This window comes from Archocentrus centrarchus, chromosome 21 (assembly GCF_007364275.1).
Source record: "Archocentrus centrarchus isolate MPI-CPG fArcCen1 chromosome 21, fArcCen1, whole genome shotgun sequence".
NCBI lineage: Eukaryota > Metazoa > Chordata > Actinopteri > Cichliformes > Cichlidae > Archocentrus > Archocentrus centrarchus.
Genome location: NC_044366.1, coordinates 14,874,715 through 14,927,572, shown reverse-complemented (window position 1 = coordinate 14,927,572; position 52,858 = coordinate 14,874,715). Strand labels below are relative to the sequence as shown.

The 52,858-nt window shown below is 45.0% G+C and overlaps 1 pseudogene; it reads right to left on the bottom strand.

Annotated features, from left to right (window-relative positions):
• Positions 1–482: 482 nt before the first annotated feature.
• Positions 483–52,511, bottom strand: LOC115800679 (sacsin-like; annotated as a pseudogene).
• Positions 52,512–52,858: the final 347 nt, after the last annotated feature.

Here is a 52,858-nt window from a genome sequence, read left to right as displayed (position 1 = left end):
GAGTTCCCGAAGCCGGCCAGAAATTTGGTCAGTCTCTAGTACCTTGGATTGGCCTTGGATTCGTGCAGGACCACGTGGAAATAAACCGGTATGCTTTGCTTAGACTGTTAAACGCCACCAAAGCCCTAGGACAAGGCACGTAAGAGGAGCTGAAGGCCCTCAGAGTGACTGTGATGCAGAACAGAGTGGTGCTTGATCTCCTCACGGCTTCACAAGGAGGAGTGTGTAAAATCATTGGTGAGACTTGTTGTTCCTTCATTCCAGATGAAAGTGGCGACGGAGGAGACATCCATACAGCCCTGGAAGTTTTGGACAGTCTGCAGCAGTATGTAGAACATCAGACGCCAGGAGGAAACCAGGATTGGTTTTCCTGGCTGACCACAGGATCCTGGTGGCAAATTCTGCTGAAGATTGTGACACCAATTGCAGCTATATTCACACTGTTCTGTGTTTTTATGATGTGTATTTTGCCTTGTATTGGCTCAATGATTAATAAAGCTTTTTCTGGTTATGCAGCAGCCTATCTTCAACTGCAAGCTGAGGACACGGATGCTGGGACTACTGGAGTGTAATAACAGAGAATGAAGCACATGTTGAAAATGCTAGTGCAAGTGGCATGTAGCTGATGTTAAATCTGTTAAGAATAATAAACAGGAGGGAATTGTTGGAGCTGTAAATATACGTTATCATAATTCTTTCTGTCACATTTTACTGAGTGCACAAAATCACCATATATGCCCTTTTAAACATGTTGTACTTATTGGAAAAAGGAAGTAACAGTTTCATGTCCCATACATCCAGACCACACACACACACACACACACACACACACACACACACCCACACACACACACACACACACACACACACACACACACACACACACACACACGTCTATGTCAAAATGTCATGACCTATAATTTAACTTAACCTGTGATGTAAATTGAAGCAATAAAACTGACTGCAAGGGGGTAGCTTTTCTGCAAGCAAGACTATGGAGTCACAATTGGAGCACTCTCCAGCACCCCGCCCAGTGACTCCAAAAAGGGTGGGTACTCTGAACTGTCATTCGGCGCATAACCACAAACAACAGTCAGGACTGTTTCCCCAGCCCGAAGGCGCAGGGAAACAACCCTCTCGTCCACCGGTGAAAACTCCGACGTGTAGGCAGCAAGCCGGGGGGGTTATGAACTGTCCATTTGGGATGTGGGGATATGGATGGCAGTTGGGACATTGAGTATTTTTGGGATCCACTCTGAGCATCTGCAGGTTTTTCACAATCTCAGGCAGATCTCTCAGTTGGGGGCTGTAGAAGGAAACTTGTGCAGCAGTGGCTGAAATTGAGCTGCTTTTGGGGTGTTGTCCATTTTTTTTATAACATGCTGCTATGAGAGACTTTTCCACTCCTTGGTGGACCTTAAACAGACACCACTCTGTGCTCCCTCCACCAGTGTCTTTGTGAGCTGCACCGAGATCACAGCGAGCTTGTCTACAGCAGCGTCTGGCCTCCTCTCTGTCCGGCCTTGGGACATTTTGATTGTGGGTCCAGAAGTTGTAGGAATGGAAACCCCTAGAGAATCTCTCTCGACCATTTCTGTGATACCTGGCCTCCTGATTCCACTGCTGATAGAAGTCTCTGAAATGTGTGTTTCTGCTTGACTTGCCTACAGCTTTGCCTTTGCTGAGCTCATCAATTCGATTCTGTAAATATCTGAATGCCTCATTGGCAAGAGACTCGATGTCTGGATTTTTGTCAGGGTGCCACCTAAGGTACAGTCTCTTGATGGCTTTGTGTCTTTCCTCCTCAGGAAGCTTCCAGATCTCTACTAAACATTTGTCAATTTCCCTTTTAGCTTCCACAACAGAGGCGGGTAAGGAATTTGTTGATGGTTGAGAAGAATGTGGCATAGCTGCTGCCAGTGGTTCCATCTTCATGCAAGTTCTCTCTACTCGTTTTAGCATATTTTCCTGTGGTTCCGGCTCCATGCAAATCCTCTGTTCTGGTTTTACCTTCTTTTGTTGTTTAAACTGAAACAGATCAATGCAGCTCACTTCAATGGGCTCATCTTCTCCAAATTCTATTTTGTATCTCCATAAATATCGTCCATTGTGACCAGGCAGTTCTTCAACAATAACTGCATAAATGTATTTGTCATGAATGCTGTAGCCAACATATTCCCCCTCTTCAAAGTTATTGAGGATGTTCATGTCCAAACAATCATGCCATTCCTCTGGAATTTCTGTCCCAGGAGCAGCTGGGCTGAAAGAGGAGCTTTTGATTTCAACACTGTCATGGATCTGATGTTTAGCCAGAGTTTTCTGAACGTCTTCCAAATCATTGCACCTGAGAAGCTGTCCAAGCACTGGAAGGTGATCTGATGCAATTCTGTTCCCTAAAAGAGCATTAATCTCCTTTGTCAGGGTCATGATGACTTCATTTATTACCTTGTGAGCCATGTCATCATTGTGCTTTAAGTAAAAGGTGCACCCTTCTTCCCCTCGTTCCACAGAAACATCAGTTTCTTCATCAGTTTTGGGCAATGGCTGTTTATTAAGCCAGAGGCTTGTTTCCAGGGTTTTGCAGCAGACAATCCGTAGACTACCAAAAGTCTTCTCACACATATTAGCAGCATCTTCTTGTGTTATTTTGCCTTGAGACTGTGCTCTAATAAGACAAATTAGTCCATGTCTAAATGCTCTTGAGGAGAGATGTTCATCAAACCATCCACTAAATTCACAGCCAGTCCCAAGTTCACAAAGCTGCATATTTATTTCCACCACTCTTTCCTCTGTGAACTGAGACAGCATTTTTGGCTGGAATTTCTGAGGCAGCAGTTGCAACAGCTGGTGATGTTCGTACTTGTCATTTCCCAAATGACATTAACTGAGTTTCTGAAGCAGCAGGAACTTGTTCTCCAGCGCTTCTTCTAACCTTCTGGTTTCAAACGCTGTGTTGTTGTAGTAGAGTGTGGCTGATGGGTATAATTTACCATCTACAGCAGGAAGATACAAAATCTCAACATTTTGATCAAGGGTCTGGTTTCCCTGAGCTCTGATTAACTTCAACAAATGCTCAACAGCTCGTTTCACAGTTATCAGCTGGTTTGAGTGTAGTTTTTGTTTGTCACAGGAATCAGCATAAACTGCTGCCAAAACATTACAATACTGCTCTGCAGTAGCTTCGTTATTCACACCGATCTTCCTAAAGAATGGTGCATACATTACATGGAGTAATCTTGTACAGATATGGTCTGAAGTCCAGATCATCAGAGAGTGAGAGACACACATCATCAACCCTCACAAACTTTGTGTCTTTTTCAACCAACACAACAGGAAGACCAGCCAGTTGGTTTCCTTCAAAGCTATTTTTCTGCAGGTAGGCATAAGAACTTCGGAAGACTTTAGCTCGTGTTTTGATCAGCTGTTCAGTTTGACATGGTGACTGACAGATGTTTCTTATGTTACTGGTTACACAGTTAGGAGGAGGTTCTTCATGAGCTCCTGCATTTTTCATCATCTGCATAAGTTTCTGTTCTCTATAAACTGGTAGCTGTATAATTGGCATTGAGGACCAAATCAAATCTTGATGCTCAGGATGCTTTTCAATCAGAGATCCTCTGATTTTAACAGTTGTTCTTTCAGTGGCAAATGGTTGGTGGTAGTTGGAAAGTTCTTTTCGAATCATCACTGGAAAAATGAATTTGATGTCAGCAATGCTCTCCAGCAACCTTTCATTTTTGTCTTTGTCGTCACACGCTTTATTCAAGGCTTCCTTGAAAAGTAAAGATGATTTCAATTTCAGTTCTTCAAGTTTTCCATTTCGTTTGGCTTCTGATTCTAACTGGTTTGCAAACTTTATTATCTCATCCTTTGAGACAGCATGCTTCATTCCAAGTTCTCTGACCAGCTTCTTAGCCTGTTTTGTTGTAAAAGATTCTCCTTCACACAACTTAGTCTAAAATTTCTCAGGCACAAATCTCTCTTGGGGCAACATTGTTTTGTACAGCTCCACACTCTCATCAAAGTAGTATGATGCAGGCTGCAGTCTACCTTGAGAACTGCGAATCAGTTTCACTGTCTTTAGTGTGGAGATGATATTTTCCTTGTCATTCAAAGAATAACGTAGTGACAGCAACAGTTTGAGGCTGTGAAGAATCTGTTGCTCTGAGAGTTTGTGTACAGCAGGCAGAATGAACTTCATGAAATACTCTAAATCATTCAGGACTGGAATGTTGAGTGTTTCTGCCAGCGTGTAGTTCTCAGAGTTGTTCTTGAGAAAAATGCTGTTGCTGTTGGGCAGATTGAACAAATCTGGAAATCTCACTGAATATTTGATGTTGAGGACATAAACCTCTTTAGGTCCATCTATCCTTACTCGTTCACCCTGTGTTGTTTCAAATATTGGTAAGGATTTAAGCTTCCTCTTGTACTCTTGGTTACCTTTGGACTTGGACAATCCAGACTGCAGGAAGATCTGAAACTCTCTCATTTCTTTACTTGAAAGGTGAGAAAACTCTGAGTGATTAATTTCATAGACCTGGTTTAACACTGAGCTTTCCTCATTCACATCTAGAAGTTCATGGTGTAGATATGAATATATGTCTCGGTCCATATCAGAAAAGAATCCATGATCAAGCATCATAAACCCAAGTTTAAAGAGGATGCCTGATATGTGTTTGTCTTCATGTGAGGCTGTCATGGCCGGGGAGGAAACGGACGAGGAAGGACCAACATGAAGGACTCCAGAAGCAAACATAACTTAAAAGGGGATTTATTTCACCGGGGAAACACAAAATACAAAAACCTTGGAAGGGAGGCACAGGGAGACGAAGGGCAGGCACAGGGAACACAGGAACATGCGGGCACCAAAACATCAACGACGTGACAAGGAACACATGGAAACTGAGGGCTTAAATACACACTGGGTAATCAGGGCAAGAGGAAACAGCAGGGAACAACAGGTGAGGCAAATGAAACTAATTATACAGGGGAAGCAAAGCTGAACACAAAGCACAGGAAAACCAGACTGTCAAAATAAACAGGAAGTGACAAACCAAGGAACATACTGACTAAACACGGGGAACAGGCACAGACTCAGGACAGAGACGCAGACATATCACAACACTAGGAAACACAAGACATCAACCTACTGGGAGGACACACTCAGGAAATAAACTAACAAAACGCTGGGCCAACGGCCCAGGACATGACAGTACCCCCCCCTCAAAGGCCGGCTCCCGACGGCCAAAACAAGAAACAAAACCAGACCAGGGCGGGAGGCGGGGGACCAGGAAGGAGGACCCGAAACAAAAACAGACAGGGAGCAAACAAAGTCAGGAACAAACCCAAAAACACAAGGAAGCACTGGAGCAAGGGTAGAGCACGAGGGCAAAAAACAATAAGCAAAAGGAACAGAACAAAGAAAAGCAATGGCACAAGCTGAATAACAGTCCAAAAACCAGAGCAAAACATGGGGATGAGAAAACAAAAAACAACCGGACGAAATAAAAAGCGACAGCACAAGGCCGGAGAGCTCCAATGTCCAAAACAGGGGGTCAAAACAAGGAACAGTTCAGGAGCTATGACAAAACAAAAACAGCAGGGGAAAAAACAGTCCACAGTTCAGGGGAGTCAGTGGGAAATCCAAAACAAAAAACACACAGTTCAGGAGGCCGCAGGGGCCAAGGGGCCACAAAGCAAAGTCCCAACGAGGGAGGCCGACCGCGCTCCCAGCGGCGGCGGCGACGAGGACGAGGAGGAATCACTGGAGGCCGACCGCGCTCCCAGCGGCGGCGGCGACGAGGACGAAGAGGAATCACTGGAGGCCGACCGCGCTCCCAGCGGCGGCGGCGACGACGAGGGGGAGTCACTGGAGGCCGACCGCGCTCCCAGCGGCGGCGGCGACGACGAGGGGGAGTCACTGGAGGCCGACCGCGCTCCCAGCGGCGGCGGCGACGACGAGGGGGAGTCACCGGAGGCCGACCGCGCTCCCAGCGGCGGCGGCGACGACGAGGGGGAGTCACCGGAGGCCGACCGCGCTCCCAGCGGCGGCGGCGACGACGAGGGGGAGTCACCGGAGGCCGACCGCGCCCCCAGCGGCGGCGGCGACGACGAGGAGGAGTCACCGGAGGCCGACCGCGCCCCCAGCGGCGGCGGCGACGACGAGGAGGAGTCACCGGAGGCCGACCGCGCCCCCAGCGGCGGCGGCGGAGACGAGGAGAAGACACTGGAGGCCAACCGCGCTCCCAGCGGCGGCGGCGGAGACGAGGAGAAGACACTGGAGGCCAACCGCGCTCCCAGCGGCGGCGGCGGCGGCGGCGGCGGCGACGACGACGAAGATACACCAGAGCCGCAACATGCCCGGACTCCCCTGAGCCCAGGGCGGTCAAGGACACAGGAAACTCGGAAGGTCCGAACCGAGCGGGACCCCCTGGCGGCTCGGACTGAGCGGAACACTCCGAAGACTCTGGCGGCTCGGACTGAGCAGGACTCTCCGGATGCTCGAACACTGGATGCGCAGGCTGGGGCTGCTTTGCAAGGCATAGTGCGGGTGAGTCTGATGGTGAGGATGATGGCGACATGGGAGTTAACTGGGACTCTGACTCAGAGGCCAGAGACTCAACAGCAGTCGACGGGAGAGACCGGGGCTGAGACAAAGAAGCTGAGTGCGTGGGAGCTGACACTGGGGAAGCTGAGTGCGTGGGAGCTGACACTGGGGAAGCTGAGTGCGTGGGAGCTGACACTGGGGAAGCTGAGTGCGTGGGAGCTGACACTGGGGAAGCTGAGTGCGTGGGAGCTGACCCTGGGGAAGCTGAGTGCGTGGGAGCTGACCCTGGGGAAGCTGAGTGCGTGGGAGCTGACCCTGGGGAAGCTGAGTGCGTGGGAGCTGACCCTGGGGAAGCTGAGTGCGTGGAAGCAGGCCGGGAGACGACTGGCTGCGTGGAAGCAGGCCGGGAGACGACTGGCTGCGTGGAAGCAGGCCGGGAGACGGCTGGCTGCGTGGAAGCAGGCCGGGAGACGGCTGGCTGCGTGGAAGCAGGCCGGGAGACGGCTGGCTGCGTGGAAGCAGGCCGGGAGACAGAAAGAGCAGACTGCGAGCTAGAGAGGGCAGACTGCGTGGGGGCAGGCTGCGAGCTAGAGAGGGCAGGAGCTGAGGGAACTGACTGAGAGGGCACTGAAACTGCTGACACTGGGGACCAAGGAAGAGCGACTGGAGCTAGAGCTGACTGAGGGCGAGGGGGAGCGACTGGAGCTAGAGCTGACTGAGGGCGAGGGAGAGCGACTGGAGCTAGAGCTGACTGAGGGCGAGGGAGAGCGACTGGAGCTAGAGCTGACTGAGGGCGAGGGAGAGCGACTGGAGCTAGAGCTGACTGAGGGCGAGGGAGAGCTGCTGGCTGCGTGGGAGCAGACTGAGGGAGAGCCGACTGCGTGGAGACTGACTGAGAGCTAGAGAGAGCTGACTGCGTGGAAACTGACTGAGAGCTAGGGAGAGCTGACTGCGTGGAAACTGACTGAGAGCTAGGGAGAGCTGACTGCGTGGAAACTGACTGAGAGCTAGGGAGAGCTGAGGCTGAGGGAGCTGATGCGGGGAGAGCTGGCACTGGGGATGTTGAAGCGGGGAGAGCTACAGAGGCTGACTGAGACTGAGCGGTGGCTGGAGCTACAGCTGACTGAGACTGGGAGGTGGCTGGAGCTACAGCTGACTGAGAGACAGGCTGAAGAGGCACTGTGGACGACACTGAAAACTGCTGTGAAGGCTTGGACCTGGCTGCCCCCACCCGCGGAACAGGAGCGGGCGCAGAGGTCAGCCCGTCCGTGGCTGCCCCCACCCGCGGAACAGGAGCGGGCGCAGAGGTCAGCCCGTCCGTGGCTGCCCCCACCCGCGGAACAGGAGCGGGCGCAGAGGTCAGCCCGTCCGTGGCTGCCCCCACCCGCGGAACAGGAGCGGGCGCAGAGGTCAGCCCGTCCGTGGCTGCCCCCACCCGCGAAACAGGAACGGGTGCAGAGAGCTTCACAGAGGCTGGCGGAACCTGGGGCTCCTGGAGACGAGCTGGCATCACAGCAGACAGGGGCGAGAGCGACCGGGGGGGAGCGTGACGATGCCGGGTGCGCTGCTTCCTCCGCTTTCTGTTGGAGTGGGAGGCACGATTCTCTGCATCCAGGATGTCGACCAGCAGAGGTGAATCGACGATTTCCACATCAGCCGGCAGCCAAGAGAGGTCCGGGTAGGCAGCGGGCTGTGCGCGAAACGGTGACAAAGACGAGGACAAGGTGGGAGAGGTGAGTAGGATGGACGAAGGCGGGTCCTGGGAGCGAGGCAGTGCCTGTGGCGGTGGGCTGCAGGGGAGTGGAGGAGACAATGGGGATGAGAGGTCTGGCCGCAGGAGAGGTGCACTGGCGATGGCTTGAAGAAAAAAATTTGAATCCCTGCCCTGGACTGGGCGGCCAATATTATACAGGTCATATTGCAGGTTTTTCCGAAGCATGATTACTGAATGAGCAAGTGAGGCAGTGTCAGGATGGGTGAGGAGCCAAGTAGAGGAAGAGATCAGTCCACAGCAAAAAGCTAACTGCATTAGCCGGTTGTGTTCGTTTGTGGCATGAATAATTTTCCTGGCCAAATCCTTGAGCTCCAGGATCTTCTCTTCTTGCTCAGGGGGGCCCCTTGTGTCCGCGGGGACCATAGTATGGTCGCGTCGTTCTGTCATGGCCGGGGAGGAAACGGACGAGGAAGGACCAACATGAAGGACTCCAGAAGCAAACATAACTTAAAAGGGGATTTATTTCACCGGGGAAACACAAAATACAAAAACCTTGGAAGGGAGGCACAGGGAGACGAAGGGCAGGCACAGGGAACACAGGAACATGCGGGCACCAAAACATCAACGACGCGACAAGGAACACATGGAAACTGAGGGCTTAAATACACACTGGGTAATCAGGGCAAGAGGAAACAGCAGGGAACAACAGGTGAGGCAAATGAAACTAATTACACAGGGGAAGCAAAGCTGAACACAAAGCACAGGAAAACCAGACTGTCAAAATAAACAGGAAGTGACAAACCAAGGAACATACTGACTAAACACGGGGAACAGGCACAGACTCAGGACAGAGACGCAGACATATCACAACACTAGGAAACACAAGACATCAACCTACTGGGAGGACACACTCAGGAAATAAACTAACACAAAACGCTGGGCCAACGGCCCAGGACATGACAGAGGCAAACACAATACTTCACATGTGTTCCATTGTTAGCACTAAGTGCTTGTTGTTTAACTGTGGACACACAACAGGTAAAATGCAACAGTCTCTGAAGAGTTTTTGGACATCAGTTAATGGTGGAGTTTGGTCATCGTCTCTAGATATTGGTGGTTTAATTTCACTCATTATGAACATCCAAAGTGATTTCAACCAATTCAACATTGCCTCATTTGCGACATGAAGTCCACTGTGTGGATCAACTTCACAGTTTTGAAGAACATGATGCTGAATTAATGGTTTCAGATATTTCTCTGAGCGGGACAATGTTATTTTTTTGATAAGGTTTAAAATTTGAAGAAGCTCAGTGTGATCTTTATTGGTCTGATAATCTGCAAACTGGTCCTCGTAGCGGAAGAAGAGACTTTCGTATCTCGAGATCAGTTTGGGACATTGGGGGTCGAACACTCTCAAAACTTTATCTCTTGTGAGAAGAAGTGGAAGCCCATTGAGTAAACTCGAATCGTCCTCTGTGCCCTTTTGTGAGGAGAAATCTTTTAAACAAAATCTCAAGAGTTCTGAACATCGTGACTCATCTCTGATCAAAGTGGCACTTATGGGTAAAGGTAAATCCTCATCTGTTTGGGTTGGATCATTGAGAGACTTTGCTCGTAGGAAAGTTTGCACAGTGGAGGGACTGACCTCTTTCACTTCAACACCAGCAGATTTGAAACTTTTCCAAATCCTCTGCATGTATATGGAATAAGGAACAAGTTTCATTCCAAGATCTTCCAAAATGGGATTCAGCTTGTAATTTTCCGGGTTTGTCAGGTAAAGTGCTTCAGTTGAGTCTGTTTCACTGACATTACACCAATAAAAAGAGTACTCTTTAATTTCTTTATGTTCAATTATATGCACTGAGCTCTTCATCACTGGGATTACATCAAGGCCCTTTTCTTTAATTGATCTGTACACCTCAAATATCATTTCATACCAGTCCAGATCAACATCTTGGTACACAGTTGGCCAAAAACACAAGTATTCAGTCCTGAAACATGATTCAATATTTGAAAGAGAAACTTTCTTGACTGCAATGCTGCACCTGATGTAATGCAGGAGATCTGCATACAGCGGAGCAATGACGTTCTGTTTCAAAGACTCATTCGAGTTTGATTTCAGACTTTGGCCGTCTTCTTTCCAAAGGCTTCTCCTTGAAGAATCAACCTCAAAGTTTCCATTGACGTGTACTGGCAGACCAGTTTTTCCTGGCAAAGGAAGTGAACAAAAGGCTTCTCCTATAAAATCCTTGTAGCCCTTTGTGTTCACACGTGCTGCTATTGCTGCTTGGGGAAGTTTGTCTGATAGTTTTAATTCACAGCTGTCTTTGAAGGAACCAAACTGTTCTGCAACAATCCATTTACTTTGTCTTTTTGAGGTGGAAATCATGGTTTCATAGAAAGTCTTGTGTGGTGTTGTTGGTTTGTCTGATTGTAGAGCATTTTGTAGACTTTCTACAAAATCATCTTTTTCGTCCTGACTTGTTTGTGGCAGATGTTTTTCAACCTCAAAGATGGTTTTAAGTTCTCCTGAATCTTCACTGATTTCATGAACTTTGATTTTGCAGATGTTTTTCAGAAACAGAATTAATCCTTCAGGATCTTCAGACAAGGCAGAGCACAGCTCTTCCATGTCCTGCTCAGTGACTCCTTCCTGTGATATTTTGGAGGTGTTTGCATTGGCATCCATCCTCAGAGGTAATCTGAACATGGTGCCTATTTTAAGAGAAAGTTTGTCTGGAAGAAAGGATTTGTAGACATGTACATTTCTTTGAAAGTATCAGCTAGTTTATAGCCAATGCCAGCTCTTGGTTTTTTTGAATGACTTTCAATGTATTTTTGATTGGGGTCAGAAATGCAAAGCTTTTCATCTCCTGTAAGGATTAAAGGACAGTCAGTCAGATGGTAAACAGAGTTGAATCCAACTCCATACTTCCCTATCTTCCCTAGAGAGTTGTGCTTTCCTCCCTCTCCCAGTTGCTGAATTCCCTTAATGTCAGCATCAGAAAACACTTTGTTGTTGAACACACACAGTGCTGGACCCTGCAGACTGTTCCATTTCTCCCCAAATGTTTTTAGTTTGCCATGTTGTCTTTTGTCCCAGATGAAGTGAATTTCTGTTGCTTCTGCATCATCAGCATTTTGGATCCGCTCTTTAAGGATATCCTTCTTTGATGGATAGGCTGAAATTATGTTTTTAATTCGAACAGTAAGTTGTTCATGCTGTTCAAACTCAAAAGCTAATGGAGAAATGTTGTAAACTGCATGGTTTTCCAGAGTATGATGTCTGGTTGTTTTGATTCCAAGGTGTCGAGCCATAGCACATGGGATATTCTCATGACATAATGTGACACCTGAAGTGAGCGGCATCCATGGGCTGTCATTGTAAAACAGTTCACTTGCAGGTTGCAAAACTCCACGCTTATTGGGTATCAGACAATTAACCATAATTTTCACTTTGGCCTCAAATATTCCTTTGTTTAAAATTGTGAGGCAAACTGACAGATCACTCTTTGGCAGGGGTTTGTTTCTATATTGAGCTTGTAATTCCTGCAGCACAGTTAGAAGCTGAGTGGTTGTGAAGTGTTTTTGCACACCTATACTTTTCCAGAGATTGTTGAAACCTGTGAAGGCAGCTGGAAGTACATGGAGATAAGGCTTTGCTTCAAGTTGCCCACTCTCAGCTACACAGTTGACATTCACAAATGTTTTTCCAATGAGGATGAATGGGAATAAATTTGCCTGTTTTGAAATGTAAGTGGTATTTCCAGAGTCACAGATCCACTGATCTAGAAACTTATAGCACTCAGATGCTATTTTGTGAAGCATGGATCTGTCAGTGGAGTGAGCTTGTTTGCTTGCTTCTTGCAGCTGCTGAAGCACCGTCTCTGGCTTTGGAGTGCTGTGAACTCCCAAAATCTGTAGGACTGGATCAGTGTTGTGTATTTTCAGATTAGTATGATCTAACACTGGTTGTGTCATATTAACGAGTAGGGAGCATTGGTCACTAAAGACGTCAGTGGGCCTTTTAAGTGTTACATGTCCTTCCATTTTTTTATCACTGGGTAAAAATGCTGGAAGAAATGCAGTTGACTGCAGTGTTTTCCAGTGGCGAGAGTCTTTATCACGTATGTGATTCTTCATCAGTTTAAAAAGGCACCTCAAATGCACAAATGCTTTCTTTTTGTCAATACTCCAGGTTTTATTAATTGTGCCTGCTTTCTCTGTGATGTCTTCCAATGGGAGATGATCATTTGCCATTCCAAGATTCAACAAACGCTGAATCCTTTTCAGGGAGCTAAAGTCATTTTTGGTTCCACCAAGCAAGCGCCCCTCCTCTTCTTCAAAAAGACAGGCCACTTTCCCTGATGGTTTCACAAGTTTCCTAATATATTGGAGCTGTCCACAACTTGTCAATTTCTTTGAGATGAAGATCAATAGCATGTAGCACAAGGGTGTCTCTACTCTTAGGGTCCATGGTAGTTAGGTTATTGAACACTGCTTTTTGGTAGAACTTCTCCCAGTTCCATGTCCTGTTTTGTAACACCTTTTCTAAACCGGCCTGTTTGAAGCTATTTCTCAGCCACAGTGGAAGAGGAACAACATGGTTTGGTCCTTTTACATATTTTTGACACACTTGTACTGCAAGGTCACCAATTTCTTCATCATTTTCAATACTCTCATGTAGAAATATGGCCTTGTTCACTGAGAACCACTGTTCTCCATCACTAAAAAGCTCTGGACCAATAGAGTCATGGGCAATGGTCGAGTAAAATGCATCCACCAAAGTCTTGAAAGGTTCAGTCACTTTCTCCCTATCAGGCCAAAAAGTGTGATAACAGTAACTCACCAGCTGCTTGTTTTCAGACATTTTTTTTAGTGCCTTGAGTACAGTAACATATGATTTCACTACTGCATCCTGAAGAAGAGCTTTGTTCCAGTCATTTTTCACTCCAGTTTCCCACAGACCTTTTCGGTTGCTTGTCACAGCAAATGTGCCATTTACATTGACTGGAAGACCCGTTTGAATGGGAAGAGGAAGAAGGCAAAATGCCTCTCCAACCGGGTCTGTTTGTAATGTTGTGTATTTTCCAGTTTCTGGATCTTTTTGCAAAGGCACAGCAATCCCCCCGATGGGCAAAGAGAAACTGGCTTGATTGTTTTTGTGAAGGGCCATTTCCAAGGACTGATGTGTCCCAAAGCAGTTGTACAGCAGCCAGAACTGAACTTCAGATACATCAGACTGCTGACTGGATATTTTCACAATGCTGACTGTGCAGCATTCAATCAGGTTTTTGCATTTGCCATCAAGGTTCATCAGTGATTTCTCAGCTTGACGCTGCTTGGACACACTGCTCTCATCAGGAATCTGCATTGCACTCACAGTGGTTTTGGACACAGAGAAGATGGTTTCTATTTCATTGTCTTGTGGTGGAGTTGATCCAGTGTTTAAGATATTTTGGAGGGATAATGAATTGATGTTTTTCAAAAAAAGCAGGTGAGTTTGTGAATTCTTAGAAAAGTGCTGTTGAAAAGTGAGGATACTGTATTTGTCATACACCTTTGTGCTTAGTTCTGATTTGAGAGCCTCGTCTTCACTTCTGAAAGGCAGTTTGATCAGAGTGCCTGGATAGGGTTCAGGAGGACTTTTTCTGGTAAAGTTACAGTCAAAAATGTTTTCATATGATCCAAACTGACCAGAAAACCAATGAAAGAGTCGCTGTTGAGAGAGATCCAGCTTGATTCCAGGATTTGTTTTGTGCTTGATGTGCTTTGTGAGGTGAGTTACATTTGGATCAAGTATGAGAAGAGTGCTGCCACTAAGGATGGAGGGGACATCTCTCACATGATACACAGTATTGAATCCAAGTCCAAATTTCCCAATTTTTTCCACTTTGTTCTCCTTTGAGGCTGAGCCAACTCTGACAATATTTTTCCAGTCCTCAGCTGTGAACTGCTCATTATTAAAAGCCCAAAGACAGGGTCCCTGACAAAGGGCCATGTCAGGGTCAATAAGGCTGTCAGGGGCATCTTTGTGGACTCTGTAATCCACCAAGAACCTACAGACACCTGCTCCAGCATCCTCTGCATTTTGAATGAGCTCTTTGAAGATGTCACTTTCTTCATCATACTCTTTAAGGATGTTTTTTATCCTCATTGTTATTGGCTCAGATTGTCCACACTGTTCTATCCCTATCACCTCTGGAGAGAGGATGTGAGAACTAAGAAATTGAATGTCCAGCCATTCAGCTGCTGCTTTTGGGATTTCCTCATGTATGACATAAATTCCCTCTTGGTTAAAGTTTAGTTCTTTCAGTCCATTTTTGCTTACATCACAGAAAACAGCTGCTGATCGTGGTTTTAGGGTAAACTGTTCTCCCTCTACAATGACTGGCACTGGGATGTCATCCTGAACTCTCCTCTTCTCTTTCCACAGCCAGTTAAGAATTTCTATTGACACTTTGACCTCTGAGGAATATGCAAATGGTTGTGTTCTTGCCTCAATTGTTTGCTGGATTGAATGAAGAATACCCAGAATTTCTTCATTTGAAAGCACTGTTCTCAGGCCAAACTTCTGGAACAACTTCTTGTATGGTAGAAATTCAGTTGTTACCTTCCCAATGTAAGAACTCAGATCGAGATTTTGTGGGTATTGAAGAACCAGATCCTGGGGTGCAACAAACTGGTTGTGGGCCCACAGCCAACAGGTCTTCTTGTCCATTTTTGCTGAAAATACAGAGATGCTGTCCTGCATGTGTTTGTAAATGCTGTGTAACTGCCTTTTGAAATCCACATCTGTGTCAGGATCAGCCATTTGCTGTGCTTTTGATTTCAAGAATGACAGATTCTCAATCACTTTTTCAGGTGGAGGTGGTCTTTGAGACCAAGTCTGCTGCTAACTCTGTCACTGAGCTTCCCTACCAGAGGCATTACATGGCCAACAAGGTCCTTGTACACAGAATGTCTTATTTCATCTGGACAGAACAAACAATAGTTTTGAGAGTCGTCACTGAACTGTTTGTTATTTCCAGGTTGTTCACATGGGACCCATTTTAGCCTTTTGAGGCGATGAAGTTGTTCATGAGAAAACTTTGACAGTAGATCATTAGTATCCACCATTTCTAGGAGAACCTGAGCTCTTCTCAGAGCCCCAGTTTGTGAGCCCACACATAGTTTATCAGTCAGGTTGGCAGCATGTAGCAAATGTTCAGGTGAGACATCTTTCTCTTTGTTCAGTAATCCAACTTCTGTTAGGCTTTCCAGCACCTGCAGTGAATGAGTGTATGAAGGTGGGGGAAGGAGTCTGACTCAAAGATGATTTTAAAAGTTTAAATTCTTGGATCAAAAAAGTTTGAGGCCTTCTTCAGCTGTCCATTCACCTCAATGAAGTTTACGTCCTTACAGCTGCATTTCAAGGACTGGTTTTGAGAGAAAAGCACCTTACCATGCTGTAAGATCCAAGTCATCGTTTTCTCAGTGTCTTTACTGGTAAAAGCCCCTTTCTTGATACAGTTAACAAGAACATTGGCTGCTTCAGCTGTGTCCAAGAGAGGAACTTTGAGCAGCTGCAGCAGTCTGCGGTCAGCCTCATTAGCACACTGGACTATGGAATCAGGCACAGGGAGCTCTGTTGGTACCGTCAGGCCTGAAATCAGAAGCACAGCTTTTTTTGATTGAGCTGCAACACTGAATCCTTTCATGGTTTGAAACAAAGGGAACTTTAAGAGAAAATCTTTCTCTTTATGTGAAAGAGAATCCAGATGAGACAGATAATCTTTCAGCTTTTCTCGTGCTGTGTGAGAGGCAGATGTGAGTTCTGTGATCAGATGCTGGAAATCTAAATTCATCAAGACCTTCATAACACTCCTTGGAGATGGGCACAGCACATAAGAGTCAAGATCTTCATGTTTCAGCCATTCATTTCCTCTCACCACTGTGCCACCAACTTTGTTCACCAGCTGAGCTATTTGGTCTGGCAAAATCAACTGCTTTCTTCTCTGAAAGATCAGGGTTGTGTTGTGCTTTAGTTTTGCTACTGATACAGTCTGACTGTCAGACAGGGGACTGACTGGTATTAGAGTTATTTCAATGAAACAACTTAACTCATTAAAATGAATGTTGAGAAACCTCCAGAATTCTTGGAACCAGTCTAAAGGTGGATGCTGACTGTTGCTGTTGTCCCATGTAACAAGGTCCTTCCCTGTCTGCTTCCAGTCTTGTGGCAAATACCTCCTTGTATATTCAGCCACGTGGGAAGCATCAATGTTGATGACCTTGAAGAAATCTGAAGAGCAGATTAAAAGAAATAAAGAAAGGTTCGAATAAATGTGTTGTGCTAACATTTGTAGATGTCACATGCAAATTACTGAGATCTTTGCATTTTATAAAATTACTTTGACCTACTTCTTCTGGCCAGTTCTCTTAGATGGGCACTGCAGGCTGGACTGAGATTGTGTAGAATGAAGAGGTTTTTGCAGAATGGCAGCAAGACTCTGTACAAAAGATAAGAAAAACAAAAATAAAGACAGCTTTTGATCAAATTCATATTGACCAGTGGGATTTCATTTCATGCAGAATATTTCTAGGAATCTGATAAGCCCAGTGCATGCTATCTACTCACCATCTTGTGGTGAAGTGCAGCATTTACAGCCTGAAATTTCTCTCAAGGTTGAGGCTTCAAATATTAGAAAGCTAACTTCTACCTATTCTGTTTTGAAACCTTAAATATTGGTTTATTGGATATTTAGTCATTCAGAAATATGTAAAAGAATAATACCCTACCTTGGAAATTCATTGGTGTCTGTTCTGGCTTTTGTAAGTTATAAGTTACACCGTGTGCAGTTTTTGTAAAATTGCCCTAGAACTCCCTCCAGTGGTTGTTTTGTAGCATTGTTTGTGGTTACAATAATACAGGAAGTAGACAGATTCAAGATGGCGGAATGTAATGCCGAATGTTCGTGAATTAGGCTAATATCAATCGTGAAACGTTGTTGTTTTGGACAAGATTTGTTCTTTTACGATGGTCGAAAGTGGACAATGGTCAGAGGCCATTCTTCAATAAAGCAGCAAAAAAACGGAAAGAGAAGTTTCTTTATTGGAGCATCGTTATCTGGCTGTCTAGCTGGTGAAAAACAGGAAACTCAAAAGCGAGGACAGCACAGTAAAAGAACATCAGCGCAGCAGGCAACAACCACAAGGAGATATATAGCGCAGCAACCATGAGTCTACAGTCAGGTAAAGCAGATGACATGGAGAACAAGGACAATGCAAGCAACACAGACACACGCTGTAAGTCTGCACGCTCACATTCATCCAAACGTTCATCGACAAGTTCTGCAGCATTAAAAGCACGAGCAAAAGTGGAGGCTGCACGTGCACAACTGGCTTATTCGGAAAAGGAGGCAGCCATAATGAAGCAGAAAACTGAACTTGAGGCTAATTTGCATATTTTGAGTTCTCAGAAGGCTGTTGTGGCTGCAGAAGCAGAAGTTGCAGTTTATGAAGAGGAGGAGGGACTCTCAAAAATTGAACAGGACTATCCATTAGTGGGACCATCCACCAGCCCGGAACAGCGTACTGCAGAGTATGTACAAAAACACTCAGATATTTGTGTTGAAGGATTCACATTGCAAGTAGATCCTCTCGCCTGTCACAAGGCTGCACGTGAACAATGTGAAAAGGCCATGAATGCAGAAATAGATTATCACAGCTCACACAGTGCAGAAGAGAATAAGGTTAAAGTGGAGTACCTAGCACAACACAGAGAAAGACTGAGTCCACCCAAACTGTATCCATTTGGCACTCCTCAAGCAGCTATAGAGACACAGGGTGTACAGGAGATTGCGAAGTACCTCACACGGAGGGAAATGTTAAGTACAGGACTTTTGCAGTTTGACGACCAGCCAGAGAACTACTGGGCTTGGAAGGCATCATTTCAAAATGCTATTAAAGACTTGCATGTTACAGCCCAAGAAGAGCTAGATTTAATAGTCAAATGGCTTGGAGCTGAGTCTGGTCAGCAGGCACAGAGAATCCGCTCAGTCCACGTCTTTAATCCAACTGCAGCACTGGAGCTTGTGTGGCAAAGACTCGAGGAGTGTTATGGTTCTCCTGAAGTAGTGGAAAATGCACTGTTCAAAAAGACTGAACAGTTTCCCAAACTCAACAACAGAGATAACGCAAAGTTAAGAGAGCTGGGTGACATTCTGCAGGAAATTGAATGTGCAAAAGATGGAGGATACCTACCAGGCCTCTCATATTTGGACACGGCTCGTGGAGTCAATCCCATCATGGAGAAGTTGCCCTATGGACTACAGGAAAAATGGATTGCAACAGGGGCAAAGTACAAAGAAGAACACAAAGTTACCTTTCCCCCTTTCAGTGTCTTTTCGGGGTTTGTAAGACAACAAGCCAAAATAAAAAATGACCCAAGTTTTGTCATCACACCTCCTGCCAACGCAAGCATCAAAAAAGAGAAGAGCTTCAAAGGCAACAACAGGCAAGTGATTAGTGTACACAAAACAGATACCAGTTCAGCTCAAACTAGTTACAGTAAACCTATAGAAAGCCCTGATAAGCTTTGTCCTATACATAAGAAACCTCATCCACGTAAGAAGTGCAAAAGTTTCAGAGCGAAACCCATAGATGAGCGCAAGTCTTTTTTAAAAGAGAACAGAATCTGTTTTAAATGCTGTGGCTCTACTCAGCATCTAGCAAGGGACTGCAGTGTGCAAATAAAGTGTATGGACTGTGGCAGCGACAGACATTTAGCAGCGCTACATCCAGGTCCACCTCTTGCACCAGCTGAAAGCTCTGAAGCTGAGAAAGAGAATGGCGGGGAGACGCAAACTAGTGAAAGCGTCTCAGTCGTTTCTAAATGCACAGAAGTGTGTGGCGATGTAGACATCCCATATTCATGTTCAAAAATAAGTCCTGTATTAGTCTATCCAGATGGGAAAAGAGAACAGGCAAGGAAGATGTACGCAGTGCTTGACGAACAAAGTAACAAGTCACTAGCTAAGTCTCAGTTTTTTGAGCTTTTTAAGATTAAGACACACTCAGACACTTACAAGCTCAGGACATGCTCAGGACTGTCAGATAACGTTGGCAGAACAGCATTAAACTTTATGATTGAGTCAATAGATGGTAGAGTAAAGCTCCCACTCCCAAACCTGATTGAGTGTGACATGATTCCGGATGACAGAAGAGAGATTCCATCTCCACAAGTTGCTATGAAGTTCCCACACTTACAGAAGATAGCTGAGAAGGTGCCACCTGTGGAAAAACGAGTACCTATTCTTTTGCTCTTGGGGAGAGACATTATACAAGTCCATAAAGTCAGAGCGAGAATCAATGGGCCATATGGTGCACCTTATGCACAGCGATTAGACTTAGGCTGGGTTATAGTTGGGGAAGCTTGCATGGGGAAGACGCATAAACCGCTTAATGTGAATGTGCTCAAAACACATGTTCTTCAGAATGGACGTGCTTCTTACCTCTGCCCATGCCCTAACATGTTTCAAATCAAAGAGTCAAGTGGTTGCAACTACCAGCTTAACACCATACCTGCCCCCCAAAAGGACAGTGAAAACATGAATAACATTCAGCTGGGAGAAACAGTGTTTAATAGGACAAAAGATGATGACAAACCAGCACTGTCAGCAGAGGATAAAAACTTTATTGACATTATGGAAAAGGAAGTGTATCAAAATGAGAGGAATAGCTGGGTGGCACCTTTGCCATTCCGCTCTCCTAGACCAGAGCTTCCAAGTAACAGAGAGCAAGCGCTCAAACGCCTCCAGTCCCTCAGAAAAACACTGGACAGGAACCCCAGGATGAAAAGACAATACACAGAGTTTATCCAAAACATGCTGGACAATGACCACGCAGAGGTCGCTCCACCTTTGGACTCAGACAAAGAACACTGGTACTTACCATCCTTTGGTGTGTACCACCCACAAAAACCTGACCAACTGAGAGTAGTTTTTGACTCAAGTGCAGAGTTCGAAGGACTGTCCCTTAACAAAGTCTTATTAAGTGGACCCGACCTAAACAACACTTTACTAGGTGTCCTTATGCGTTTTAGAAAAGAGCCTGTAGCATTTTCAGCTGATGTGCAACAAATGTTTTATTGTTTTGAAGTGAGAGAAGATCATAGGGATTATTTGAGATTCTTTTGGTATGAGAATAACGATACTAGCAAAGACATTTGTGACTACAGAATGAAGGTTCATGTCTTTGGGAACAGTCCGTCCCCAGCTGTGGCTATTTACTGTATGAGGCGTGCTGCAGTCGAGGGAGAAGAAGAGTATGGACATGAGGCAAAGCAATTCATAATGAGACATTTTTATGTTGATGACAGCCTTGCATCCACAGCAACAGGAGAAGAAGCTGTTGAGATACTCACGAATGCACAAAACATGCTGGCTCAGTCAAATTTAAAGCTACACAAAATAGCTTGTAATGACCACAAGGTAGTCCAAGCATTCCCTGCTGTTGAAAGAGCCAAGGATCTCAAAGACCTGGATTTGAAGCTGGACAACATACCCCTGCAAAGGAGCTTGGGGGTGCTGTGGGATCTTAAAAGTGACTGTTTTACTTTTCATGTAACCACTGAGCAAAAGCCATTCACCAGGAGAGGTGTCTTGGCCATCGTTAACAGTTTATATGACCCACTAGGTTTTGTTTCACCCATCACAATGCAGGGAAAAGCTCTTCTTCGTGACCTATCCACAGAGCAGAAGGATTGGGATGAACCACTTCCCGCAGAAAGAGAAGATGGATGGAATAAATGGAGAAATTCACTGAAAGATCTTGAGCAGCTACAAATACCAAGGGCTTACCTACCGTTCTCTCAGGCCGCTGCTGTGAAGAAAGAATTGTGCATATTTTCAGATGCCTCAACCATGGCCATAGGAGCAGTAGCCTATCTAAGAGCTCTAGATAGCAAAGGTCAGTGGCACACGGGGTTCATCATGGGCAAGTCCAAAGTAGCCCCCCAACCAGCTCATACTGTTCCTAGATTGGAGTTATGTGCAGCAGTTTTAGCTGTGGAGATGTACGAACTCATTAAAGATGAGATGGACATTGAAGTAAACACTATCAGATTTTTCACAGATAGCAAAATCGTTCTTGGTTACATACATAACAACACAAAGAGATTCTACACTTATGTGGCTAACCGAGTGATTAGAATCAGGAAGACCACACATCCAACACAGTGGTTTCACATATCCACTAGTGACAATCCGGCAGACATAGCCACTAGACCAATTGCAGCTTCCACATTAGCTTCCACAAACTGGTTTAGTGGTCCTTCTTTTTTGGCACAACATGACATAGAGCCATCACATTGTGATAGTTTTACTCTCATCAACCCTGACGCAGATGCAGAGATCAGACCTGATGTAAAAACCCTCGTTACCAAAACCTCAGTAGCACAGCTAGAGCCATGTCGTTTTGAAAGATTTTCTCATTGGATGAGATTGTGTTGCACTGTCGCATCACTAAAACGTGTGGCAGCATCATTCAAGAAAACAGACACAGAAAGTAAAGGCTGGATGTGTTTTCGTGATAGTAACACTGCAGAGGAAGTGTCCAAAGCAGCCAAGTTTATCATTAGTGCAGTACAGAGTGAAACATTCAAAGAGGAGTACAGGTGCATGAAAGCAAATCAGCCACTTCCAAAACAAAGTTGTCTCCAAAAGTTGAACCCTGTCATTGATGAAGATGAACTCCTCAGAATAGGAGGAGGCTTGGCACCTGCTGACCTAACAAAAGAGGAGAAACACCCACTCATTATTCCAAAGGCTCATCATATAGCTGTCCTTCTTATTAGATACTATCATGAAAAAGTAGCGCATCAAGGGCGCCTCATAACAGAAGGAGCACTCAGAGGAGCTGGCTTTTGGATTATTGGCAGTAAACGGCTCATTTCTTCTGTCATTCACAAATGTATTCTTTGTCGAAAACTCAGAGGACAAATGCAGACTCAAAAGATGGCAGATTTACCCATTGATAGGCTGACACCCATGCCACCATTCACTAGTGTTGGACTGGACGTCTTTGGGCCCTGGACAGTCACCACACGTCGCACCAGAGGAGGGAGTGCAGACAGTAAACGCTGGGCTGTACTTTTCTCCTGCATGTCCACAAGAGCAGTGCACATTGAGCTCATTGAATCAATGTCGACGTCAAGTTTCATCAATGCTCTAAGAAGATTCTTTTGCATCCGTGGTCCTGCTCAAATGCTTCGCTCTGATAGAGGGACTAATTTTATTGGAGCATGTAATGAGCTGCAAATTGATCACAAGGACACAGAACTGAATGCTTACCTGCTGGAGAAAGGATGCACATGGCTGTTCAACTCCCCACACTCTTCACACATGGGAGGATCATGGGAGCGACTCATTAGAGTTGCGAGGCGCATCCTGGATGGGATTCTTTTGAAGGCCGCACATATCCAACTCACACATGAAGTGTTGAGTACATTCATGGCAGAAGTAATGGCAATAATGAACGCAAGACCACTTGTACCAATCTCAACAGATCCAGACAAACCAAACCTTCTCACACCGGCAATGCTTCTCACCCAGAAGACCAATGCATTATCTGCACCAACAGGAAGCTTTGCACCACCAGACCTCTACTCAAAGCAATGGAAACAAGTACAGTGTCTGGCAGACTGTTTTTGGAAACAATGGAAAAGTGAATACCTATCGACTCTACAGCAACGGAGAAAATGGACTGATGATAAACCGAACATTAAAGTTGGTGACATTGTGTTATTGAAAGATGCTCTCACACACAGAAACAACTGGTCCATGGGAAAGGTTGTAAGAACATTTGAGAGTAAGGATAATAAGGTTCGAAAAGCAGAAGTAAAAACTGTGAAAGATGGAAATGAAAAAGTGTTTTTAAGACCCATTGCTGACATAGTTTTGCTTTTGTCAGAGGAAAATTAAGAGTGCTATAACTGTAAACAGTGTAAAATGTTTATTAGAAATGTTAATTGTAGTGGCACAATTGTATTGTACCAGGCGGGGAGTGTTCTGGCTTTTGTAAGTTATAAGTTACACCGGTGTGCAGTTTTTGTAAAATTGCCCTAGAACTCCCTCCAGTGGTTGTTTTGTAGCATTGTTTGTGGTTACAATAATACAGGAAGTAGACAGATTCAAGATGGCGGAATGTAATGCCGAATGTTCGTGAATTAGGCTAATATCAATCGTGAAACGTTGTTGTTTTGGACAAGATTTGTTCTTTTACAATGGTCGAAAGTGGACAATGGTCAGAGGCCATTCTTCAATAAAGCAGCAAAAAAACGGAAAGAGAAGTTTCTTTATTGGAGCATCGTTATCTGGCTGTCTAGCTGGTGAAAAACAGGAAACTCAAAAGCGAGGACAGCACACTGTCAATCAAAGCAGTATCTTCCTCTCTGTCTGTAAAAGATCTAAAAGAGCCGTCACTGAGTGGAAGGAGCTGAAGGTTCTCAAGTTCTTTATATTGTTCATCACCCAAAATGTACTCCAAAAGACAGAGTATGTCATCTTTAGTGATGTTATGCACACCAGTCCTGTGGAGAATGTTCCTGAGGAATGTTGGAGTCACATGTTTTAGGGTAGTGGGGTTTGGGTAGGCCTCATTTATAGCCCTTGCAACAGCAGCTGGTAAAGTGACGAGATTTTCTCCACAAGAAATCAATGTTCTTTTAACAGCAGATGATATGTTGGTGCTTGTTGTGTCATTGCAGGGGAAAACAGCTTCTGATGGAGTGATAAACTGTCTTTCATCTTTGGCAAGAGAGAGGACAGCCATGTTCTGCCTGAATACGTGATGAAGAACATCCAGAACAAGAGCATGCCATTTGTCTTTGTGCTGCATCTGAGAGAGATCTGGCCACAGATCATACACAGAGGAGACAGGGAGAACAGATTCTTGGGCAAATTTAACCCCTTAACTGGCAGCAAAAAAATCACCTGACAAAAACTACATTACACCCTCTGGTTATTATTGGCTCTGAACAACCCATTTCATAGCCTATTAACTGGCTGCGTCTGGTCCGCCGGCCGAATGAAGTGCATTTATATGGCAGGCTAGACCCGCCCATTTTGACTGACACCTCATTCGGCCAATCATGTTAAGAAATGGGTTTCCCAGAGCCAATAATACTCAGAGGGCGTCACGTAGCTTTGTCAGGTGATTTGGTGCAGCCAGTTACATGATTGGCCGAATGACGTGTCAATAAAAATGGGAGGGTCTAGCCTGCCATATAAAAGGGACTACAAACGGCCCGTCACCGGGCCCTTGCCAGTTAAGGGGTTAACGGCATCTCGAATGATCATGATGTATGCTTGTGGGAACACCTTCTTCATCAGCATTTTATTCCATAAAGCATGGTCATCATGTCTCTGGTCTTCCTCTTGCCACTTGATGTGTCTTCTATTGTCAGTGAGGCCAAAGCATGCATTGACATAAACTGGGAGTCGTGTCTTATTGGAGTCATTGTTTGGAAGGGGGAGAAAGCAGCTCAGTCTGCTCTGGCTACAGTCCCTCTTCTCACCACAGGGGAATGCCAAGTCAACTTGAGGTAAAAAGCTCAACTTTTTTGCAAGCAAATCAAGATCTTCTGCATTGCCTTCTTTCATGGTGCACGTAGTCAGAAGCCACTTTGTCTCTTTTTCATCTTCTGAACTCACAGTTATAACTTTGAACCTTGTTTGACCCCCAATGACTGACTCATCTTCTGACTTTAAAACAACACCTGTGGGGACGGAGGACTTCACTTCAAGTCTGGTGTTAACAGCTCCATCTACATTAATATGAATCAAGGACACGGAGGTGACACCTTTCAAGAAGAGAAGGCTCAACTCTGCATCTGCAATGAAGCTATCAAAAAGCTCAACCACCTTATCTGAGTCGTACAGATTATCAGAGATTTCTGATGCCTCATTGCGTAAAGGAAATCTGAAAACTGTCCCATCAAATTGCTGATCCTCCATGACAACTTTTGACCACTCTTGTCTGCATACAAGTGAAACTATACCTCTAAATGGCTGGAACTGATCACATGTGTTCATCAGAGCTTCTTGGTCTTCAGCATCCTCCAGAGACCACCAAAACCCTCCATTTCTTTCCCTAAATATTTTTTCTTGGGGAACCATCATGCCAAGGTGCCCTGAACTGAATATACTCGGCACATCTGTGGACAGTAAAGTAGATATATTCCTGTTAACTGTTATAGTGTCAAATAACATGCCACTGGTTTAATGTGAGAGCTACACATTGTTCCACCTGTTATGTGGTAAACAGAGTTGAAGCCGATTCCAAACCTCCCGACTTTGTTTGGGTCATCACGCTTGACACTCCTTCCTGTCATCTGAATTCCTTTCCAGTCTTCATCAGTGAATGCAGCATTGTTGTAGGCATAGAGAGCAGGACCTTTACAAAAACAAAACACACTCAAGGCTTAGGTTCACAATAGATATTTATCTACTGATTAACTCTCTGTAACTGTTATTTGGAACTTCCAGAAAATCCCAGAAGGCACTAAATGAGAACCAGTAGACTGAAGTTAAATTCTCCTATAATTTCTGGGGTTCATTTTGATTGTAAGCTTTTCTCAGTATAAAGTGTTTTAATGTGACTGTTTTTATTATTTAGAGCTATATAAACAAATAAAATGATAAATAAATTGAATTATGTATTGCAGGGACTTTCTCTGGTCTGTTCAATTAGATGATTAGCCTATTACATTCAAGTGACAGTCTCTCTTGTATAAAATGAAGTGGGTGTTAAAGTGCAAAAAACTCTAGTGCCTGAAATGACACTATTTCAGGCACTAGGGAAATTAATAATGTCTGTAACATGGGAAAATTCAAATTCAAATTGTATTAAAGCTGCAAGCTGTAATGATTGGGCTCTCACACCCAGGCGCACATCAAACTGTGCCACACTCGGACGTTGCCGTGGTTGGGAGCGTCACAGGCTCACCTGAATGTTGTCAGTCGAATATGCTACTGGGATGGTGCATTGTTCGGATGCCAAATGTCTCCCACGCCCACTAGGTGGTGTTGGGAAGTGCCCACGAATTACATGTCACAATGCTGTATGTACAGTAATGCCTGCACCCATCACTGAAAATTTAATGCTAATGGGGGGATGATCATAAGACTATTGCTGATTTCCTGTCCCCACAAGGTGGTGTTATGAGTGTGGTGCAAAGCTGGGAGATAGGTGTGTCTAGACCAGTGGTTCTCAAATCCAGGCCTTGTGGCCCAGTGTCCTGCAGGTTTTTGATGTGTCTCTGATCTAACACACCTGAATCAAATGGCTGAATTACCTTGTCAGTATACAGTCAAGTTCTCCAGAGTCCTGCTAATGACTTCTATATTTGACTCAGGTGTGTTGAAGCAGAGACACATCTAAAACCTGCAGGACACTGGGCCATGAGGCCTGAATTTGAGAACCACTGGTCTAGACTCACTCACTCTCATGAAGCGTGTGAAGTTTGGGACAGACTGGACAATGCATATTTGAGATGTGACAATTTGGTGTGCTGTGGTATCTGATTGAAATCCTAAAATCAAAGTGTCATTATGGCAACACAGTTTGATATTCTAAAAAAAAAGCTTAGATAACTTGATGGGCTACTAGATGATCTGGAGCAATTTCGGTCTCACTGGGTCAAATGCCCTAGGAGGAGTTCATTAAAATAGAGGGCCTGGAAATGGTGAAAAATGCTGCAAAAATGACACCTTAAATTCAACATGGCTGACTTCCTCTTGGGTTTTGGATATGGCTGCAAGAGACTGGACCTAACTGTGCATAATCAAAAAAACAGACAAACAAAAAAAACAATAAATTTTACTACAAACTCTGGGAGGCTAATTTGATATTTTCTATTGTTTTTGCCATTTTTATAATTAAATATTCAGTGAATACCTTGGTACTTTCCCAGTTCTTCAGTTCAAAGGCTTTCTGTCCCATAGCTTCGCTCATCATGGATAAAGGTGCCGTTTACACGAAGCCGTTTTCACTGGAAACGGTGTCGCTTTGATGCGTTTCAGCCTTTCGTTTACACGATGGCGTTTCAGAAACGATCCGCGTTTACACGAGGACATGTGAAACGATGAAAACGATGTAGTTCCCATGCCAGGCCACAAGTTGGCGTTGGTTTTCTCTTTGCAAAGTTTGTTTACGCAAGACGCGCATGCGTGGAGTGACACAGTAGGTAGTGCGGCAAATTGTTCATTACTTACAAAACGGCCAATGTGAGAGGTTTTGTGTGGACCGATGATGAGGTTGGATCGCTGCTGCACACAACGCTGAATTACAAAACGGTAAAAACACAGGAAAAGCATAAGAAGCACTCGTGAATCCGCGAGTACTGTTTATCAGTTTGCGCGTGCGCGAAAAACTGGCCGTCGCAACCATAGTGCGCATGTGCGAGTCGAGCGTTTTCAAATCACCCCGGTTTCAAGTGTTTACACGAAAACGCAAGCCGGTGCGTTTCTGAAACGCTCCACTCTGGACCCCGTTTCTGAAACACATCGTTTTCACTCTGTTGTCGTGTAAACAGAAGGGCGAAACGCATCAAAACGACACTGTTGTCGTGTAAACGCAAGGCCGAAACGCATCAAAACGACACCGTTTCAAAATGAAAACGGTCTTGTGTAAACGGCACCAAAGACCACTTCTGTGGCTTGAGCATCATTTGCATTTTGAATCAACTCCTGTTGACAAATAAAAAACACCATTAACAGAGGATAGCAGAACAAAACTAGCACTGTCACAGTTCTACACAGGAAGCTAGTAGACTTTCTCACAACAGGTATTTTGATATAATGCAGCAGGAAAAATAACAATGATGGCTTTCTTCCATTAAGTGTCCCAGCTCTGATATGAACCAGTATAACAAACCCTAAAACCTGCTCGTCTGAAGGGATCACAGTCATTTTATTAATAAGACATTTGGGTTTCCTGCTTTCACATTAGAATTCTATGGTGAAAAGGTCAATTTTATTGTCAATTCAATCACACACATTTTTCACTTTTGTTGCATAATTGGGCCTCATTTCAAACTGAGTGTGGTTACATCTGCCATTATGCCTTTGAGGCTTATTGCTGAAGTGATTTATTATTTTAGTAGTAAACAGCTTGATGGCATCAAGCATGTCTAGTTTTTAACCAGTTAGCCTTAGATGACTGCAGTTTACATCCACATTGGCCTAATCATATCATGTATGTCTAAGCATAGAGAATGTTGTTTGCAGAACCATACCATACCATTTTATTTATAAAGCACTTTTAAAAACAACAGGGCTGACCAAAGTGCTGTACAATAACATCACACATAAAAAACCAAAACAGGTCAAAAGGCAATGAGATACAAAAATAAAACAAATGTGTAAGAGATTAAATAAATAAATAGATAAATTAAGAACTATAACAGTGTCTTAAGATTTAAGTCAGAGTCTCACACTGGGTCAAAGGCCAAGGTATAAAAATGTGTTTTTAAACAAGACTTAAAAACAGCAAGTAAAGGAGCCTGTCTGACATACAGTGGTAAACCATTCCATAATTTTGGAGCCGCAACTGCAAAAGCTCGATCACCCCTGAGTTTTCGTTGCACCTTTGGTACAAGTAAAAGCATCTGGTCTGCTGACCTAATGGAATAAAAGGAACATATGGTTGCAGCAGTTCAGATAGATAAAATGGGGCACAACCATTAAGAGACTTAAAAACAAATAAAAGAATTTTAAAATGGATTCGTAAATGAACTGGAAGCCAGTGAAGAGAAGCTAAAATTGGGGTGATGTGCTCTTGCTTGCTCGTACCAGATAAAAATCGTGCAGCAGCATTTTGCACCAGCTGTCGATGAGCAATGGAGGCCTGGCTAATTCCAGTCAGAAGTGCATTACAGTAATCAAGATGAGATGTTAGAAAAGCATGTATTACTGTTTCGAGATTATGTTTTGAAAGAAGAGGCTTGATTTTTGACAGTCTTCTCAGCTGAAAGAAGCAGGATTTCACCACTGCATTCATCTGAGCATCAAGCCTTAAAGTCGGGTCCATTTTCACACCTAAATTAGTGATGATGAGTTTCTCATATGGGGCCAGAGAGGAAAGGTCAACACAGGGGGTACTGCTGGTGCCACTGGGTCTAAACAACATGATTTCTGTCTCTTTCTCATTCAAACTCAGAAAATTTAGTGACATCCATCCTCTGATGTCCCTAAGGCATTCAAGGAGAGGCTGGACAGAGCATGAACCAGTGTGTTTCAGTGGAAAATACACTTGACAGTCATCCGCGTAACAGTGAAAAGAAATATTATGCTTACGAAAAATAGTTCCAAGTGGCAGCAGGTATAAGGAGAACAGGAGAGGTCCCAGAATGGAGCCCTGAGGAACCCCCCCAAAGGAGGGTGGCAGAGGCAGACTCAAAATCATCAGTGCTGACAAAGACTTCTATCAGAGAGGTACAACTTAAACCACTGGAGCGCTGCACCTGTGATGCCCACACACCGCTGCAGCCTGGAGGTGAGGATCTCATGGTCCACAGTGTCAAAAGCAGCTGTTAAGTCTAATAACACAAGTACCACACAGTCACCAGAGTCAGTTGCTAAAAGAATATCGTTAAAAACCTTTAACAGAGCGGACTCAGTGCTGTGATGGGTTTAAAACCCAGACTGGAACACTTCCAGAATTGCATGTTCATCCAAGAAAGTCTTTAGTTGAGTGAGATATGTGATGTATGAACCTAGAGATGTCCTACCAATACTTACCACCAGAGGGGCAGACCGCCACTAGGGCATACAGGGGTTCTGAATGTAACCATAGCAACAGTAGGATAATAAACAAACGAGTGAACCAGCAAGAAGTTGTCCTCCATGCTCTGTGTGTCGAGTAATAATGTTTACTTAGTGACACTATAAGGGAGCAACATAACATAAATTGGCGACGAGTCGTGTATTTCGGAATACTTTTCATCGACTGGCTGTGAAAGTTAAGTCAGCTTTGTGCAAGTTTTTGGACCGAAATGAACACCCGCGTTTTTGGATAGCTAATGTGCTGATCAACTATGAGCCAACCATCATCAGATGACCCGAGTGCAGCTAGTGTTACATCTGCGGATACAAGGACATCGAGTGCTTCGAGTTCATCTACGGTGCAAGTAATCCCAGAAAGACGTATGATGGCTGGAATATATGGACATATGGACATTTTCGATGAGTCTGGTGAGCAATGGGCAACGTATATTGAACGTTTTGAGCATTACGTGGTGGCTAATGACATTCATGAGGCTAAGAAAGTTTCAGTACTGTTCAGTGTGATGGGACCTAAAACGTATGGACTGCTTCGTAGCTTAGTAGCTCCCGTGGCACCTGGCACAATGACTTACAAACAGGCTGTGACTGTGCTTAAAGATCACTTCACACCGAAACCGCTTGTTATAGCCGAGAGGTTCAGGTTCCACAAGCGAAATCAGGGGGAAGGAGAAACGGTAGCACAGTATGTAGCAGTGCTCAAGAAGCTATCGGAACACTGTGAGTTCGGTGATTACCTAGAGGACGCTCTGAGGGACAGATTCGTTTGCGGATTGAAATGCGAAGCTGTGCAGAAACGCCTTCTGACTGAGGAAAACCTCACGTTCAAGAAAGCAGTTGAACATGCAGTTTAAGCAGAGACAGCAGCACGCGACGTACAGCAGTTAAGTAATTCCCTGAAAGTAAACGCAGTGTTTTCGCAAGGTGAAAAATGCCGCCGCTGTGAGAAGGGAAATCATAGTGATGATGACTGCTGGTACAAAGACCGCGAATGTCACCAGTGCGGGAGGAAGGGCCACACGAAACGAATGTGCAGGAGTAAATCAAAAAGCAGTCATGAAAGAGAACATAAACACAAAGATATTAAGCCTGAACAGAAAAGCCATGCACACAAACGCAGCATGAAAGATAGAAAGAAAAAGATCCATCACGTCGAGGCGAATGAAAGTGAAAGTGAAGGAACGAAATCGGATAGTGACAGTGACTTGGGACTGTATGCAGTGTCTCAGAAAGGGAAATATTCACGCATATCAGTAGTGCCAACAGTTAACGGAAAGAAAATGGAGATGGAATTGGATACAGGGGCTGCAGTGTCATTGATTCCTTGGGAACTGTACAAATGAAAGCTGCATAAGTTTCCTCTGCAACCCACTGATATCATACTAAAGACATACACAGGAGAGCCTTTGGCACCAGAAGGAGTCGTTAAAGTGCAAGTGGCATTGAACAAGCAACACGCTGTCTTGCCACTGTATGTGGTGAAGGTGGATGCTCCACCATTATTTGGCAGGGAGTGGCTGAGAGCCATTCAACTAAATTGGAGAGACTTAAAGACTGTACATGCAATTGAGTACAGACAGACAGACAGGTTAGAGACAGTGTTAAAGAGACACTCCGCTGTTTTCTCCGATAAGTTAGGCACCATGAGAGGAGTGAAAGCCAGGCTCACTCTAAGACCAAACAGTGTACCCAAATTCTCCCCACCACGCAATGTGCCATATGCTCTTCGACCGCGAGTGGAAGCTGAGCTGACACGCCTCACTGAGCTTGGCGTCATCTCACCTGTGGCGCATAGTGACTGGGCTACGCCAGTGGTGCCCGTGAACAAGAAGGACGGCACCGTGAGACTCTGCGGGGACTTCAAAGTCACCATCAACCCAGCCCTCTGCATCGACAAGTACCCAATTCCACGTATTGAGGACTTGTTCGCTTCTCTCGCTGGAGGTCAACGCTTCAGTAAGCTGGATCTATCCAATGCATATCTACAGATGGAAGTAGAAGAGAGCTCCAAGAAGTTGCTGACCATCTCAACAGAGAAAGGACTGTTCTGCTTCAACCGCTTGCCGTTTGGTGTAGCGTCTTCGCCCGCCTTGTTCCAGAAGGCAATGGACCAGGTGCTCATCGGACTGCCACACACTCACTGCTACCTGGACGACATACTGGTCAGTGGTCCTGACAAGCAGACACACCTGAAAACTCTGGATGCAGTACTCAGCAGGCTAGAGGAATACGGCCTGCACCTCAAGCAAGAGAAATGTCTCTTCTTCCAGGAATCCGTGGAATACCTGGGCCACATCATCGATGCTGCTGGGCTCCACAAGTCACCGGAGAAGGTCCGTGCCATCGTGGAAGCACCAGCACCAGGCGATGTAAGTAAACTTCGATCTTTCCTAGGAATGCTCAACTATTATGGACGCTTTATCCCTGATCTGGCCACTGTGCTAAAGCCGTTGAATGAACTGCTGAACAGAGAAAAGAAATGGCAGTGGACGTCAGCCTGTGCATCAGCGTTCCAGAAAGCCAAAGCACTCCTGGTATCACAAGAGGTGCTCACACACTACAACCCTGAGTTGCCTCTCTGTCTGGCTTGCGATGCTTCACCGTATGGGGTCGGAGCTGTTCTCTCGCAAGTCATGCCGGATGGCGATGAAAAACCCATCGCCTATGCATCCAGAACTCTCAGCAAAGCAGAACAAAACTACGCTCAGATTGAGAGGGAGGCATTAGCGATAGTCTTTGGAGTACGCAAGTTCCACCAGTACCTGTATGGCAATACATTCACGCTACTCACTGACCATCGCCCGCTTACAACCAGAGGTGGCAAAAGTACTGACATTCTGTACTTAAGTAGAAGTACAAGTACTTGTGTTAAAAAATACTTTGGTAAAAGTCGAAGTACTGGTTCAAGTTCTTTACTTAAGTAAAAGTAAAAAAGTACAGGCTCTGAAATTTACTCAAAGTAAGAAAGTAAAAGTAGCTCTTTGGAGGACGTTTCTACCTGCTATTTTTGTGTAAAGCTAACTGAACCTTATTATATATTATTGTAATAATATAAAATAATACATGAGAACACAAACGTTATTCCAATCTAAATTTTAATTCTAATGAATGTACTCAGCTTGAATCACAAACTGTGAAAGGGAATTTAAACACAGCTCTGTTCTCTGTGTCCTCCATAGTAGAGGGTGACTGTGTCTCCACCTAAACACCAACATGAGGATACTCAGGGGTTACAGTGGGATTCAGAAGGTGGAGGAACCCTAAGATCAGCTGTAGTGGCTCTGCATGGGGAGAAGAATCACAACTTTCTATTGTGAGCTGCAGTAAATGATGTTGGTGTGCAGGCTGTGATCAGCTGACCTGCTGCTGCTCTGAGGTTTACTGCTCTGTGTGGATGAACTGAATTCACAAAGATGTAACCCAGTATTTCACAGCTATCTGAGCTGATCTCCATCCCCTACACTGACAGCATACAGGCTGTAGAAATGTTGGATTCAGTGATCTCAGCATCAGCAGCTTTGATTCAAACTCATCTCTGCTGCACTGATGTAACCTGTAACTCTGACCATCAACACAAAGTGCACCAACACAGAGCTTTACTGTAAATACAGTACAAGATAACCTGTTTATTACGTACTAAACTGCAGTATTTTCATACAATCTTTGAATAACACAAAGTCAGCATACTTCTGTTTATTTTCCAGTCCTTACCTTTAATTCTAGCCTCTCTTCGTCCTCTCCTGTGCTCTTTCTCCATCTCTGAGTGAACTTCTCTCTCTTTGCTCTCCCTGACATACAGCAGCTCTTCTTTTAGCTAGTAGACACACTGTGTGACAAACTGCACACACTTTGTGTGTTTGCTGATATTTGTTGAGCATTTAAAAACGTTGCATTTACCTGCCACACGTTATTCCCTTCATGCTCGCTCCTCTTCAGTAGCGCTAGCTAAGCTGTTTATGTCCCGCGAGCATAATTTACGGATTCGGTCCGGCCCGCTGTGACCCCTGATTATAGCGCTATAAATGAGACATTAATTACATGGGTTTGTGTATTTAATCCCTTAGTACCCGATAAGCCCCGGTGATGGAGGATACGCCAGTACGATTGTCTCCTATATGTTAATATTCCTCCGTTTAGGCTCAGATCGCTTGATGTTTGACGGCGCACTGACCGGAAACGCAAACTTCTCCCTGACGTGTTAAAAAGTAACGAGTCTGTTTTGAAAATGTAAGAAGTAGAAAGTACCGATACTTGTGTAAAAATGTAGGGAGTAAAAGTAAAAAGTACTCAGAAAAATAAATACTCAAGTAAAGTACAGATACCTAAAAAATCTACTTAAGTACAGTAACGAAGTATTTGTACTTCGTTACTTCCCACCTCTGCTTACAACCATCTTCAGTCCAGTGAAAAGCACACCATCCATGGCTGCAGCTCACATGCAACGCTGGGCGCTCATGCTTTCCGCTCACAATTACACCATTGAGTACCGAAAGGGAGCCCTACATGCCAACGCTGATGGACTGTCAAGGTTACCGCTCCCTCATGCCCCCAGTGAGAAACAAGGTGCAGTGGAGGTGTTCTACACATCACAGTTGGACACATTGCCAGTCAGCAACGCCGAGATCAAGCGTCACACCATGTCGGATTCCACCCTGTCCCGTGTCATGGAAATGGTCACAACTGGTCGTTTTCCAGCTGCAAAGGACGCCGGTGAGCTGTCTCCCTATCTCCAGCGCCGCCATGATCTCACTGTGCAGCACGGATGCCTTATGTGGGGGTTGAGAGTGATTGTGCCACCCAAACTGCGCCCCCGGGTGCTGACAGAGCTACACTCAGCACACCCAGGTGTAGTAAGGATGAAGAGCTTAGCTCGTAGCTACGTTTGGTGGCCCAGCATCGACTCCCAGATCGAGCACCAAGCAAAATCATGCCACTCATGTCAACGAGTGCAGAAAGACCCTGGCCTAGCACCCTTACACCCGTGGATGTGGCCATCCAGTCCTTGGGAACGGATACATGTGGACTTTGCCGGTCCATTTGAAGGGCACATGTACCTGGTCATAGTGGACGCACACTCCAAATGGCCCGAGGTGCACATCATGGATAGCACCACATCCAGCAAAACCATCCAAGTGCTTAGGGGACTTTTTAGTCGCTATGGCATTCCACACAGTCTTGTAAGCGACAACGGCCCTCAGTTCTGCTCTGAAGAATTCAGCACGTTTCTGAAAGCCAATGGAGTCAAACACATTCGCTCAGCACCATACCACCCTGCCTCCAATGGCTTGGCAGAGCAATTTGTGCAAACCTTCAAGCACGCTCTGAAATCTTCCAGAGGAAGTACACCAGTGCAGCAGCGTCTGGATACGTTCCTCCTGACCTACCGTAACACCCCCCATGCAACAACCAAGGAAAGCCCTGCAATGCTGTTCATCGGACGCAAGCTGCGTTCTCGACTGGATTTCCTGAAACCAAGTATGGCTGGAACAGTGCACCAGTCACAAGAGGCTCAACAGCAACGACGCCAGCTACACTCTAAACAGAGACAGTTTGAACTTGGTGAGCCAGTGCTCGTGCGTGATTATAGGAGGGGGGGAGGATAAGTGGACGCAAGCTGTGGTGATCGAGAAGACCGGACCAGTGTCCTACAAGGTACATGTGGGAACACAAGGGGTCTGGAAGCGTCATGTGGACCAGATGCTGACTCGGCCCGAGTCAGACCCACCAGAGACTGCAGGGAGTTTTCCTGTGAGTTGTCCGCTGTCACTTCCTCAGACAACCACACCTGACCCAAATACACCTCAACAGAAGGAGGATACTGATACAGTGCCACACACACCACATGCACCACCAAAAACACCCAAAACACTCAAGACACCACAGTCCACAGAAATGACACACACAGAACATTCAGAGACAACAGAGACTGTACGACGATATCCTGTGAGGATCACACATCCACCGGTACGTTACAGGGATCAGTAAACTTAACAACCACAAAAAAAAAAAAAAAAAAAAGAGTTGAACAATGTTGACATTCCAAGATGTAAAAAAAAAAAAAAAAAAAAAAAAGAAAAGAAAAAGTTGAAGAATGTTTAAGAATGTTTGCTCTTGTAGAATGTTAAATGGTTCTGAGTTTTGATATTTGAAGTGATTATAAGCCGTGACATAACTCTCCTATTTTCTGGTAATGTTGTGGAGAAGTAAAGAAAGAAATAATCTCATGTAGTTTAAAAGGGGATATAATGTCTTAAGTTTGTTTCCTAAGAAATGTTTTTGTTACTGACAACAAATCTTAGTGGGGAGGAGATATGTGATGTATGAACCTAGAGATGTCCTACCAATACTTACCACCAGAGGGGCAGACCGCCACTAGGGCATACAGGGGTTCTGAATGTAACCATAGCAACAGTAGGATAATAAACAAACGAGTGAACCAGCAAGAAGTTGTCCTCCATGCTCTGTGTGTCGAGTAATAATGTTTACTTAGTGACACTATAAGGGAGCAACATAACAAAATCCTTTGCCAGGATTTTTGACAAAAATGGTAGCTTGGAGATAGGCCTAAAGTTTGATAAAACAGAAGAGTCTAGGCCAGGTTTCTTCAGCAAGGGCTGCACAACAGCATGTTTAATTTTTTTTGGCACCACACTAGAGGTCAAACTACTATTAATAATGATGAGAATGAATGGACCAAAGGTAGGAAAAACTTGTTTAACAAGCCGAGAGGGAACAACATCAAATGGGGAACCTGATGGATTTTCCTTGTGGAAACGTTTAATTTGTTGTAATAAAATGGCTTTCAACCGCAAACCCACAAGAAGAAGAAGACGACTGACCCCTGTAATACAGCTAATGTGAGCAAAACGTTATTTAATGTATTGGATTACATTTTTTTATTTCTTTCCGATATCCGATCCAGTAATTTAGGCCAGTATCGGACCGATACCGATACTGAATATCGGATCGGTGCATCCATAATCCAGGCCTTCATTGGTTCATAAACTTGATTTCCATTGATGATTTTTGTGTGATTTTGTTGTCAGCACATTCAACTTTTTACAGAACAAAATATTCAATGAGAATATTTCATTCATTCAGATCTAGGATGTGTTATTTGAGTGTTCCCTTTATTTTTTTGAGCAGTGTATTAATTTCATCTGCACGTCCTACTATGGTTATAAAGTAAATTTTTATCCTTGCAATTTTGAGGCAAGTGCAGTTACATTGCTTTATTTTGAAAAAAAAAGTACTTTTTTGTTTTGCCACTGTATCATTGTTGCAGCAAGATTTTAATTTATGACTAGAAATCTCCTTAAATGGCATACGCTACTGACAGACAAATATCTTGCAACTTTATTACTTTTCTGTCATCATAAATGACAGTTCTGACACATTTCTGTTTTTATTTTTAAAAGAAACTGTGCACTTTTATTAAGGCAGTGTCACTATGTGTGGATGCAGGCTGTGCGCCTTGTGAAGAAGGAGAGGACCCAAAAACAGGACGCAGCAGCTCGCGGTTGAAAAATGAAGCAAAAATGAGCCTTTATTTTGGCAGCAAATATAGAGGACAAAAATAAACCAAGGAATAAATGAAACAAAAGGAAACCTAAACTGGGGAGGAAAGCTGAGGGGCACTGGCGATCTGGAGAGCACAGAAATAACACAGCCACATACAACAGCAAGACTCTGACATCTGACAAATGGAAAACTGAGACAATAAATACACAGAAGGACTGAGGGGTGAGTGGAAACAGCTGGGGCATAACAGATGAACAGAATGACACTAACCAGACTCTGGGAAGTAAATCAGAACACAAAGCGCAGGAGACAGGGGATATTAAAATAAAACAGGAAGTGAGAAGACTGATACACAAATGCAAGCTTGACACCACATAAAGAGGACACGGAGCAGATTAGACACAACACAGGGAGAAAGACACTGCAAAAAACAAAGAAAGGAAATTACACACAGAGGGGAAACACTACGGGACGGAACACAGGGAGAACCAAGGTCTAAAGCAACAGGAACTAATTAGGACAACATAAGGGGAACACATGAAAAAATATAACAAAACAGTAAGAATAAAGCTAACATAACTACAAAAGACACACAGACCCCTGACCATGACAGGCAGATGTTAATAAAAGCCCATATTTTCATTTCTGCTCCTTCAGTTGGGTTCAGTTTCATTTTTAATGTCATCTGTATTGTTTGTATTAAACCAGTATTAGGTTAATAATTGTAACAGCGGGGTGCTGGAGAGTGCTCCATCCGGTGACTCCATAGTCCATAGGGAGACTTCAATGCTCATGTGGGCAATGACAGTGAGACCTGGAGGGGTGTGATTGGGAGGAACGGCCTGCCCGAATGGTGTTTTGTTATTGGACTTCTGTGCAAACCACAGTTTGTCCATAACAAACACCATGTTCGAACATAAGGATGTCCACAAGTGCACATGGCACCAGGACACCCTAGGCCGCAGGTCGATGATCGATTTTGTAATTGTATCATCAGATCTGTGGCCGTATGTTCTGGAAACTCGGCTGAAGAGAGGAGCTGAGCTGTCAACTGATCACCACATGGTGGTGAATTGGATCAGGTGGCGGGGGAAGATGCTGGACAGACCTGGCGCACCTAAACATATTGTGAGGGTGTGCTGGGAACGCATGGCAGAAGCCCCAGTCTGGTAGATCTTAAACTCCCACCTCCAGCAGAACTTCGACAGCATCCCGAGGGAGGCTGAGGACATTGAGTCCGCATGGACCATGTTCTGCACCTCCATTGTTGAGGCTGCTGCTCAGAGCTGTGGCTGCAAGGTGGTTGGTGCCTGTCGTGGTGGTAAGCCCCAAACCAGATGGTGGTCACCGAAGGTGAAGGGAGCCATCAAGCTGAAGAAGGAGTCCTATCGGGCTTGGTTAGCCTGTGGGACTTCGGAGGCAGCTGACAGGTATCGGCAAGCCAAGCTGAATGCAGCTCGGGCAGTGGCCAAAGCAAAAACTCAGGTGTGGCAGGAGTTTGGTGAGGCCATGGAAAAAAGACTTTCAGACTGCATCGAAGCGATTCTGGCAAACTGTCAGGTGAGTCACGAGGGGAAAGCAGTGCTCCACTCACACAGTTAATAGTGCGGGTGGGGTGCTGCTGACTTCAACTGAGGCTATAGTCGGACGGTGGAAGGAATACTTCTAGGACCTCCTGAATCCCAATGACACGCCTTCTGTAGTGGAAGCAGAGTCTGGGGACGAGGGAGAGGGCTTGCCCATCACTGGGGATGAGGCCACTGAGGCAGTTAAACAACTCCCTGGTGGCAGGGCCCCTGGGGTGGTAAAGATTTGCCCAGAGTTCCTGAAGGCTCTGGATGTTGTAGGGCTGTCTGCAACATCGCGTGGAGATCTGGGGCAGTGCCATTGGATTGGCAGACCGGGGTGGTGGTCCCCATCTTTAAGAAGGGAGACCAGAGGGTGTGCTCCAACTTTCGGGAGATCACACTTCTCAGCCTCCCCGGTAAGGTCTATGCCAGGGTGCTGGAAAGGAGGGTCCGTCCGTTAGTCGAACCTCGGATCCAGGAGGAACGATGCAGTTTTTGTCCTGGTTGCGGAACGCTGGACCAGCTCTTTATCCTCTCAAGGATATTTGAGTGTGCGTGGGAGTTTGTCCAAGCAGTCTACATGTGCTTTGTGGACTTGGAGAAGGCATTCGACCGTGTCCCTTGGGGTATCCTGTGGGAGGTCCTGCGGGAGTATGGGGTGTCTGGCCCGTTGTTCAGTCTCTGTACAACCGCAGTGAGAGCTTGGTCCGTATAGCCGGCAACAAGTCGGATTCATTTCCTGTGGGTGTTGGACTTCGTCAGGGCTGCCCTTTGTCACAGACTCTGTTCATAAGGCGGCGGAAGGCTTCTTCCTCGGTGGTCTCAGAGTCTTATCTCTGCTCTTTGCAGATGATGCGGTCCTGTTGGCTTCATCAGGGGGTGGCCTCCAGCTCACAGTGGAACGGTTCGCAGCCGAGTGTGAAGCAGCTGGTATGAGAATCAGCACCTCTAAGTCTGAGGCCATGGTCCTCAGCTGGAAAAGGGTGGAGTGCTCTCTCCGGCTCACGGACAAGTTCTTGCCCCAAGTGGAGGAGTTCCAAGTATCTCGGGGTCTTGTTCAGGAGTGACGGGAGAAGGGAGCGGGAGATCGACAGACGGGTCAGGGCTGCTTCTGCAGTGATGCGGACGCTGCACCGGTCTGTTGTGGTGAAGAGGGAGCTTAGTGTAAAAGCAAAGCTCTTGATTTACCGGTCGATCTACGGTCCTACCCTCACCTATGGTCACGAGCTTTGGGTAGTGACAGAAAGAATAAGATCGTGAATATAAGCGGCAGAAATGAGTTTCCTTCGTAGGGTGGCTGGCCTCTCCCTTACAGATAAGGTGAGGAGTGCAGTCACCCGGGAGGGGCTCAGAGTAAAGCCGCTGCTCCTCCATATCAAAAGGAGCCAGGTGAGGTGGCTCGGACATCTGATTAGGATGCCTCCTGGCCGCCTCTCGGGTGAGGTGTCCCACTGGAAGGAGGCCCTGTGGTAGACCCAGGACATACTGGGGAGATTATATCTCTTGGCTGGCCTGGGAATGCCTTGGGGTCCCTCCGGGTGAGCTGGAGGAGGTGGCTGGGGAGAAGGAAGCCTGGGCTTCTCTGCTTAGGCTCCTGCCGCCGGGACCCAGCCCCGGATAAGCGGAAGAGAATGGATGGATGGATGGATAGATGGATGGATGGATGGAATTGTAACAGCTATTCTTTTATTGATGAAATGCATTTCTAAGTTTTTTTATTAGAAATAAAGAAGCCATTGTTAGCTTTCAAAATGAATATAAGCAAAAATAAAAAATCAACAATGCTTAATACAAAAAGAAACACATGTCTGTGTGTAAACAATATGTAAAGCAGGTATAATAAGCAGATAAATAAATCAAACATTTTATAAAGTAACTGTTTTTGTTTTTGAGAGAGCATTATACCAACCTTAAAAATTTGTCCACCATCTGGATATCGACATAGAATATCTTTCAGGTAGTCAATGAAGGGTGGCACTGTGGCCCCAAAGGAAGTCCTAAACAAAGTGGCATTAAACAAAAAGAAACTAGAGAAACTGTTGTTGAATCTCATTAACACAAGGTGATTTCTCCTTGCAATGATGATAATTAAATTCATTTTTATTTATATAGCGCCATATCACAATTAAATAGTCACCTCAAGGCATTTTATTAAGATTAAGATTAAGATAGTGTTTATTCATCACATGCACAGTTATACACAGTACAATGCACAGTGAAATGTATTTTGTACCTGCAACCATATATACACACACATATAAATAAGAAGAAGAATAAAAATAAAAAAGTAATTCACACTATACACTATACTCTATATACTATACACTATACACACTTTTACGTGGAATTATAGATTATAAATTATAATATTTACATTGTGCAATAATGGTCCAGTTAGGGCTCAGAGTTGAGCAGACGGATGGCTTGTGGGTAAAAGCTCTTCTTCAACCTTTCAGTCTTAGCCCTCAGGCAGCGGTAACGCTGGCCTGATGGGAGCAAGGAGAAGAGAGAGTGTCCGGGGTGGCTGGGCTGTTTTAGGATCTTCATGGCCCTCAGCCTGCACTGCTTGGTGTAAATGTGCTGCAGGTTGGGGAGGGTGGTTCTGATGGTCCTTTCAGCTGAACGAACTACCCTTTTTAGGGCCATGAAGTCCTGCTTGGTGCAGTTTCCCATCATGGTGGTGATGCTCCCACGCACGATGCTCTCGATGGTGCAGGAGTAAAAGTTCCTGAGCACCTTGAGTGGGAGCTTGAAGTCTCTCAGCCGCCTGAGGAGGTAGAGACGCTGTCTGGCCTTCTTCACAGTGATGTTTATGTGATGAGTCCAGGACAGGTCCTGTGAGATGGTCACTCCCAGGTATTTGAAAGTGTCCACTCTTTCCACCTCAGCACCACTGATGACAAGTGGATGGTAGTCCCTCTGCTGCTTCCTGCTGAAGTCCACGATCAATTCCTTCGTTTTGCTGACGTTGAGCAGGAGGTGGTTCTCCTGGCACCATTTTTATTTTGTAAGGTTAAGACCCTACACTAATTACAGAGAAAACTCAACAGTCAAAATAACCCCCTATGAGCAAGCACATAGCGACAGTAGAAATGAAAAACTCCCTTTTAACAGGAAGAACCCTCTGGCAGAACCAGGCTCAGGGAGGGGCAGTGATCTGACACAACCGGTTGGGGCTGAGGGGAGAGAGACAGTACAAAAGAGACACTGTTGAAGAGAGTCAGAGATTAATAATAACTAGTGATTAAATACAGCACGGGGCATAAACAGAGTAAAAAGAGGTGAATGAAAAGAAAGACTTGGTGCATGATGGGAAACCCCCAGCTGCCTAGGTCTATTGCAGCATAACTAAGGGTAAAGATAGTAAGGATAAGCTTGAGAATGTATTTGACTTATATGCTTAGCTTTGAAGTTCTTTAATTTAATTTAGATAATAATTGGACAAAATGGGCAGAATGGTGGCGCGGTGGTTAACACTGCTGCCTCACAGTTAGAATACAATCTGGAAGGGCTGGGTACGATTCCACCTTGGCCCAGGCCCCTCTCTCTCTCTGTGGAGTTTGCATGTTCTCCCCATGTCTGTGTGGGTTTTCTCCAGGTACTCTGGCTTCCTCCCACAGTCCAAAGACATGCGCTTACTGGGGTTAGGTTAATTGGAAACTCTAAATTGCCCATAGGTGTGGATGTAGTCAGTCTCTCTGTGTTGGCCCTGCGACAGGCTGCCGACCTGTACAGGGTGTACCCTGCCTCTCGCTCTATGTCAGCTGGGATAGGGTCTAGCCCGCCCGCGACCCTGAACAGGATAAGCGGAAGTGAATGGATTAATGGATGGAACTGGACAAAATTAGATGATACTTTCATGGCCAACAAAGTAGATTCATTCCATGTCATTGTTTTTAGCTCATAGTAACATGTGGAAAACATTTTAGTTAACTGAAATAAAAATCATAAAAAAAAGCTACTTTCAGTTTTTTCACAACAAGTAGCTCTGCATGTTTGGCTTGGCAGAATTTTTAAACTGGATTCAACCCCAAAGGGGAATTGTGTCTCCAGCTGCAGTTAAACAAACAACTATCACCATCTGATAGCATGGTGCAATAAAAATAACTTGGAATTAAACCCCAACAAAACAAAGGAGCTGGTGGTGGATTTTAGAAGATCCACACGCACTGAGACCACAGCTCTTCATATTAACGGAGTGGAGGTCGAGAGAGTGGAGAGCTTTAAGTTTCTTGGGGTGCACATCTCTGCTGACCTTACCTGGGCTCTCAACACTCGATACCAAGTGGGGAAGGCACAACAGAGACTCTACTTCCTCAGGAAGCTCAAGCACTCCCACCTCCCTCAACGCTTGCTGGTGAACTTTTACAGAGCTACCATCGAAAGCCTCCTGACCTACTGCTGCACAATCTGCACAGCACGGGACAGGAGAGACCTGCAGCGAGTGGTGAGAGAGGCAGAAAAAAATCACTGGAGATTGAAGGATTGACGGAGACTATGCTGTAGTCACGCGAGACTTTGTGAATCTCGGCAGTATCGTTAATGGCGGCGTGACTCTATCAGCAAACATTTGCGTGATTAGCCTTTTTTTTTTCTCGCCAATTTATAACTAGACAGGCTTAAAACTAAAAAAATATAGGTAGTTTCTTAGCCTAACTTAAATTATTTTCAACAATCTGGAGGACGGTGGAGAGGACCTGGATAGTTTGCGGCGGTACATCGACGGGTGTTTTGAGCGAGTCGTCATGGGGAAAACAGACAAGACGCCGACTCCCTCCACCAGCAAAGCAACGCCGTCCACAAAAAGAAGCCGCCCAGAAGATTCCCCAGAGGCAACTTCGCCACCCACCACCAATATTGTGGACATTCTGGAGTCCATTAATAACAAATTGTCCAGCTTTGACGCCCGCTTGGCCCTGGTTGAAATCCTTCACAAGGAGTTTCAGGCCCTGCGGGAGTCAGTCGAGTTCAGCCAGCATCAGGTGGAAACACTGGCTGCTGAAAACGCTGTCCTCAGAGAGTCGGTGAATTCCCTCACCGAGGAAACGACCCGGCTCTCAGAAGAAAATAAGAAAATTAAAGAATCGATTATCGAGCTTCAGGCCCGCAGCATGAGAGAAAATCTTGTGTTTTCAGGTATCCCGGAGAAGGCAGAGGAGGACCCGGAGGCTACAGTGAAGGAATTTATCCAAACTCACCTGAAGCTCCCGGAGGACGCCGTGAAGACCATCGCCTTCCATAGAGTCCACCGCCTGGGAGGGAAGCGACCCGGAGCACGCAGACCCAGACCGATCGTGGCCAAATTCGAACACTTCAAAGAAAAAGAGCTGGTGAAGAGCCGCGGCCGGGAGCTGAGAGGGACGGACTTCAGCGTCAACGACCAGTTTCCAAAGGAGATTCTGGAGCGACGCAAGGCCCTATTCCCCATCCGGAAGAAGCTCATGCAGGAAGGCTCCCGGGCTGTCATCGCCGTGGACAAACTGTATGTAAACGGACAGCTTTACCGAGACAAAAACACCACGCCATGGCTCAGCTGATCGATCAGGTGATCTGTGTCCATATTAACGTTCTTTTCTGAGTTTTTTTTTCAACTATCTAAACAGTACCATTAAATAGTCTAAATCTGTCTAAGTAGTACCATTAACGCCGACGAGTCAGCATAGTACCGTGATCGTTTGTTTGGTTGTTTGTTCTGTTTTGTTTTCCCCTCATCTAATTTCATTCTTATGTCACTTAGTTCACTTTTTACACGTCTTTTTCTTTCTGCACTCAGCAATATGTTTACGTCACTTACAATGCTACAGTTTACTACACTAACATACAGCGCAGATGCACACACACCAACATACAGCGCACATACACACGCACACATCAATATAAAGGGCACACGCCAACATACAGAACATATGTACACACACACACACATCCTTAGTGAGCACACAACAGTCCATCAGTTAGTTTAAATATGAGCACACTCAGATTTGTCTCATGGAATGTGCACGGGGCTGGTTCGAGGGAAAAGAGACTAAAAATTTTTAATCGGTTAAAAGACTTAAAAGCAGATGTTGTTTTTCTACAGGAGACACATGTGTCCAAAACATCTGTGCTCACTCTTTCCTCTCCACAGTTCCCTCACACGTACTCAGCCTGCTATAACTCCAAACAAAGAGGTGTAGCTATATTGATTAACAAGAAGATAAACTTTAACATTAGCAACAGTACAATAGACCCTGAAGGTAGATTTATAATACTTAATTTATCTATACAGAATACAGATTTATGTATTGCTAGTATATATGGACCAAATGTTGATGACCCCTCCTTCTTTCATGCTTTGTTCACTTCACTCTCAGATCACTCTGACACCACACTTGTAATAGGAGGAGACTTCAACCTGGTACTTAATGCAGATATTGACAGGCTCAGTACAGCAGCGAGTCAGAGGAACTGGCAGTCTGCAGACATTCTTAAACAGTACATGAAGGATTTTGGACTTTGCGATGCTTGGCGTTCACATCACCCTACTTTGAGAGATTATAGTTATTTCTCACAAGTACACAAATCTCATTCCCGCTTAGATTACTTTTTAGTTAGCAGCTCCATAATGATGGATATCACAGACACTCAGATTCACCCTATCACTATTAGCGATCATGCACCGGTGTCTATGTCTCTGACACAGAAAAGAGTCACACCACCAATCAGGAACTGGAGATTTAATACATCATTACTTAAAGAAGAAGATTTTATTAATTATTTCAAAAAGGAATGGTCAGCATACTTAGAATATAATGATATTCCAGGAATATCACCATGTGTTCTTTGGGAAGCAGGAAAGGCAGTAATGCGGGGCAAAATAATATCTTACTGCTCGCATAGGAAAAATAAAGAAAAAGCACTTGTGTTAGAATTAGAACAAAAAATTAAATCTTTAGAAACTGCTTATGCCGCTTCACCACAAGAACATACAATTATCAGCCTGAGGAAACTGAAACTGGAGCTAAATGAAATAATTGATAAAAGGACACAATTTATGTTGCAGAGGCTGCGTTTGGAAAACTTTGAGCATGGAAATAAATCTGGAAAATTCCTGGCCAAGCAATTAAAACTGAATAAAGAAAAAACAGCTATTTTTTCTATTAAAGACTCGACTGGTATTATTACTCATGACCCACAACAAATAAATAACTCTTTCAGAGACTTCTATGAAGCCTTATATTCACCACAGATTAACCCATCTGATACTGAAATTGAAGAATTTCTTAATAATATAAATCTACCAAAACTAAATGACAGCCAGGCTGCAGCTCTGGATTTACCTCTTTCATTGTCTGAACTTAGTGAAGCCCTACAGCATCTCCCAAATAATAAAGCCCCAGGCCCAGATGGTTTTCCAGCCGAGTTTTATAAAGAATTTTGGTCTGAGCTAGCTCCCATTTTTTTCAGAATGGTAACTCAGATTCAGAATGACCACATCTTATCTCCAACCTTAAACTCTGCTAACATTAGCCTGCTTCTTAAACCAGGCAAAGACCCCACACTCCCATCCAGCTACAGGCCAATCTCTCTCATTAATGTAGATCTTAAAATAATTTGCAAAGCCCTTGCCAAAAGATTAGAAAGTATTACTCCATTTATTGTACATCCAGATCAAACAGGCTTTATCAAGGGTCGGCACTCAGCCAATAATACACGTCGACTGATAAATATAATAGACTATTGTTCTATTAACAAATTAGAGACGACAATCGTGTCTTTAGATGCAGAGAAAGCATTTGATCGGGTAAATTGGAAATTCTTACTAGCAGTTCTGCAAAAATTTGGATTCGGTTCATCCTTTATAAACTGGATCAGAACACTACACAGCTCTCCGAATGCGCGTGTTAGGACAAATGATCTCATTTCACAAAGTTTCAGTCTGCAGAGGGGCACTAGGCAGGGCTGCCCACTCTCTCCCTCTCTTTTTGTAATTTTCATTGAGCCGCTAGCAGCAGCAATCCGTCAAAATGCAAATATTAAAGGGATTCAAACTGAAAATATGGACCATAAACTTAGCCTTTATGCTGATGATGTATTACTTTTCCTTGGGAATTCACAAGGCTCTCTTTTGAAGACTATCACACTGATAGATAAGTTCTCATCTATATCTGATTACTCTATCAATTGGAGTAAATCAACAGTTTTGCCTCTGAATTGTAATTTCCAGAGAACCTCTAGGACCCCACTAAAGTCAGGAAATATTAGATATTTAGGCATAAATTTTTCCGCCAGGCTCTCAGACTTGGTACGATTAAATCATATCCCCTTATTAAAAACAATAGAGGATGATCTCACACGTTGGAACAGTTTACCTATATCACTTATGGGGAGAGTTGCTGCCATTAAAATGATGGTTTTACCAAAAATTAATTATCTATTTTCATTGATCCCTAATAAACCTTCTATTCCTTGGTTCAAGTCACTAGATTCAAACATCTCAAAATTTTTATGGAAAAACAAACCGTCAAGAATAAGCTTAAAAACTTTACAAAAGCCAAAACACAGTGGAGGTCTAGAATTACCAAACTTTTATTACTATTTCTTAAGCAGTAGATTGCAGTATATTTCAAAGTGGATCAAATCCAACTCATTAGACAACCCATGGCTGGATCTAGAACAGGCGTTTTGTGGAAAAATAAAAATCTCAGATTTACCTTTCATTAGTTCCAGTATTAAACATCATAACTGCTATAAAGTCCTTAGTATAAATACCTCTCTGACAGCCTGGTGGGAATTTTTAAAAATAACTAAGTCTTCACTCATCCCCTGTAAACTAACACCCATTTGGAACAATCCAGATATTTGTCAGAAAAAGAAAATGCTGAATTTTCCGTTATGGCGTGATAAGGGTATAAATAACTTAGAACATATTATCCAAGATGGAAATTTTATCACGTTCCAAGAACTTATATCAAAATATAGAATTGACAACGGTAGATTTCTGGAATATCAACAAGTTAAGTCCGTCCTACAGGGAAGATTTAACCTTAATCAATTGAATCTAGAAATGCCTACTTGGGTAACAGAATTTCTTAACCTCTGTACCCCAAAATTGTTATCAAAATTATATAAATTATTAATAAAAACTGATGATTCAGTTTCCCTCCCAATTACAAAATGGGAGCGTGATCTTTCTGTCAACCTGGATCAAAATTTATGGACAGAAATATGTTTAAATATCTTCAAAATGACTAAAAGACCCCAAATACAACTTGTACAATATAAGATTCTCCATAGAACATACTACACTGGACAAAGGATGTTCCAAATGGGCCTTACACACTCAAACATATGCACCCACTGTACAAGCAATTCAGAGGATAATCATCTACACGCTCTGTGGTCTTGTGTACCAGTTCAGAGATTTTGGCAGAGGATTTGTGAAGATCTATCCACATGGTTTAGCTGTCATATCCCAACTTCCCCCAGACTATGCATCTTAGGTGATGTCAGTGAATTAATTATGGAGTTAAATATATCACACATAGTTCTTACTGCCTTGTGCATCGCTAAGAAGATGATCCTCATGAACTGGAAGACAAAAAATAAACTATGTATTACTCAGTACAGAAATTTATTAGTAGATCATGTTAGTTTAGAGAGAATGTCTGCTTCTTCTAAAAACAAATTGGAGGAATTTGACTCTCTTTGGTTCCCACTGCTCAGCTCCATTACTTAGTGGGGGTGGTGGGCTGCGGGCTCTGCTCCTGATGTGCTTTGTGGGGGGGTGGGGGGGGACTCCGGGGGCCTGGGTAGCTGGTAGCCTCCTGGGGCTGGGGTCCTGGGGCGACCTTCTGGTGATGTCTGTGTGCCTGTCCTGGTTGATGGTGGTGGGGGCTTGGATGGTGCTGCCTTCAGTCCTGGGGTGTGGGCGGGGTGCTTGGGGGGGTGGTGCCGGCCCTCGGTCGGTTGGCTGGTCTTCCCTGTATGGCTTGGGGGCTGGGGTCTGGGGCCCCGGCACTGGGGCCGCGCCGGCTCCCGGTGGGCCCCCCCTGGCGCGGGGGGGGCCTCTGCTGTCCCGGCCGCGCCGCCGGGTGGGGTGGGTTGGCCTGACGTCGGGATGTCCGGTCTACGCTTTTGGGGCCCTGGGGTGCCTGCATTGCAGGGGGGTGGGGTGGGGGATGGGGCCGCGGTGGGGTGGTTGGGGGGGACTGGGCACTGCATTTCCATGCCCAGGCCAGTATGTCCTGTCGCCTGTTTGTGTCTATTGTTGAGTGAATGGGCATCTAGGAGGAGCGGGCCGCCCTCTGCGGTGGGGGCGAGGGCGCCAACCTCGGGTGCTGCAGTGCTCCGGGATGCTGTCACCGCGGCCCCGGGCTCACCTCCCCCTGCCCTGTGCTGGGGTGTGGGAGGTCGGGGTGCCTATTGAGCCAGCGGCCAGCTGGCTCTCTTCTTCCAGGATTTTTCCTGGTCATATGCCCCCCCCCCCCCCTCCCCCTCCCCATACACAAACACACACACACACACACACAGAATACACATCACTCACAGATGTAGGATGGAGAGGCCACGTGGAGAGCTGCACCACCACTTGCCTCTCCGTTTTAATTGCACTTTAGTCATTATAACTCACAACACATACACACTTACACCCTGATACACATAGGACCTTTGGGGCAGGCATGTTACTCAGAGGTTGATGAGATGGGCCGCTGAGGTGGCCCCACTCGGATCCTCGTCACTGTCTGTCTCCAAATTTTATTTGCACTTTAGACATGGAGGGTTTTGGGGGGGCAGTGTGGGCAAGCGCTGACGACCAACAGTTGGCGCTTGTGGCATAACTGTCCCCTCAATTTTAACTGCACCCTATACACCTCATTCACTCACAAACATTAACACATAGACCTACAAGTTGGGGAGGAGGAGGGGTGGATGGGCCATCTTACACCCCGATTTCTTGCGTCTCGCCCGGGGTAGGGGTCGGGTGGTTCCTTGGGGACCGGGCTGGTGGCGTCCTGGGGTCGCTGTTGGCCCTGGGGTGGTTTCCACTTGCCCCGCCTTCAGAGGGTGGGTAGCTATGGATGAATGTGTGTCTTTGTGTATTTGTCACCGTCTCCGTGAGTATGGGTGGGTGAGTGAATGTGTATGTATGGCATATCTGTGTGTGGGTAAGTATGTATGGGCATGTATGAGTATCTGTGTATAAATGTGTACACGGGTGTCTGGGTGTGTTTGTATGTATGGCTGGACCTGGGTCTGGGCCTTGTGCCTTGCCTCCTGGCCGCTCCTTGCTGGTTGCCTCCTCCCCCCTACCCCCCTGGGATGGGGGTGCCTCGGGGTTCCTGGGTGGGGCTGGGTGTTCTGGCGTGGGTACTGGCCTGCCCCCCTTGGGGGTGCGGTGCGGGGCTGCGTTGGCTTCTTCGGAGTGGGGGGGGGCTCTGTGGAGGGTCGGGCGGTCCTTGGGTGCCGTGGGCCCGGGAGCCCTGCCGCCGGCCAGTGCAGGGGGCTGGCCGCTGGGGGGGGGCTGGCTTCTCATCGCCTTGGGTTCCCTGGAGCCCTCGCTCCTCGACTGGGGGGGCTCCGTCTGAGACCACCCTCTCCCGTCTGCTGGGGTAGGTGTGCGGTTGTCTTTGGACTGAGTGGCCGGGGGTCTTCCTGGCCCTTGGTGGGCTGCTGGTGGCCTGGGGTTCTGGGGGCTTTCCGTACCTGCCTCTGGCTTCTGATGGGTGGAGCTGCAGCGTTTTGCCCTCATTGGTAAGTACGTTCCATGACACAGACACAAACATGACACAGACACAAACGCCCACTCAATCACAACTCAACAAAATTGTTGGTGTGCGTAACATGCTTTGTTAGTTTTGTTTTTCACACACAAATTTATTTTTGCAAGTATTGATAGTATTTTTTTTTTATATGTTAAAGTGATGAAGTATCTGATTAATAGACTTGTGGTCTTTCCCCTTTTTTTTTTTTTTTTGCTCCCTTTCTCTCTCCCTTTTTCTTCTCTTTATTTTCCTCTTCTTCAGCCTGTCAGCTCTGGCTGTTACATAGTATGTGGAAAAATAACTCAGATAAATAAAATAAAGGGTTAAAACAACAACAAGAAGAGCCTATTGAGAACCTATAGAGCTCATCTTGAAATAGCAAATATGTTTGGCACAACAACGCATTCAGATCACAGTTCTGCTTGCAAGATCTACCAGACATGACAGGCTAAAAAAAAAAAAAAAAAAAAAAAAAAAAAAAAAAAAGAAAAAAATCACTGGCACCTCACTTCCCCCCCTCAGTGACATCTACAACACCCGACTCCAGAAAAAGGCTCTCTGCATTGCAATGGACACTACTCACCCTGGACACTCTCTGTTTTCCCCCCTCCCCTCAAAAAAGAGATTCAGACAATTAAAGGCAAACACGAACAGGCTGAAACACAGCTTCTTCCCTCAGGCTGTGAAAGCCATCAACCCCCCACCTTCAGTCAACCTATACACCCTGATGGGCAAACAGCGGAATTAATGGACAATTGACTCCAATGGACAATTACAGTGAAATCCACCCCAACCCCCAACCCCCCATCCCCACCCCACCACCCCCATCCGCCAGCCCACCACCGATTGCACTCGTCACTTTAAACAATCTAAAGCTTGTACATACTTTTCCCTAGCATTGATATATTTACCTTAATTTACTACATTTACTTATTTATTGTTGTCTTGCATATGCAGTTTTTTTTTGTTTTTTTTTTATCTCTTTTTAATTACTGCCGCAGAGAGGATGCTAAACTGCATTTCACTGTTTTAACATTGTTCTTAGCATATTTTTTTTTTTAACAGTGACAATAAAAACGCTATTCTATTCTATTCTAGTCACTTGTAAGGGAAATGCATGAACCACTACACTATGGAGCCACTTACTTAACTGGAATTTAAAAATAAATAAATAAATAAAACTCTGTTGATGCTGGTTTGCTTTTTCTGACAATTCTGGGTCACAAAAGAAAACTTTGATAACATAGTCATAACAAATGTTTTAATTGGAAATTTTGAAAATATGCTGATGTGAACAATAGTCACCATCTCCATACCTGTGTAGGCAGATGGTTACCTCCCAATCATTTCCCTTTTTCTGTGCTGGCATGTTTTTTGTGATAGATTTGGATCACAAAACAAAAGCTTCTGCCTAACTCAGTCATGTCCAAATCTTCCTTCCTGCTGTGTATCTAAGAATCTACAAGCTTACTCAACGATGGCATTAAAATCGTATTAAGATGTAGGAAGAGCAAGGAATTGCTGTCATTGTATATAGTATGTTAAAATTAAAATAGTAACTCACCGAGCTTTATTCTTTGCTTTCAAGCTCATCGTTCCAGGGTCTGCTTCTGTAAGAAAGTCAGAATATTGTGACACACTCTGCAGAAGAACAAACTCACATTGAACTCAATTGAAATCAAAATAGGCACTGACTGTAACTGTGAGATAACAAAATATAAACCATTAAATGCTTAAAACAGAACCCAAACAGAAGACTTGGCTGCTATAAAACTTATGTCCAGCGTGTCCCATGACAAGCTGGAGAGATTATATCTCTCGGCTGGCCTTGGGGTCCCCCCAGGATGAGCTGGTGGAGGTGGCTGCAGAGGGAGGTCTGGGCTTCTCCGCTTAGGCTGCAGCCCACACGACCCGGACCCGGTGTTACACCAAATTCTGCG